The sequence below is a fragment of the Gavia stellata genome, chromosome 2 (assembly GCF_030936135.1).
Source record: "Gavia stellata isolate bGavSte3 chromosome 2, bGavSte3.hap2, whole genome shotgun sequence".
NCBI lineage: Eukaryota > Metazoa > Chordata > Aves > Gaviiformes > Gaviidae > Gavia > Gavia stellata.
Genome location: NC_082595.1, coordinates 10547667 through 10611559, shown reverse-complemented (window position 1 = coordinate 10611559; position 63893 = coordinate 10547667). Strand labels below are relative to the sequence as shown.

Genomic DNA, 63893 nt, shown 5'->3' with positions numbered 1-63893 from the left:
AATTCAAGCATCCATGTTCCATAAATCAAGTTTGGAAAATTATAATGATTTTTACATAGTCATGTAGCTACATAATTCAGAAACTTCACCAAATACTGCTAGTGTCACAACACATTTGGCAATGATGTATAGTGGAAATAAAGCAACTCCATAAACCAGAGTTATCTTGGGTATGCAGCATATGTATCTTCCTAAATCAGCTGCATTTGTTTAAAATAACTAGCAGGTCTGACTTAAAAGCACACATTCCTTGAAAGAGAAACAAGTCTTTTCAGAGGAGTGGTGCCTCTTTACTTGTGTGAAAGATATAATCTCATTTAGTTGGCAATTTCATCTTGACAAGAAGCATGTACAATTGTATTTTTTCAATTCTTCAACGATGAGAACAAAAAACCCTACTAGCTCATTAAAAACAAATCAAGCTAGAGAAGACTTCTGCAAAAATCATGGTGGTAATAAAATTATGTACGTTATAAATCGAACACTTTACCTGAAAAATAAAAGTCATAAGAATTTGTAACGAGTGAAAGAGCTGTAATGGCAAATTTGAAAAACATATTTGTTAACTGATAGATTAAATTAACTATGTAAATAAAGCAGCAAGTTTTGTAAGTTTATTTTGCAAACAATACTACATTTTTTTCCCATGCAATATGCGTTGTTTGTATCTCATGCTCATTTTCTTCTATTCTCAGACCAGAAGCAGCGCTACAGCAAAGTAGCCAAATTGTGACCCACTATTGGTAATTCCTTTTCATTTTGAAAACCACAACCCTATCCCATCCTGAAGCAGAGGGTCATTGTGCCCCACAGAGGGGGTGACCCAATCTGCGACTACCCCCGAGAGTCAGGATATTATTACTGCTGAGAAGTCAATATCTCTTGGGTACACAGTAAAGATTATCCACACCTAACTAACGACCTCCCCATGGAAGACTTTGGGGGGTAGACAAGGAGAGTTACAGAAGCCAGGAGAGCTGCGACCGGCCTCATATGTGACCCTGGAGTTGCAAGGGAAACATGGGGGCAGACCCTATGCAAGCCGAGGGACAGGCCCCATGGAGCTCCTTGGCTCAAGGGCAGTCATGGTGGCCAGGTTTTGCACACTTGAGGGACAGGCCCCATGGAGCTCCTTGGCTCAAGGGCAGTCATGGTGGCCAGGTTTTGCACACTTGAAGGACAGGCCCCATGGAGCTCCTTGGCTCAAGGGCAGTCATGGTGGCCAGGTCTTGCACACTTGAGGGACAAGCCCCATGGAGCTCCTTGGTTCAAAGGCAGTCGTGGTGGCTAGGGCTGGGCATGGGTGAGGTGTAGCTCAGGCCAGGGTGGAGCGTACAGGGGGGTCAGGCTGAAGGTCTAGGGCCCTTCAGCGCACAGCGATGGCCAGCTGTGCCCCAGCACTGCATTCCTCAAAGACTCCCTGGCTGCTACCTCCAGCCTCACATTGACTGATGTGCTAGTGTCTAAAATGGAGGTTGTATTATTATTCCCACAAAAACCTGATGGCAGCTACATCTTTGCCTGCTTTCTCAAGGAAATGGGACTTACGCAATCACACCGTCTGTTATTATGTCCGTTAGATGTACCCCTACAACAAACCCTGAGTCCATTGGCCAATTTTAACCACACCTGACAGAAGGGCAGGGGTCTTAAAGATAAAAGCTCTTCCAAATGTCATGCAAATCTCCACGTGGGTTGTGGTGGGAAGACCACAGCAGCTATTCCAGCATGAGAAGAGATCGCTATGAGAGCTCAACAGCCATGGGGTTTTGGCCAGTCAACGTGCAGCAGACGTCAGAGCCAGCCATAGCACCGACTGCGTCCTGCCAAAAGGAGCACTGGTGCACGGGGGAGGTCATAAAGACTCACGGGGGACATCTGTGGTTAACAAAGTGCTGTAGGGCATCGGACACATCATAGGAAACCAGGCCCCATTAGTTCTGCTGCGCAACTTGTTGTTGCTTTCTTTAAATTAATAGACAGAATAAAGATCCCTGTTAAAGGTTACAGCAAAAGAGACAAAGTTTGCAAGAAAGTGTTGTCAAGAAGCCAATATTTTAATGTCTGATAGTTTCAAGTGCATCACACTGACATTATAGCACAACAACATTATACTATTCTAATATAACTTCTGATGCTCACATAATCTGTAGACTACCATTCTGAAACTCTCATTAAAAAAAAAAAATCCTACTGCCTTGTTATTATTTGGAATTTTATGTTGAACTAGACCTTTATAGGCCTCTAACTCGCATGCAGCAATGCATGAAAACTGAAGAGTGTAAGTAGTTTTCCAGGGTGTTTTCTTGTGAAGATGAACAAGCATCTTAGGAAGCCATTAATCTTATCACTGAAGGAAGCAGAAAGAAAAATCTGGTGAGCATACTTGCACCAGTTTGCAGTCAGCTGACAATGCCATCTTCTAACTTCCCAAGCATCATAAAAATGTGTATTTCCTTGCCTTCCCCCCATCCCCACCAGCATCTTCTGCAGAGAACTACCCTACTCAGCAGGAAATCGGCACACCTTATAGCACCAACCACAGGAGGATGTGATCTGTGCCCTTTTAAAAGCCCAGAATCACCAATTCTTGTCAGACTGGTTGAGGAGGAAGGGAAATGGCAAATTTCAGATTTTGGATAGCAACCATGAGAATAGCATGCTGCTTCTTTTAACCATTTCCTAACTAGAATTGGGAATGTACAATTTACTTTCTGTAGAAGAAGAAATTGGAACCAATATTACTTTTTTCAGTTCTGTTTATTTATAAAGAAGGAAAAAATCCTGTGTCTTTGAATGCAAAAGGAATCAAGCAGCAGGAAAGACAGGTTTTGCTCACAAATCCAATCCCCTTTATAGCTAGCATTCTGCCCAAAGGTCCTCTTTGTTTTAATTATTTCTACCATTGCCAGACTATTGGCACTTCTGTGGCTGCGGCGATCACTTCCTTACTGCCCTAGCTTAGCTTCTCTGTTTTTCTGCCCTTCCTCGCAGAACCACAAACCTTTACCAAACAGCACTCAATAAAACCTCTTTACCTGCATATGCTTGTGCGTTGGAAAATAGCTCCTACTGTTTCAGTTATCTGGGCCATAAAAGATCCCTTTTCTTAACAGGTTACTAAAATTTACCTAAACTTATTAAAACTCTTTACTCCTCTAAAGGCCTAATTAATGTTCAGATACAGCAAAATGATAGCAGCATGCAATCTGATTAAAAACACCCAGCATGCCATGGCCTATGAAAGTAATACAAAGAATTTCAACTCTGGTCTACAGAGCTAAAAGCAACACTAAATCACATAGTGCTACAATTCCTACAGTGATAGATTGTTTGCTGTTAAAAGAGATCAGTGGCCAGTGAAGGCAGCAAATGGAATACAATAAATATAGGTTGGGGGGAAGAAAAAAAACTTATTAAGAAAAGACTGAAGAAATTGCCAGATCTTCAACTAATGTCAATCAGTATATCTTCAGTGAAGGTGATGAACTTATTTAATGTAATGGAGCTAAGAAAATGGCCCAAAACAATTATTAGAAATTAGGATGGTCATAAAAGAACAATGGGGGAAAATAAATAAATTAATGAAAATTAGTTTCACTTTGCATTATCTAGCAAAAGAAAAATACTTTAAATAACATGCTTATTATTACCCAGATGAACAGAACATTCTAACATTCTAGTTATAAACCAAATAACCCACTCCTTCAAGTGCTGCTGACAGCCTCTTCTCGTCATCTGCGCAGACTTCCAAGTTTCTTCAGACCCACAGTGCTGCTCCTGGAAAGCATAAAGTGGCTGGGCTGTGGCACCCACTTTCTAGGGAGTGAGAAACAAAGAACCAGTGCCTGGGAAGCGTCCCTTCCCAAAGGAAGAACAGTCGGACAAAGAGAAGCAAAGAACATACGGGTTTTGAAGTCTGGGATAACGCAGTGACTTGGCCAAGGAGCAACTGCAGGCTGTGCAAACATATAATGCAAATGAGCGTAAGCTGATTTCTAAGTCTTTCATAGATTAAGTATACTTCCATTCTGACAAATTAAAGCTTTTGGAAACCAGTGCTTGGCATTAACAAAACACTCTTACCCCCAAAACCAGGGCACCACTTGTGCACTGCATACTGGGGGCTTGGGAAGGTCAGCCGGGGCCAGGTGCCGTTCCAGTAACATAGCGAACGGGAGAGTCTCAGTACCTGGGAGCAGTCCCTGCGCTGTTTAATTTACTCGTACCGTCATAGTCTCAGGTTCCCAGTGATCTTCGTGAATCCTTTGCTATAGCTCCAGCTCTGTAGATGTTTTGGCCTTTAGAAGCCAAAGGCCTCAGCAAGTCATACCCAGCGCCTACACAGGATGATGGTCATGGTAAGCTACTTCTATAGTCAATGTAGAGAGACAGGCGGTCTCCAGAGAGCAATTCAGCCCACCCGAGATGTGACTTTCCACCACAGGGTGCCTATCTGTTTGACTCCAGTGACTAGAGAGAGCCTTGGTTATCAGGCTTAACATTTAGGCGCTTCGGGTAGGTGCCTACAGCTGGGAAGGATCAGGCTGTGCGTAAGTCTCGGAGTGTCTGTGCAAAGCAGGGTTCATAGCCGTGCAGACTTTGTACTGAATTCTAAACCGAGAGACCCTGCACTTCGCTTACAAAAGAAATATACAATTGTGCACAAAATAATAAACTTCAACCATATTTTCCAAGCCTCGGTTTCCACAGCGTTGTTTGGGAATAGGTCAGACATCCTCTAGCAGATCTACAAGCTTCTTGCATCTCACCGCGTCTCCTCAAAACAGAGGTGCCTTTCTTTGATGTTGTAGGGTCTCATAGTTAAATCCCCTTTTCTCCTGCTTCAAAAAATTGCCTTTCTTTCCCATTCAAAACCTTTGAAGGACTTCATAAATCTTCCTCTTTGTTCCCTCAGTGAGTCCCTCTGGAACCGCCATTCTCTTAATTTCTGTTCCTTCTTCTTGTTTGAGAGCTCTCCACTTTATCTGGTACAGCCATTAAAGTTAATGGCTCTTCATCACTCTGACAAGTATGTGGTATAGACGCAGTCAACAAACGGTCTGTTCCACATTAAAAATACGACATTCATAATAACATTGCCCAAAATTCATAAGATGCGTAGAACATGCTGGCCACCGCATATGCCTGGGATCAAATAGAGTTTGAATGTTGTTTAAAAGGGATGCTTTAGGGTTTTTCCTAAGACAGAGTGCAGGACTGAGCCTACTTTAATCTCAGAAACTGCAGCTGACCAGCCAATTAACACTGATATTTAAGTAAGACTTTGGTAACAATGATTTTCAAATGTCACCTTTTTTTTCCTACAAAAAAGGTAGTCAATGGTAATAATAAAACTGCAGAAACAAATGTAAGTGTTTGAAATCCCCACTGCCCTGGTGGACAGGGCAAACAAATACTGAACACATTTAGTTTTGTAGTGTTCAGTAATTATATGTGTAGACAGCAGCACATTCAACACTGGACTACAGTAAAGACACTTTTTAAACAAAAAGCCAAGAACTTACGCATCCTCTGAAACCTCTGTGGTAAAAAGTGCTGAAAGCAGAAAACAATTTTTGATCTAGGACATATATTTGGAGGTATGAATGGGTCATTTCCAACCACAGAAATCAAATACATATGGTTATTATAACAATTTGTCTACATTATTTTGGAAACACAGTGAATATTAACAGAAGTTGTCATAAGAAGAGATGCCATCTTCTATCCATTAGAGTGATCTAGAAAAATAGTCAGCTATGCCTGTATTGAATATGATTGGAAGACATCTTTCAACTATACCCCCGTCTTTTTCTGAACACTTCAGTTGACACTGTGGAAAAGCAGGTGTAGGTTTCACAGCATGACACCTGACACATGGCCCAGTACCTCTGTTTACACAGACAGAATAAAAACAAACTACACAAGAAATTCAGGGCACGGCAACAGTACTTACAAAAATGCTCCTCTCACTTAGCAAACTTACTAATGATGCCTTTCAACAGCCGTAAAAATCCAAAAGTCAGACCAATCATTCTTAGGCTAGAGACAAGCAACAAGGTCTGTGCAACACCATCTATTTTTTGAAGTCATACTGCTGAAATTATAACAGGACTGAGTATTTTGAGATGAGCGAAAATCCTGTTTTACCAAGGTTTGTGCTGAAAGAACACCTAATATTCTTCTGCCTTACTTTTCACACACTGTTTATCAAGTATCAGCTCAGGTGCATTGATACTATTTGCGAGAAACACATGGGAAATGTCTTTAATCCACAAAGTAATCCATGTCCAAACCCAGTTATGGTTTTCCTTGATTGCATTAATTTATCAGCCATGAAATGCTCTCCTATTTCCTAAGTTTCTAAGGTACTTCAAAGCCGTGTCCCCAGTGGTGGCTCCCCAGAAGACAAGAAGCTTCCACAAGCAGTGGGGTAGCGAGCGGGCAGTGCATGCAGTGACAGCATGATGCGTTCTACGGAAAAGGTAGTTGCATTTATTTTTCTTAAGAAAGATCTGCAAATCATTATTTTAAGGTAAGCAGAGGAGATCAGGCAGAATGCTACACTTTGTTGCACTGGTTCCCAACTAATGAATGTCTGTAACACAGGCGAGGTGGGGAGCGGGTTGATAAATTTTGCGGGACTTGTGACAGCTCTGGGCAGAGAGAGTTCTGGACAGATGCGTATGAATTTTCCAGCTGGGGCCAGAAATCATCCTGGCTGCAGCTGGTGGAAGTGGTGGGAGAGCAGGACACCACCTGGGTGAAAAAGAGGGAGGAGGTGGCAGCAGCAGCCCCACAGACAAGAAACAGCACAAAGATGCGGAAGGCAAGGAGGGGAGCAAGGATGCAGTGTGCTCCAGCAGGACACGGTGCGAGGAGTGAGCATCAAAGGGCGCCAGCTACAGAAAGTCTGGGAATGCGTGCTTTGTGTGACACCCTGCTCATGGTGGGACAGAATCCTTACGGACATTTCATTAACTTGTAGAAGGATGCAGCAAATGCATCTGTCTTTGTTGGGTATTTTTGGTGTTAAGGATTGCATGGCTCTTAGAGACCTGACACCAAACTCTGCAATTATTAGGCAGATAACCCAGCGAAGAGCTGCTGAAGTGGCACAGTGCAAAGGAACATTGCAGTCCCTTTTATTCTGTCAGATCGAGGGGCTGTCTTGAACTCAAGTTGATCTTAACAGCATAGCTAGAATAGAACATACAGTATAAAATAAAATACAAATTGGTCATTTAACGTAATACAGTGGTGGGATACTAGAAGCAGTCAGACAGGCAATAGCAGTGGAGCTGGATGCTAGTCAGCAAGATGTCTAGCCCAGGCCAATAGAGTACTCAAAGAGATAGAGGTGTCCTGGTCCAAAGTACACATATTTCAGAATATATAAATATATATACCCAATATATACACTTAAGATTGTATATATGTATAGTCTTAGTCCATATTTACATATTTAAACATATTTAATGTTTTTAACTGTGGCAGGGAGATCAGGATTATGAGTTGCCTTTAAAAGCCTCTTAGAACAGCATTGAGCTTTACTTACAGACCAGCTCATACTTCTGCTGCCTACCTGTCCTATAAGAAAATGGATGGCTTTGCTTTCCAGACACCCACTTTAATGTTATTTTTTAAGGAAAATTTAATATTTTAAAGGACATTTTCATTTCAGAAAACTAACGTTTACATTTTTAATTATAAAATCTGGCCTTCAGGCTCATTTGAGGAGTTGGTCCTTAATGACATAAGTTAGTACATTTTATGTCAATGTAATTTTGACAACTTTGGTGGTTCTATGGTCTCCAAAAACTAGAGTAGAGAAGAATCAGGCCACCAGTTTTTACAGGAGGGAAAAATGAAAGAGGAATCTGAGGGCATACATGACCAAATAGTTTAGCATATTTTTCCTTTAAGGTCTGTTTTAAGTTTTAACTCGTTAATCAGTAAGAAATAATCTAGAAAGGAATTACAGCAGGTGCTTGATTATACTATAATTACTCTGCTTCACCTCAGACAGTTCTGAGTTCTATTAAGACAGAAAATAGTCTGAATTTTTTCTTTCCTTAAAAGCTGGCAGCTTTTTAACTAAAAGATATACTGGAGTAGCATGTGTAGTCATTGCAATCTGTTCTGATCAGTACTGGCTAATTAAGGCTTTAGCTAATTTAATTTTGAAAGATGGTTTGAGTTAGAATTGGAAAACTCTTGTTTAGTAATACAAACGAGAACTGAAAACAGATGTTACAACTGAGAATGAAACAGCATTTGTACAGCCCATCTTAATGGAGGCTGTACGTGTCACCGACAGCAGTTCGTTTCACAATAACAATTTTGACTCAAGGAAGACGGCGTCTTTTTAAAGTGTGAAATAACCTACTGGTAAACGCTGATGTTTGAAAAGGGACATTAAAAATGAGAACGTTCAAGTAATAAGTGGTGGGCTTGAGTGGAAAACCTTCAAAAAAGGCTTTACTCTCTGTAAAACATATTTTCCAAGGATTCAGTTTTGTTTCATTTGAAGAAATGTCAAAGCAAATTTCTATTAGTTTGACTAGCTATGTGGAATATTTTTCCCAACACCTTGAACTGTCTCTACTAAGACATCAACAGGACAAGAAGTTCTGCCATTGCTTCTTGGCATTTTCCTGAAGGACTAAGAAGGACAGGTAGGACTTGTGCATGGGCAGCTTGTATAGCACAGTCACTCCATGGCATAGTGTGGTTCGAGCCAGAATAATACTAAAGATGTGCTCATCATTTATGTCATCAGAGTATTGAATTATCCAAGTGTTGTCCAGTATGATCCTTCCCCAGTAAAGACAAAATTTCGAAGAAATGCAATCAGGTGAGATGATAGCTTTGGTAGTAAGACCAGCCTGAGAGAATCCCACCCCTGTCCACCTGCTCCACCTCTCCAGGGTTGGGACTTCTGAAGCCAGATTTGCACTGAAGCCAGGGTGCCTTGCAACAGCATGGTAAACCCCACAAACTTTAAAACATATATTGAATGGCATTCAGTATAAAAATTGTATCTTTTTATGCTTTTACATGACTGGGTAAAGATAAGCATGTCTACGGCAAAATTTCAGGTTGGAGCCCATTGTACTTACTGTGATCAACTCATTTTATACTGTTAAAAATGCTATGTATTAAAAAAATATGGTTGGCTCATCTTTTAAGAATACTAAAACGTATTTAATATTCCTGACATTTGACTACCTGTTTGCATTCACAAAGCTCTTTCTTGAAAGCTACAATACAGCACTATTTTCTTGGCAATGTTTAACTTTCTGCTTCTTAAATAGTAAAGTAATACTGCTATTTAGATTGCAAGAATAGCAAGAAGAACATTTGCTCTGTTTAAATCTTACCTTTCTGAAAACATGGTTTATTTATTTATTTATAACATGTGGAAACACACTTGGAAAAAAGAAGTAAAAAAAATTATAAAAGTAACAAACCAGAGTTGTGAACTGAAATTACCATAACAGTATGAAAAGGCAAATATCCAGAGGTTAAAAACATGCTATGTTGATAACTGGTAATTCAGGATGGAATTCATCTCTTCCAAAAATGGCAAGGTCACATACTGTCTAATTGCATTCATACTACAGGAAGTTTTATTTCTCTCAAAATCTTTGTCTTTTTAGTTGGTGTTGATCTAAGACATTAGAAGTGATTACAATCTACAGCAACAAGGGGAAAAAAATCAGTTGTTAAACATGTCTGACTCTTGGAGGTAATTCAAATGGAAAAAAATCCAGGTCATTGGCCTTTTTAAATAGACCCCCGGCAATATTTACTCCTCCATAAATAGCACAGTCACATGAAATAAAACTCTGTTCAGTAAAGCCTGCAAAACAAAAGAACAATTTACAGACTGAAACGCAAACTGTGGCTCATGTGTTCGCTGGCTGGGATTAAGTGAGCTCGCTGCACGGTCTGTGCTTAGTGACTGTGGTGTCAGATCCGCTGGAAGGAGAGCAAGTCAGGTCACCGAAGGTGCTCCATCCTTCAGCAAAAGCAGGGAAACACTGGGATCCTGCTCTAGATGGTGACCTGTGAGAGACAGCTTTTGCTATATTGTCGCATTTCACTGCGGCAGAAACAAGCGCTGCTGCCTTTACCATCACAACTCAGAGCACATCTACATAAGGAAAAATTACAGGCATTTCTATGCTGCTTTAATTCAACCACTATGGCTCTATTGCTATAGGAAAGGCAGTACATTTCCCCAAGGTAGACAAGTCCTAACATGGACGTACATACTTCTGCAATCTCAGTAAAACCATTTATTTCATCTGCTGGCAAAAATAAATCTTTTTGGATGTTACAGAAAAAAAGACAAATGACTAAATTACTATAAACATTATTTACATCTCTAAAGCTCATGTCAAACTCTTCTGTGTGCTTACCCACACTTATCACTTTATCTCAAGTCTTACTTCTTTTTTTTCCCCCCAAAGATCCAGCTCTGGGAATCACGTTATTACATAAGAACCACAGCTGTCTCTTTTAAGTCTCTTTTGCAGCTCTCAAAACAGTTGAGGAAAACTTAAAAACGGGAAACAACTGCACACAAAAGCTGCATAACCTATATGATAAATTAATAGTATCCACAAGTGCATATGACTTGATTTCATTCATTCACCGGGGAGTGGAAGGATTGATTATAATTAATCGATATTTAAGACTCCTCCTTACTAGTAGCACTCATTCTGCTTTTGCAAAAATAAGTTTTAAAAATGCCCCTGAAAAGGTGTAGTTTGAAATCGAGCGTTGTTTGAGAGGGCAGATTTGCAGACGATGGGTGCCAGCCCACTTGCTAGCAGGCCGTGGAGAACTGGCTATTTGGCAGACTTGGCTCTTTGTTTCCAGTTGCTAAATCGCAGCAGAGACAGATGAAAATATAAAAATACTTTTCTGCTATTATTCTCCAAGGAGAATAGAATTACAAGGGAATAGAATTACAATTCAAGATGCAAAACCAGTTCCTTACAGAAAGTATTCTACATTGCCAAAGTGCTCGGAAACCCTGGTACAGCGAACCCTTCCCACCTTGGATTTACGGAGAGATTTCCCCATCCTCTTCATTTCTCTTTGCTACAGCCTATATATGCGGTTTACATCTCTTGGCCACGTTTTGTACTTTTCTGGCTGCCACAGTCATTAAGTTTCCAAGAGCAGCTGATTCTTAGCATGCAGTAATTCTTGTTAGCCTGCTGAGAAGCTGACAGAATAAACCTTGCTGTTTGTTTGTTTAATTCCCTTCACTGAGCATTAGGAATTATTTCTAAAAGAACTCAAGCTTCCAGGTGTTTGCTTTTACATGCAAACACTCATAACAGAAATAGTTCCCTTTTATTTTCTAAATGCTGTGTTGAACAATCTTTACAGAAGACTGTAAAGCTGAAGCTAGCGCTTGTTGGCATTTACAGAGGTCTGGATTGCCACAGACAAAAGCATTTAGAAAGTGGTAGTGGAAAGCTACAGTGGTTTTTGTTGCTGTCGGTGGTAGTTGGTTGTTGCGGGTTTATTCTCGCATTTTAGTAAATACAGGTGCCAGTTGTTACACTTAGAAATACTATGAATCCACTTCTCTTGCTGAAGATCTTTCCCCATTTTACATACAAAATGCAAACAAATCTTCATCACAGAGAACAGATTAATAAATACATATATCCTTGTGTTCTGTAGATTTTTGCTAAGGAAATGTCATTATGGCAAAGATACTGACTTTGAAAGCTTAGTTGTTGTAAACCTATATCCCTGAGGGATTCTTTGCATCTTATTGAGCCAGAAAGACTGCTCTTGTGTTCTCAGGCAGCACTTTTTCCACCCAAAATGATAGTTCAAGACACAGGCAGAATTAAGGAGTTAAACTGGGGTACATTTGCAATGGACTATCAGTTATGATAATCAGTGTAGATGTGCATGCGTGTGCCTGTGTGTACAAACTTCTTAAACCACATTTTTTATTTGCAACACAATCATGCTGGATTGTCTGACAGAAGATTTAATTACAAGATTTTTAAAATAACAACATGAATCACAGCTGTTTTTAACAATCCATTGCCTGCACATACCCATACACAGTTTTGCCTGGAAAGACTGTAATGACATATTCATAGGTATGCAGAAGGAAATCAAACTCAGGGCCCTTACAAAGAAGGTCTTACCAACTAATCTCCGAGTTCCAGTCTCAGAATTTCAAATCCTGCTCTGGGAGGAAGGTGACAGATGGTCCCTGAGACAAGCGATTCTACATTATTTAAGGATTTATCAAGCAGAAGACTTGGGAACACTTCTGCTAGATAGCAACTAGCCAGTGCAGACCACAGAACCTGTAAACATATGGTTTAACCTGAAATATGTGAATAGCTCACTTGGTTTTACTGGGACAGTCCAAATGCTTAAACTTAATTCCACACATGCTTGAAAGAGCACAGCCTCAGCCCAGAAAGTATTTTAAGTTAGTTGAAATACCCTGAAAAACTGATAGAGTGGTGCAGTAGTAAGTGTAAGCATGGCTGCAGCCAACAGGGCTTTTCCTTAAAGATTTTCATTTTGAGAAGGAAATAAAAGTAAGTTTTCATAACCTTTCTCCACAAACCTTCCTGGTTGAGGGTTCGCACACTTAGGGCATCCTCTTTACTAAAATATTCCTCCCACTGTCTCTGAGAAGAGCTAGATTTCTTGTAGCTTGGCCTTTAAGCATCTGTACAGAAGAATGGGAAAGCAAAGCTATAGTTAACTCCTCGTCTGCTGCAACCAGACAACTCCCTGTAGCAAAAACTCGGCAGCAACTTGGTACACAAAGTGCCACACTTCCAAGCCAAGTTGCTCAGGATTCTGAAAGTTGATGATATGTCATGTTCTCATTCACCTTTCCAAAGGTCTCGCTCCTGGGTAAAAAGATCCTAAGAAGGTGCAGAAAATAAATCTCTAGGATTGAATGAACTGCAAATGTGACTTTTAGTTAAATATGTTCCAGAATGTTGCTTCCCCGTTTTGAATAATGATCATGAATGATAATGAGCTTTCTTCCAAGTCAAGTTAGATACACGTGTGAGGTTTTCCAGAATCAAGGTTTCAATGCGTATTGAGGGCTCTGATTTAAGAGTGGGAATAGCTCGGCATAAAATTACTATTCACAACATTCTCTGTGGACACCTCAGACTTTCATGAATTGGATTTGGAGCCAGCAGTTTATAACCTGGCATCATCGCTGTTTGCCTTTAAATACATTCTAAAAGTCAGGGGGTTCAGGAGCTGACTCAGAGCAGCTCCGACAGCTGTGGAGGAAGCAGCGTGTGCAGAAAGCGGGGAAAGGCAATCTTCAGCCTTCTCAAACGCAGCTATTTCAGATTGCCAGTCGGAACTCTCATTTTCATTTTTTTCTCCGAATACCCCAGTCCCACAGGCCTGTATGTTCCAATGATTTCATACTTCCATGCAATTCCACTGACTTCAAGTGTACCTTAATTCAATCATTACCCATTCAGTTTGGGAAACTGTAGCTGGTCTACAGAGCTGCTGCTGATTCTTTTCTGAAACAGAGGAGTTATATTAAAAAGACAAAAGAAGGCTCAACAGCTAAAATTACTTTTCATTTATTTGAAAGGATAAAAGTTTCTTTTTGTTTGGCTGACTCAGATTTCAGCAATGTTTCTTTGACAAGTGATATGTGAAGATACGGTCTGAAAATATCTTCCAGTGCAATTGATATGAAAATCCCATCATTGCAAGACTACACCTATTATTTACTGAGGTCTTTGCGTCATGAATTTCAACTGCCAACAGATTTTTACAACTTAGTTTTAAACAGCATGGCAGCCATTCCAAAGCCTAGTAACCTTCAAGAAAATATTTTCAATCTCAGAAAAATATTCTTACGTTACTTAGAACTTACATAAGGCTTTTCATTAACAAATTCCAAAATATTTGATTGATGAAACTTTAAGGTAGACTCTTGTACACTGGGAACAGGCAGCAAGGCTTGAGTTGCCAATAAACAGTATACAGGACACACTGGGCAGCGTCACTTTCTAAAAATGGGTGCAGAAGAAAATGACAGCTGCTGGATGGCAGGCAGGAACAGAGGAACAGGGTCCGGGCCTTAGTGTTCTCTCAATAGGAGCTGTGGGCTGTGAAGTGAAACGTGCATTAACCAGGCAAGGAATGCAAGGATTTCTTTTCCTGCAATGAATACATGAGTTGGCAGTTTAAAGAACAAGTGCCTAAAGACTCCAATTTTGTCTGTAAAATGGATTTTGTAATATGTTAAAAAAAAATGAACTAAAAGGTTTGTTACCTACAAGAAAGGTAATCATATGTTACACTTGTCCCCTATCATTTCTAGATATGCTATATCCAGAACTGAATCTAAAGTACACAGGAAAGAGGTCTCTCAGAGTACTCTCAATCTCTTTATTTCCAAACACTGAAGATTATTTCACCAAAAGCAAAAAACATGGGAGGTACACAAGTAATCATACATTAAAAAGTTAGTAGATTGTGCTGATGGAGGAAAGGAAGAAGTAAAGAATGACAGAAGAAAACACAGACAACGGTTTCTATTGAACAGGCTTCCACAGTCTTAGCCAACTTTTATGTTCGCATAAAGCTATAATCTACACTTGGTTTTTGATTTATGGTTTATACATATAAAGATTAAACACTAACTCATGAAAGCATGTAACAAACACACGATTACCTTACAGTATTTATGTCCTACCCCAGCTACTGAAACTTGAGTGTGTAATTAAAATACTACAAATACTTATTTGCTGAATTGGTACATAAAACTATGTAGTAAGAAGAAATGTGCTGATGTGCATAAAACTTATCTCTACGTGAATGACTACAAGCTGAGGCATCCCACATGTTTGCAGTTCAAAAGGGGGGCTGTTCATATATGGAAATGGCATCAGGCAAAAGTTAGACTTTAATGCAACCATGTACTACACACACAATCGTGATTTTCGTGTGCCGCAGCAGTCACAATTCTCATTTCTCATAGCCTAACTTCAGCCTGAACCATGTAAATTGTATGAAACAAGAATTAGTAACTCCGTAAATATTCACTCCTTGAAAGTTAAGTGCGTGCTTGTTTCAGGCAATTTTATGCTTTCAGCCTGCGAAATGAGACTGTGTCTCAGTGTGAGAAAGTACACACCATGGTACCAGAGACTCCTAAGAGCCAAATTCGTCCAGAGATGTAAGGAAAACGAAAACCGTTGAGGTGCCAGGAGGGTGGAAAAAAAGAAGTCAGAAGCACTTAGAAGACGGCATAAAACGCATTCGCACGCTGCCCCCACTCCCAGCGCGCGCCGCTCACGGTGAAAGAGCCTTCAGCCGTTTCCCCCGTGAGGAGCATCTCCCGCCACCGCGTGCGGCTGCTAACGGCTCGCTGAAAGCGCCAAGCGCGACCGCTGCTTCCCCAGCAGCTCTCGTTCTGTCAGGCAAGCCCCTGCCCGGCCTTGCAGCCCGCACACCGCAGGGGAGACTGGAGCCGGGATCGCCGGCTCGCTCAGGGCGCCCACGGCCCGGCCCCAAGGGCGGAGGCATCCCTCGGGCGCCGGGGGAGGCCCCCAGCTGGGACAGCCGCCCTCTCTCCACGCACCTCCTCCTTCTTCTTTTCGTGCACTTTATTAGCGCCGGCGAGCCCAGCTGTGGCTGCGCTAAACGCCTACAGAGCCCCGCTCTTCGCTCCCCCCTCACAGCCCAAACGCGGGTGGGGCAGGGCGCCTGCGGCGGGAAGAGGGCTCCGGCCCGGGATCCCGGCTGCGCTCCTCCCCACCGCCGGTCCCCCTGACGGCTCGTGTCTCCACAGAAGCGACAGCAAGCGGGTTTGGGCTCCTCAAGAAGAAAAGGCCTTCGCCGCCTGCGACGGCCGCTGCGGCTCGGTAATGGGGCACGGCGGTAACAGCGGCGCCGCACGCCCAACGCTCCCTCTCCGCCGCTTGCCGCGTCCCTCTCCGGGCCCCGCAACCGACCCCCAGCGCGGATTGGTCGATGCCCGCCCCACCCGTCATCTCCACCCCTTCCCCTTCCCCTTCCCCTTCCCCCGCGTTTTACGTCGGCCAGGAAAGCCCCGCCCACCTCACTCCCCTCCTCTCGGTTGGAGAAGCCTGGTGTCAATCACGCCATCCCCGGTGCGCGTCTCAGCTCCCGCGTCCTCCCTAGGCCCCTGCGCGGGGGGGGGGGGGGGGGGGGGAGTGTTCCACTATCCTCTCTTTTCACTGGCTGCCCGCCGCCGTCAATCATCCAGCGCCGCCAGCTACGGCCGCTCCTCTCGGCCCTTCTTGCCCCTTTGGCGGTCGCCCCCGCCCCGCCCCTTTCCCCTCCTTCCTCCCCTCAACTCCACTCGCTCCAAGTTGTGCGGCCGCTCGCCTGCCGGCTCCGGGGCTCTGGCGGCGCGGCTGCGGCGGGCGGAGAAACTCGTGGCGGCCCGCGGCGGAGCGGGAGGGGGCAGGATGACGGCGGAGGCGCGGGGAGCACCCGGCAGCGGTTGAAGGCGGAGAAGGGGCGTGTGGAAGCGAGCGACTGGGGAGGGGGAAGTGGAAGCTGCCTCCCCGGCGAGCTCGGCCCAGGGGCGAGTCCGGCCGATGACAGCGGGCTCGGAGCGGGCTGGCGCAGGCGAGCCCGGCTGAGCGGGACGCGGGGCGAACGAGGCGGGAGCGGGGCAGCGGCGCTGCCGAGCCCGGCCCGCGGCGGCTCGCGTCGCGCCTGCCCTGAGGAGAGCGGGAGCCTGGTCTGCCCCCACCCCCCGCCGCGGGAAAGTTTGGCGCCCGCCCGCCCCGCCGGGCAAAGTTGTCGTTGGGTTTGTTTGTTTGTTTTTCCCTTTCCTCCCCCCGCCGGCCGCCGCTCTCCCCCGCCTCCCCGGCAGCCGGCTCCGCGCGGAGAGGAAACTGCGAGGGAAGCAGGAACTGAGGGGCGAGGCGGCAGCCCGGACCCCGGAGCCTCCCCAGCGCCCGGCAGCCAGCCGCCCGCGCCGGCACCGCCGCCGCCCCGCTCGCCGCTAGGACGCCAGCCCTCTCCTCCCCTCTTCCCGTCGGTGTGGTGTGCGCGGGCGGGCGTCAGGGCAGAGAGGACTTGGCTTTGGTTTTTTTAAGCCCTTTTTTTGCCCGCCCGCTTCTCCCTCCGCTTTAATATATGCTTCTGGAGAGCGACGTCCCCCCGCGCCGCCTCACCGCCCAGCCATGTCGGCGGCCATCTCTGCCGCGGAGAAAGTGGATGGCTTCACACGGAAATCGGTGCGCAAGGCTCAGAGGCAGAAGCGCTCGCAGGGCTCCTCGCAGTTCCGCAGCCAGAGCAGCCAGGTGGAGCTCTCGCCGCTGCCCCAGCTCAAAGGTACCCGTCCGTCGTCCTTCCCCCCCTCCTCCTGCGCACCCCAGCCCTCCGGCTACAGGTGCCGGTGTCCTCGGCTGCCCGGGGCTGGCTCTCTGGCACCGCTTTGCCTGCCCCGCGCTGCTCTGTCGCCGCCTGTCCTGGCTTCTCCCCTTCCCCCGCACCCTCTGCCCTTTAGCCGTGTCCTCCTCCGCTCCCGGTGCTTTCCAGGTAGGGACCCCGCAGGAGTAATTTGTGCACGGATGGGCTCGCTTCCTCTGCTCATGTAAACAAGTGTCGTACAGGTCGGTTCTCGTTTACTGCCCCGGGGACTGACTCCTCTAACTCGCCACCCCTTTTCTGGGTAATTTAGGATTGAGTGTTGGGCGGGCAGGTGTGCTTTCTGAGGGCTTACTGCGGAAAACGTAGACGGTAAATTGAGTTTAGGAGTGCAGGGAATTGAGCACTAAAACCTAGGAGTGAGTGGTGGCTTCTCCCATGGGGGCATTTTGCAAAGAGGAACTCGGTGCCTGTGGCATAATATCCTGAGTTACCGGAGAGAGTTTGCGTTTGGCTCGTTTGTTCCTTCCCGTCACTTTTGGACAGTGTTTGAATGACGTTTTGCCTGTCTTATTTTAATGATCAGGAGTTGCCTCAGAGACCTTCTCCTGCATAGTACCGTATTGCAAACGCTCGCAAGTGAATGAACATTGGAGATGTTGGCATCGCTGACATTAAAATAGTGAAGGTTTTAGCCTTTGTACTGGAGCTAAAATCTGAAAAGACTCAGTTCATTAGATTACAAAAATGAAATGAAAGTTAATTGCAACCTTCCCCACCTTTGAACATCAAAATAAATTTCTGTGTATTTCTTCTTTTAAAAATTACAAAGATAGTTACTAGACAAAGAATATAAACTTGTTATTAAAGTATTTGGCACGGACCTGGAAAAATAAGGGAGAGAGATTACCTTAACATGACCCAGCATATTAATTTTACTTCCACCAGTGTTAAAGTCATAAGGTTTTTGATGGTGCATCATACGATGGTGGAAAAATCTCTGATGATCTGCAGCAAATATCCAAAATCTGAGCGAAATACAGTAAACTTAAAAATATTTCTAGATACTAAGTAATTTTTTTTCTGTTTGATTTTTGACGTTTACAGTGATGTCTGTAGTATTTCAAGACAATTTTTGTTCCTACTCTTGAGTGGTGGATGTACATGAACCATAAACTGGCTATTAGCAGAAATGTTATTAAACACAAATAAGCTTGGGCAGGAGAGTAACAAGGGGAGGGTTTTTTTTCGTAGCGTGTTTGTTGCAGCGGCTTTGGGTGTTACTTTTAACAACAGTAAGGGTGTTCTTGCTGCTTGTTTTGTGCTTTTTTTTTCTATGTGAAGTTGTGTCCTGTCTTGGTACACTAGTTTGATTTGAGGTATTTATAACTAGAATAATTTGTTTGAAACCAGGCTTTAGTTTCTGCTATTCACATGCTGTTTATGCTGTTTAGACAGTATATTTTCCTCAGAGTTCATTTTTATAAAACCACGCTTGAGACCTTGTAAAAGCACTTGGTAAATATCGCACATAGGTGGCAGACTTCAGGAAGTTTGAGTCCTGATCCAGCTAACAGTTAAACATACATACTTTATGCAGAGAGTAATTCCAGCTTAAATCAGCAAAATGTCCAAGTTTACATTCTTTGCTGAGCTGGGACTTTAATATTAAAATTTTTAACTCTGTATAATTAAGTCTTACAGTTTTGTGAGTGCAGTTTTACAGTGTTTTACTCATAACAGAAATTTTGCATGGCATCAGCAGCTCAGATGTTCGGAAATTTGAGGCCATAAACTATCGGAGGAATTTCTTCAGTTATGCGGAGTTTTATAGTCATTTGAATTGCCTTAAATTCTTAAAGGAAAATCACATCTGTCTTTATGCTTATGATTTAAATTTAAAGACTTGCTCTTCAAATGTGCTTCAGAACATAAATTGTAGGCAAAATATACTTTCATGCATTATAGTATCCTAACTAGCCAGTTAGCAGAAAGTCAGGCAGCACTCTTCTGCGTCTTTTCTCCCTTGGGTTTGTGATGTTAGATTTGTCTTGAATGTAGCTGTGGACATAGGATGATTTCTCTCCATCTGCTTGAGGCACCCTCTCTCCCCTCCTCCCTTGAACCTCTCCTGCCCCGCAAACCAAAAAAGCTTCTAGAAAGAAAGTGTTTGCTCTCTCTATAAATGTATCATTTTGTAAAACTTCTTGTTCTAATCACGTATGTCTTGGGAAGAGGAAGCTTTGCTTTATTCTTTAAAGCCAATATGGAATTCAGTAATAGTTGTGATGCTGCCAGTGTAGTATCATCTACAGAGTAGTAGCCAGCGTTCCCAGGGAGGGGTTGAAAAAGGAAAGTACAGTCATTATACTGATGCCTAAGGGTGCTCAGCATACACTTAGGAAATTAGATTAAGACTTTTTGCATTTCCAGATACCTTCAAATAAATGGTTAAATCTGAGGTGTTTGAAGCCTGTATTAGGAGAAAAGTAGAGTTTTGCAGATGAAAAAACAGTTTACTATTATGCTGCTGTAAAATACTTCATCTTGTTTATAGTTACTATCTCATTTCATCACTTTTAAGAAGAAATATTCTAAAATAAGTATAAACAGTATTCTAAAACTCCCCAATAGGTTTGTCAGACTGGCCTAAAATACTTGCATCTGTCTTGCTGGAAGGAGAGATGTTCCAGAAGAAAAATAAAATTTACCTATCCACTTTAAAAAGTACCTTCTTGGGTAGATGGTGTTGTGGTTTTTTTCCTTTTATCTACGGACTGCTGTTTGTTTGCTACTGAAATGGCCAGATCAGATTGTGTAACACGCATTCATAGTTGTGTTGTTTGAAAGCCTGTAGACAGATAATCTTAAAAGTACGTATTTCTGGAGTTAGTTGTACTGCTGCAGTGTATTACCAAAATTCCTTAATTTGGCCACATATTGTATTGCTGCTAGGAGAAGAAATATATCTGTAACTAGTAGGTAACAGTTCCAAATAGTATGTACTCTTCACTTCAGAGGTTTTGTTTGGGGAATGAGATTGAGAGGAGGGGCAGCAGGATTGTGTGTTGTCATTAACATTCAGCTTATTTTTGTGTGTGATAGATATCTATCATTTTTAGAAAAAAGCTCAGCAAAACCTGACTGATGTCAGGATACATAAAATAAATCAGTAATGTGTTCTTCAGTTAAGTTAGCAGGTTTCCTACGTGTTTGTTACTCGGGAGAGTGTCCGTTTTACTGTATTATTTAAAAGCTGAACACGAAATACTGAAGACCCAGTGACTGTATTTAAAAGAAAAAGAACCCAACTTGTTAAACCTGTTAGAAGTTGAAGTTGTTTTTTTTTCCCCCATCTTATTTTCATTTTGTTACTTTATAGTTTACATAATACAAATCCTTTGAAAAATCTGCAGCCAAAATAACGTGCTGGTTAACAGCAGGATTTTATCACTTCATGGACAATTCTGAGAGTGAGTTTAAAGAAATCTGGCAAAGGAGGTGTTATTTTTAACGTCTTAAGAAGTGGTAATTTTGTCTCCATAGCAAGTCGTTTTAAAAGACTACAACAGCACATGCAGTTACCTTGATTTTTGAAAAAAGAGATACAACTTGACCTTGGAACCTGCTCTGACTCATTACGGTAAAAGTATGCATACTTGTTTCTGTCATTTTTGGTTGAAGAAGCATGTAAAAATACAGGTGGAAAATAGTGAATAGAAAACATACAACTCATTGCTTTTATTTAGCACAGTTAATATGGTGTGTCAGGTTGTAAAGCAAATACACCTTTTTCCTGTGTACCAAACATGTCAAGTGCAGCTGGAATGAATAAATGTTTTCTGATGCCTTTCTGTGATCTTCTCAATAGTGAATATCCATTTGGGAAGATGTATGTCACTGCAGGCTTATTTCCTATATCATGCTTAGAGAACAAATATATGAAAAGAAATTCTTAGTATTCACTTCCAAATTAAATTGTCTCCCCACAGAGAAAACTCTGGCCCTTACAGCAGAAGAACTGGAAAGTGGTCCAGAAATCTTTCAACCGTAGGCCAGGGATGGTTATAACAATCTCTGTGGGACTGAGATTTACAGTAAAGTATACTGGAATAAGACATTTTTAAGAAGACCTTCCAGTGTGTAATTTTAACATTCAAATACAGGGTCTAAAATAGGTGTTAACAATAGTATTTTCTTTACTTAAACCCTTTAGAAAGAGTTTGGATTTGACTGAAAACCAGGTGCTGTGTTCAAGCTAAGCTTTTGTGGAAACATTACAGGAAGGCCTAATAAGCTTGCTTATGAGTAAAATTTTAATGTTAAATCTGTCGGGGTCAGTTCAAACCTTAAATTTCAAATGTTTTGAGTCATATAGTGTGTGACAAAAATAAGTGGAGTTAAAAACAGCTGGGAGAAATTCTCTTCTCATACTTATATTAAAGTTGCCTTTGCTCCCCAAAGGAAAATATCCTTCAAAAATTTTAGAATGGTTTACTTTTACTACAGCTTCAATAAATATGTGCAAGTGAAATGACAGTTTTCTGTCTCAGATTTACACTTTTTTTGTATCGCTGATGTTTCATTGTTATTTCCTCTTCTGTAGTCCCCCATCCTATACCTTTTGTATTCAATGTCCCTTGCAACTATGATCTTCTTGGGTGACTTTTTCCTTAAGAGAGATAATCTTTATTTCGGATTAAGAATGAGGATGTTCTGTCAGGAATTTAGGTTTAACTCTTACGTATAATCTCAGTAGGGCACACTATAAAGTAGTCAAAAATTCTGTTTAGTGAAGTTACAGTCTTAAGAAATAGAGAACCTATAGCTAAAGATGCTTTAAGATTTTTTTAATATTCTAATGTAGTTCCAGGAAAAATGGGCTGTTTAATTTTTTTTCTATATTAAGGAACTGTTCCTAGTTTATGGAGTGGAACATTTAGTCTTTAATTCTTAACAAATTGACCTTTTTTATCCTTAGACTTGAATTTTTGGTCTTAGAATATACTTCCATCAAGAGCAACTCCTAAATATAGAGCCTATTGACAGTCTTCACATGAACTTTTCTATTTAAATCTTTCACATCTTCTGTGTGCCAGCTTAGTATCAGATTTCTTTTTCCATATTAGTTGCTTTCTAGTTTAGTCAGATATTAGTTTTGCAGGTGCTGAATTTAATGTTAGTTGCTGTAGGAAATACAAATGGAATTACTTGTTGCTCCAGGCAGTCTGATCAAAAGAAGATTTTTCAATCTACAGATTTATTTTTTTTAATACCTGTCTATCTTAAAATCATTCAGTGCTTTTGAAAAGGTGTCATACCAACAGTTCTGGATACATTAATACTCTGTTTAAGCATAGAAGGGGTATGTGTTGTGTTCTTATGAAAAAAGACACTTCCCTTGGGAAGGGTATAAAATTCAGCTTCTATACTGTTGTAGTCCTGACTCCTGTTTTAATCTAGCAGGCTAAAATTGTATTTATAGTCTCATAACAGTGTGTGGATTTTGAAGGTTGGAACAACAGCCTAACTAGATGAATAGGTAGTAAATAACTTTTGTTGTATAAGACTCCCTTGGCAAAATGCTTCCTAGAAACTGGATTGGCAGTGACAGCTTCTTTTTAGTGTTTGAATCATTATTTTTTATCAGAGTCACTGAACTAGTTTCTGTCAAGTTTTGCTGAGTTCATGGCCAATGAAGTATGTTGTCTACAAGATGCTTATTTCATAGTATACTTTTGACTTAAAGGCAGAGCTCATCATAGTTAAGGTTGCCTACAATTTTCCTTCACAAGACCTTATTCTCAGCTGCTTACAGCATTGCTAAACTGTTTGGACTAAAGTTTTCCATGCCAAGTATGGACGGTTTTATTTGGAACTGCTCCTCAGGCTAATTTTCTTAGTTTCAGCAAAAACAGTTCAAACTGCTTCTAAAACTAGAGTAAAAATAAATTGTATATTTAAAAAAAAAAATCCAAAACTGTCTTGAGGTTTAATGTTTGCTGTGCTTTGGAGCTTAGCACATAGTTCTTAATGAAATTTTATCTAATTTGGTCCAAATTCTAAAACATGCTCAGTAGCTGTTGTAGCTCAGTAGGAAGACTGATAATTCGGTGTCTCCTATGTTATTTTGTATAGGTACTTCAGTATCTACTATGCTATTGTCATCTGCTATGCTCTGTGAGGCTACTGTGCATGGCTTTTCTTTTGCTTTTCTTGTCTGTAGTAGTGCTAGGCATGGCAACTAAGTGTATGGAAAACTTGTACTGTATTGTTCTACAAGCAGGAACCCAGAAGTGTGTTACAGGTGAGGGGACAGTATGGAAGTGGTGGGCTGAATAGAGTAGCTTAAGTGGGAGGAGAGGGCAGAAGCTAGCTCCTCTCCAGTAGCTGCGCTAAGTTCAGTATTTAGAGTCTCAACACCTGTTGGCTGTGAAACTTTCTGGAAATGTTTCTTATCATACTTTCTTCTAGTTTCTTCATAGTTTTTCATTGCAACCATGGTTTTTGAACTTCCCATGATCTTCCTGAAACTTCATGGGCTTAGGGTTTTTGTTCTGTACATCAGAAATTGATTGCAGATTAGTTGGCTCATCAAATGAGTCTTTACTTGACAATTTAAAAGGAGGAGAATATAACTGCAGTGATGGCGATTAGAGCATGAGATTAACTTTCAGTCATTGTGTTCGGTAGTACTGCTTCTGGCTACTGTGTGTTTGGGGTGTGGGAGTGAAGCTGAGAAGGGCTGGTGAAATGTAGATGCAGGATACCAGGCCTTAGTATTTTAAAGGTATGGAGGCTGTGGGAGGAGACAGCAGTCTGATCAGAATTGTAGGTGGCCTGCTAAAGTAGTAGCATGTATTGCTGCTATGAATATGGTGAAAGGAAAAGGCTATAGACTTTTTTTTAAAAAAAATTCTGCTGTTGTGTTGCCCAGCTACCATTGGGAAAAGATTTCTATCTCGTTCTTGTCTCAAGTTCCCTCTCTTTGCCATTGTTTCTCATGACCTTACCAAGCAAAGCTTTGGTGAAATTGGTAGTTTTTGACAGCTTCATTGATATAATGGGGTTCAGAAGAGAAATACAAGTTTTGCTATGGAGCTGGGAGGTCAAAGAGTGAGTAACAACAAAAATTATATTTGCACATGTATATTCAAGAATAGTGCTGCAAAAGGAAGATGTTCTAATTCTAGTACGTGATTTTTTTTTTAAACCCTTGAGAATTAAAGGCATTAAAGCTACTCCCTACCATAACAGGAAAACTTTCAATATGTTATACAAGTTTACTTTTTCAAATTACTGGTTAAAAGTTTACATCTGAGACAATTACACACCTGGAGAGTTGACAAGCTCTGGATAACAGAGGTGAAAGCAGCACAGTAAATTTTCTCAGAACTGGAAGAGGAGGTGGGGTGAGCAAGTTTAGAGAAGGATGGTATAGCATGGACCAGGAAGGCTGATCTGAAGAAGAGCAGGAATAAAAAGTCACAGCAATTTGTCTGAATATGAAGGAGGAAACAGCTTTATTTCTGCTATTGCTGTATTTGAGAATTAGCAGGGGGCATCACTGCATAAACACATGAACTTTTAGAAATTATTTAATAGGTTACTTTGTTTCTGTAGATGGTTGGTCCTTTAAAAAATAAAAGCACAGCTTTTATTTTATTAATTTCTTCCCAAGTAAAATTTTATGGGAAGTGTGGGGAAAAAATTGGGGTTAAAAAAAGTTCCAATTTAGTGTAATTGGGTAAAGCTTTTGAAAAGTGTGTGATGTTTTTAATTAAAAATTGTATGCTTACTTAAAATATGGCATACGTGTAAGACTGAAGTCCTGTTACGCAGCATACATTTTGGTTCCATGTGTATGTAACAGGAACAAGTGATGAGAATTGCACTTAGGTTTTGAATTATATATCTGAAATAAATTTGTGCATTTCAGTGTAGTTGGATTCTGTAGGAAAACAGTCATTATTATTTTGAGATCAAAAATTAAAATGCGTATGTCAGAACCCCCTAGAGAGGCATAGGCTGCGTTCCACAGTACAGTCAAGAAGGACAAGGTTTGGTAATTTATATTTCTGTGTATTTTCCCTTAAGGGTGGGAAGCAGGAGCAAAGTAAAGTCAGTACCTCAAAATGGTGTAAATTGAGTTTAAAAATAGCTAAGAGATTTTGCCAAAGGGGAGTATACTTAAGTGTAGGATCCCTCATTACTGAACACTTGATGTTTGCAGTTTTTGATAGAACATAACTGTTAGAGTATGGTTAAAATTGATGAAAAAAGTAGTTGAACCTTTTATTTATGAAGCAAAATGCTTAATATAAGTGAGGTGGGTAAAGAGATCCAGCAAGTGCTTAAATATTCATCTGCTCAGGATGATCTATTCCCATTGAGGTCAGTGGGAGCTAGGTTGTTGAATGCAGCAGAACCAGGATTTCATCTGTGTTTCCAGTCTAATTTAATCTTAGTTCTTCCTACTGTAACACTTACTACTATACAGTATCTCATTATCTTATTTGTCTGAGAAAACTTTGAAGACTAAGAAACACTGGTTTAGCCAATTCTTAAAGTATATATTTATCCAAGGAATTAATCCGGGACCTGTAACTTCCACCCAGATTTACACAGGGAGTCAAGGGAAGAGAAGATTTTTCCTTGACTTTTGAAAAGCTAGATTGCATGTTTCCTCTGACACAGATTGCCTATTAAATTACTCCACTATACATTCCCTTCACACATTTAAAATAGCTAAGTGCTAAATTAACTGCGAAATGAGTTTTTCTGTACTTCTGTGAAGTAATGTTTAACAGCTACTCCTTGGTTTCAGATAAAAGGTATTTTTATTTTGCACTCAGTGCTAATTTTGCAATGTGAAAATGACATGAGTATTTCTTCAGTTTCTGGGAAAACAGAAACAAATGTGATTTGTAATGTTGACTTGCATTTTCTAGTGTGATGTCAAACTGGAGCAACTTCAGCATCTTACTGAAAATTAATTTTATTCTTAGATAAGGTGAGGAAGTGATTGGGGAAGAATACAAGTTAATAGGTCTAAAAAATAATATCCCACACCAGATCCACTTATGGCATACTTCATTATCAATGCTCACTAATTATACCATAATTTCAGTCAGACGAGAGTTTTGCAATTGACTTAATAAAAAGGGAACTTACTCGAATTGTAAATACAGTTTCTGTCCTTTCAAGCTTAAAAGGTGCAAATCAGTTTGTTTTGGTCTTCTGGTCAAGCAAACTGCATATGTTCCTATGAATAGAGAATATTTTTAATATAGTATTGTATAATGGTTATTGAGCTTAAGTTTTTACTGAGTTTGTGTGGCACACAACTTTGTCACCTGCTTTTCAGCTGTCTTTATACCCTGGGAATGTATGTACAGAGTACTACAGCTGTTGGGGGGGTAAAATAGGGAGCAGAGCTGTTCAGATTATTCTTTTAATTCTTAGCAGGGTAGGTGTGAAACAGTTCCTTGAGTCTATCTTGTCACAACCTGAAGGGTTGTTTTATGTCTTCAAAATTACACGTAAAAATCCAGAATTGTATCGAACACTTACACTTCAATAAATAGTATTTCTTTAAGAGCAAATACTTGTGTTTGGGGAGAAGTATAATTAGCAGTTCTTGTGTAAGGAACAAGCAGCATCATACCAATTGTCCCTCCTGATCTTTTTGATTCATTGGTCTCAAACTTGATCTGTCTCTTTCCCTTTCTGTAGAGTCTCTTGAGTCTTGCTGGTGGTTAATTTTCTTGGCACATGGGTGAGTTACCAGGAGTAACAAGTTGCTGTGTGCCAGCCTCTCTGTGGGTGCTTTCAGCTTGTGGGTAATACAATGTAACCTGAGTTAGACTTTAAAGAGAGGACCTGTTTATATGACCAGGACTTTACCTTGACCTTTATTTGCCCAGTTGTTAGGAGGACTTCTTCAAAGCATGTATGTTTTACCATAACAAAAACCTTTGTTGCATTTCAATACAACAAAACCTATTTAGGAGTTGTATTTTCTGTTTTGGGAAAGCAGTTTTGATTCTCAGGCCTTTGTATCAACTTTTGTAATTTTAAGTTAAAGGTTGCCATCTATTCCATATTCACATCTTCTAAGAAACAATTTCCCATTCCAGAAATCAATTACTCTCCTATCTTTCCCAGTTTAATGACCTGGCTGGGCATGCTAATTCTGTGATAGGATTCATCACCCTTAAATTTAGCACTATCTTCCTTAAAGAGGCAGGGTTCCTATTTTAAATTGTTTTAAGATCACTATTACTTAATAACCGTGAGCTGTTACACCTTTGTCAAGCCAGTGAAACCGTTATTTGAGCTAATGTCTTGCATGCAGGAGGGAATACTAAACTCTCAGAGCCTCTGGTTATATTCAAGATAGGCACATCCTGGCATATGATCAGTCATTAAAACTATTTGATGGTTTTTAAATGAAGACAGCAAATACAGTAGTAGTGTATGCTGAAACCATAAATGAATGCACTGGGGAACATAATAGTTGGCTTACTAGTGGAAGAAAGCTTGTTTCAAATACAAGAGGAGTAGCATAATTGTTCTTTGAAAACATATACTTCAGCTGTATAAGAAGTGAAACATCTTTGCCTTTTATAATGAATATAGTATCACTCTGAACAAAACTTGCATTCGGTTAACCTTATGCAAATTGCTCAATTTCTCAGTACTTTCAAAAGCAGCATTGATTCAACTGTGTCAGGTCATTGGACAATTTTTTTTTCTGTACTTTTTCTTGTTGCACGTAACTGAATTTCCGTTAGATTCTGAACTGGTGGTGTGCTTCTGAGGAAACCTTTGTATTGTTCAAGTTGTAAATATTGTTAAGGATGACTTCAGGGTGTTTTATGTTCCCATTCCAGTGGTTGGTATGTTTGAGGTTTTTTGTTTGTTTAAGGAATCAGTGGTACTTTAATTCTCCTTTTTGACAAAGTGTGGTAGAAATGAGGTGAATTGTGTCAGACCTGGTTACTAGAGTCTTGCTATTTAATTTTTTGAGGACCAAGAGAATAATTTCTATTACTTTTTGCATCTGACTGCATGTTGTCTTCTGTAACTAGACAGTAGGAAATAGGGCTATTAATATGAAAGCATTTCAGTAGGGTACTTTCTTACTGTCTGAAGTGTCTTGGTTGACTCAAATCTTCATTAAAGTCAAGGTTAACGTTGGTAGTAGCTGGAGACTCTTCACTATATGAGATTATATGAAAGTTTGGAAGATGGTAGAAACAATCTAGATAAGACACTTGCAGTTTACCACCACTGCAAGGAGTCATGTCACAGAATTTGTGACAGATGTTGTTAGGTCAGCATAGGCTTTTTAGATTTTCTGGACTGATTTGTTAAGGTCAACTGCTGGTCACGTGGAGTGGCAGATGAGACTATCTGAACAATATCTGTTATTGGATGGAAGATACCTTTCCAGGAGTACTTTTAGTAAACGACTAAAATTACCTATAGCCTAGACTTCATAACTAACTTCGTAAACCACAATGCTGTGTGTGAATAAAAGTCATTGTTGATTGTTATCCTCATCTAGTTTTACTTCTAATGTGTGATTTCTTTTTTCTTTTTTTTTCCTTCTTTTTCTTCCCTTTCTTCCCTGGCATGTGACACAGAGTTAATCTTAAATTCAGAATATTCTAATGAGCAAAACTTGTGATTTCTGAGCTATTTCAAAAGAAAATGGAGATTTACTTGGATGGTGGTATGATTTTTAACAGATTGGTTGGTTTTGGCAGTTTTAATTTGACTTTGCACAATTGGCTGGAGAAAGGTGTATATTAACGATAAAACATCTGCTATAGGGACAATTGAGCAAGTAGGGTGTCACAGTGTATTTTTGAAGTATTGTTCATGTGGATCTCTTAGTGTAAGTCCTGCCTGATGACCATCTGCAGAATAGTTTACCTATAAGTGGAAGTACAGCAGAAGCTCAGCTTGTTATCTTGATTGCTCCTTTGCAGTCCTTGATTTCTGAAATGAAGAGGTTAAGTGTTAGTATGAGCTCACTGATCCTAGACAGAATTGACCAATGTGCCTTCTGTACCTTTAATTCTGTGCCAAGTCTTTGTTTTAGTTATCTCCTATACGTAGTACGAATTTCCTTGTAACATGGGATTTGAGAATACCGTTCTACTTTGTTGTCTTCCAAACCTTCTTCTCTAGCAAACAAACCTACTACTGTATAGGGAGCTGGTTAACTTTTAAGAGATATAATGTTGTTCTATCTGACTCCCTTATCTGACCTGGAAAGTCAGAGCTCTGTTTACTGAAAACACAGAGGACCTTACTCAGCCTCTTCCAGAATTCCAGCAACAGCTGTAGACTTTGGGGTAACAGGTAATGCGAAAATATTTGCTGTTGAACTCTGAATGGGGAGAGTGGGGGGTGGAACCTACAACCCTAGTCTATTAAGAAATGGTTCTTACTCCTTAGGGTGGCAAAGTTGTGGTTTTTTCTATGTGGAAAACCTGAAAATACTGATGACAAGATTCCTTGGATACCTAAGGTGCTGCACGAGTGCTTGTCTGAGTAGCCCCACCAGTTTCAGTTGGGCTGTTGTGCTACCAAAAGCTGGAATTGTGGGAACTTCTCTTACAGGTATATGGAGTTACTGGAGAATGTTATAGACTACCGGTATAGCCACGTATACTGTGAGGTTTTATACAGGGGCTATACTTTTCTTTAAAAGGGAGCTTAAAGCTATTTAAAATAAAAAAGGAAAAAACCCGAAACAACCCCCAAAATGTATTATTCAAAAAAGTAGCGAACTTAACTGAAAAATCCTACCTAGACATTATCTCATACCTCTATAGTTGGATGATGCGGTTCCAAAGGAGACAGTGAACTAACTTAACAGCTCATTGCAGCTGAAAGGAGCTCCCATCATTTGCCTTCTGCGAGAGCTGATGCACATCAGGCCCCTCCAGAAGCCATTTAACCTCACTAATATGACCATGTTATTGAGTTAAAGCAGCTCACAGAAGAGACTGACAAGTTCCAGAGCCAGTGTTGAGGGATGGATGTGACTGGGAGCAGAGGAGGGAAAGGGAGGAATAAATGGCAAGGGAGTAGCGGGGAGAGAGACCTTTCTTCTTTTCATTGTCAGCCAACTATTTTGCTGCCTGTCAAGCTGCAGATGTAGACTTCTGAGAACCCAGAAATACGTTCTGTCTATCCACTGTTGTAACATCAAAAAATCCCTCCATTTTTTAACAATGCTTTACCATGCCTATAACATAAACGCTAACACCCAGATGCTACAAGAGATCACAATAATAATACATACAAGAACTTCCCAGGACAAAAATAAATCTTAAATTTAGGTTAAACAGGATTCCCTATGCTTGATTTATGTAGACTAGGCCAGAGTTTACCAGACTAACCCCTTTCCAGACTAATGGTGTCTCTGAAAAGAGCAGGCTGTACAACAGTGTTGATAATTTACTGATGTGAAGAAATAAAAAAGCAAACAAAAGCAAACACTTGATGTCTCATAGTACATGTGCTCCTCTCTCCATGTCAGTGTTAGGGGTTCATTCTGCCCTAGCAGATCCCTCTACCATTGAGCACAGCTGCATATAGCACAGTAAATATAACCAGATAACAGAGACTAAATGCTAAACTTCATACTGTGGAATATGACATAACTATGGCACAATCCTTGTCATGTATCGATCCTTGTCTTTATTTCGGTTTGTCAGGGAATTATGGAGAAGTGTAGGGTTGACCACCAGGTTCAGTTTACTGTAAGGAAGAATGGAGTACTTTGTTCCATAACATCATCATCCTCTAAGTGTTTGAAAGGGCTGCATGTGAACGACTTTAAGAGGCTGTCAGAGGAAAACTTTATGGTTGTTTCCCTGGCTTCTGCATCTTCCTGGGGTAGCTTTTTCAGGAAAAAGTAGAAATATTTAATTAGCGATATTTAAAAAAAAAATTGGGAACTTGTTGCAAATGTTTGAGAGGGTTTATTTTGTACTGGCAGGGAAGGTACTTTTTTTTTTTTTAACTTCCAGTTTGTGTAGTTGAGAGAGGAGTTTTTGTGGACTTAGATTCTGGTTCCTGCTGCTGAATCAAGGATTATGTTAGGTTCTCTGGCTTTGTACAGAAGGTCTTGGGTAAACAATTCTGTTGAGAAAGGAGAAGTATCTATGTTTTCCTTTCAGGAGAAAGGCCTATAAACATATGAGATAAATAATACTGTGGAAAGACGTCATTGTAGTCCCCTGGCTAGTGATACGGTGGTGTTTCTCTCCAGTTGTATACTAGTGAGGCAGCTCTGTGATTGTGAACTTTCTTTCCCTATTTATATTTTGTTTGGGCTCTCCCTGAAAAAAAAAAAAAGTCTTTTAACTCAATATTCCATGCTTAAACTTGAATGCTTTCAAATTCGTAAGGTCATCAATCCAATTTAGAGACAAATCTGTACAATCGTGCAGTTTTAATGTTTAATAACGTCTGCTCAGGAGGAACTTCCAAGTCAAATTGTTTGTAACTTTTTATCCTTTGATACTGTGGCTACTATCAGGTTTTTGTAAATAGTAGAAATAGTCTGTTGAGAATTTCAGTATTATGAAGTGTAATGATCAAATGAACCATTTTCATCCATTACAAACATTTTACTATCTATCGTGGAAATGACCAGAAGCAATGAATATCCTTAGAAAGAGTCATGGTTAAAGTGCATCATAATTTACAATAATTCTTTCGGCATTGGATGGAAATATTTGTCTTTAGGATTTCCTACCATCATAACTGATTAAAAATCTGCTTTATGTGGCTGCCTAAAATCTCATTACTACCTTCCCAAGGACCTCAGATCAACTTACAACCAACCTTTCAAAGAATGTAACAGTGGATTTAAAGAATTTCCTAAATCACACTTCTGTTGAGCAGCCTCTAGAAAATAAAGTTGAGGCAACTGCATTTTGATGACCTGGATCAGATGGTGTGACCATTTTCTGGGGTGTGGTTTAATGTATGTATCTTGACACTCTTCTAAATAGGATTAAATGCACTTGTTCCTTTTTTTTTTCTGCTTTAGGCTTCCTCGTGTTTTGTTTCCTTCCCTCCTTTTTTTTCCTCTAAAGTGTCTTTTCCAACAACATGCAGCAATTCAGGGACAGGCTGGTAATAGAATTCAGGCTTTGTTTTTTCATCTTCCTGCCCCCCCCCATCCCCCTTTCAAAATACAGCCTGTCAACAGGGTTATTTTATTGAAGCATCCACTGTCTACTTTGAACCTACATTATCTTCTGTGGTCCTTATGTTATTTAGGGTATTTGAGGAAAAGAATTATCTTGAACTTCAGATGGATGGTATAAATTTTGATAGATATTAAATGGAAACTGGTTTAAAAATCATGCCACAGGTTGTTAAACTACTAAAGCTAAAAGGTCCAGTGTTCATGCAATTATGGTGGCACAGGGTATTTTATTCATAGAATCATAGAATAAACTATTGCAATATGATTTTATTGTGGTGTAGAGCTGTCTAGCTTCCGTTGTGCTGGGATAGTTAAAGCTAGTTAAAGACAAGGCTTTAAAAACTTAAGAACACTATCTGACAAACAAATTTTCCCAAATCACTTGGTGGTTCCCATGGTACCTCTCATAACATTCCTGGGATAAACGTGCTGTATGTGTCAAGCAGGGATTGAGTGCATGAAGGCAGGTGGTGCTGATACAACAGAACTGGCTTTCATGTTACCTTACTTATTACCATGGTTGCATATAATTTTCATCTCTTGCAGATGTCTTTATGTTATGATTCCCCTTATAAGAATGGAAAATGGCTGTACGCATAGAAGAAAATACTTCCTTTGGTTTTGCTTTGAATGATACGAGTAACAAAACAGATTAATGGGCAGGTTTTTAATTTGGAAAAACATGTCTAATTGAGATAGATCAGATTGCTAATGAAATGGACTGGTGATGCATGGCAGGGGAGATACGATCTCTGTTACTCTAATGTCTAACTAAACCTGGTTAATGCAGGGATTTCTTTTATATTCTAGGGAAGGTAATAAGTGATTTGATTATTTCGTCTGAATTCCTGTTACTTGCTTTTAACCGTAGGTCTTTTGTCTGTTTTAACCACTGTTAGGAGTATTCAGATGCTGTCTGCTGTTTTTTGAAACTTCTAGGTAAATTTTAGTTAATGATACTTCATTTTATTGAACATCCACTAAATACACTGTATTAGCTGTGCCTTACTGCTGGGCTTTTGTAACTTGGAGTGTAGTTAAGTTTGTAGTGAGGAAAAATAAGAGTAAGTCTGACTCCTGTTTGAGTCTGGCTATCAGCTTGGGGCTAGTGTCAAAAAAAGCTGTCCTCCCTGTGTCGGTTCCTTAAATTAGGCTTTTTGGATTTTATCCTCAGCGTGTCAGTGTTATTGCTTTGTTGCTATGATACAATACTTACTCATGCAATCTGCTGTAGAATATTAGAAGATCTAAGCTGAAATGTTACATAACTTACAAATGTTTTTACAGCTGATGTTCATTATTTTGCAGAGTGTAACAATTCATGTCTTTGTAGTTATCTGAGTGAAATAAGCATCTTGCAAGATATTTATTCAAAAGAAAAATGGTTAAAGTTGCAGAATTAACATTCAAAAGTATGAATTGTTCTTTACAAGGGAGTAGTAATTGCTACCTTTTTCAAAAGCTCACTGGAGTTGTTATGCTCAGTTAATAGGATCATAACTGTCAGATGGGGAAAGGCAATACAATACATTATTCTGGTGTTTGAACTTTCAGGGCAGAGCAAGCAGTTGGGATTACAGTGGAGGCGTTTTAGTCCATTTTAGCAATTACTTTTTGCTTATGGAAATGAAAGAATTCTATCAGATAATTACTGAATATTAAAACCACTGTTGACTGTTGTTGTTCCAGCCACTAAATGGAAGGCGTTTTGGTGAGAAACTTGAGGAACTGGCATTATCAAAGAATGTTTGAGTTGTTAAACTTACAAACTTCATTTTAAGTTTGTTTAATTAGAATAATCTTAAACCAATAAAAAGAAGCATGAGATCTTTTTGTGATTTTTTTCAAATTTTAAAGTGAGAGTTAAGATTTTCAATACTCAGTGTTAAAAGGCAGTTGCCTTTTTCTTGTCTTGATAATTTCCTTATGATGAAACAGCAGTGCTAATACCAATACTGCACTGAATGAATGAAGCTGAGGGATTAGTAGTCTGGCTATAGACAGGTCTTGAAAATTCTTCAGGGGGAGAGCATTCCTTATTTGCAGATAAAACTGGAAATAAAAATTTTTCACCAGAACAAGTGAAATCCCAACTGACTGATAGATGAGGTGATGCTATGGTGCTGGAGTGGTTTAGAACCCCAACAAACAATTAAAAGAACAAAAGGCACATTAAACCAATTTTTCAGTTAAAACCATGGGTGCTTTTGTTGTGAACATGCAACTTTTGAACAGTTACAATATTTTAAGGATGTATTAAATTCTTGAAGTGTACTGTACTTAATAATCCATTTTTTTAGAGCTAATGTGAAATACTAATGGAGGAATTTTGTTTATCAGCTTATAGAGAAACTGCGCTCTAAAATGAAAATGCCAAGTCATAGCCAAACACATTGCCAAAAAATCTGGAAAACCTTACATGACTAAGATTGTAATAAATTATTTAGGCCAAAGGATGAAAATTCAGGATTAATCCTTTTGAAATATTGGAGTTGATTCTTAAGAGAAACATTCATCACATGATGTCAGAAGTATGTGAAGTATTTTGCATTTGGGTAAAAAGACAAGGTTCCTTCAAAGCAGATTTTGCAGCTTTTAAGCAGGTTACATAATAAAGGATTAGGGAACAGAATGAGACAAATCGGATGAATGAAAGGTTAGTATGATGCACTGCTGCTGTATATGACTTTTGGTGAGGGAGAGATGCTACTTATTAATGTCTATGTATTTTAAATAAAGTTAAATCAGGAAATTGTTTTCTGTAAATATATTTACTGCCATATGTTTATCCATTATTTCTTGTATGAAACACAAGCTGTGGATGGCGGGTCTTTCATTCTAACATACTTAAGCAGATATTTTCAGTTTCGACAATATTGCTTATTCATTTGCTGACTATAGAGCATACTATTCCCCATAATAAAAAAAATTATAGTTATGCAAATTTTAGTCAACAAAATAGATTTAGAAATCCGGAGTTTGCTTCTATAGACTCAAGTGTTGGTTGGGTTTTTTCTTTTATAGATGCCACCTTCAATGAACAGCAAGATCTTTTTTGTCAGAAGTTGCAACAGTGTTGCGTACTCTTTGACTTCATGGACTCTGTTTCAGACCTGAAAAGCAAAGAAATTAAGAGAGCAACACTGAATGAACTGGTTGAATATGTTTCAACAAATCGTGGAGTGATTGTTGAATCAGCTTATGCTGACATAGTGAAAATGGTAAGTAGAATGCTCTTGTTATAATTTGAATCTTAATAAAATATTTTAAATTACTCAGTTTATGACTCTGACATCTAATTCAGGATTGCTTTTGGTTATTCTGCTTATACAATATAATATAATTCGTTAATGATAACTTGGCTTACAAGATTGTTTAGAAAGGCTTGTAAAAACAAACAAACAACTTCTAAGTTTTAATTATTAGCTGAAATATGATGCGTTCAGGTTAATTAAAATGAAAGAACTGGTATATTGCAGATGCTTGCAGTCTGGGTAAGCTTTGAAGTTGTTCTCATTCAGAAAATGGCAATATTTTGGTGTTGCCTCTATTTAAGAATGGCAGTGGAGTGACAGGCAAAAGTTTTCTCGTAAAGATTCTTGCGGGTACTAGTGTCAACAGAAAGGTTTATCAGTGTAAGAAAGCAACTCTACTTTGTAAATACTTTATATGGCTGTTTGTTACTGTTTTGGCCTTGGAGAGCTGTGCTAGAGTAGTCTAAGTGGTTTGCTTGAGTTGTAAACCACAGGATGACTTGTACTGCGCAATTTCTACAAATGGCTTGTTGAATAAGCAAGAAAATATTTGTTGTCATTATCTGCCGACTTTCCCAGGTTTTTGTATGCGTTTTCAAATGCTACTTAAGTGCTGTTTTAAATATGCCTATACTCCGTATACCGGGAACGCAAATGAAGGACATTTTGACAATAATCTAAAACATCTTAAAATTGTGTTTTCTAGAAACTTGAAATGTAAAAAGAATGTGTTTAGCGCCCGTGCATTTAGGCTAATGGTTCTCTAAACTTTGGATAAGTTTACATAGGCACAATGCTGACTTTAAAAGTAGTTACTGGGAACATAAGCAGACCAGTTCAAACATATGGCCTATGACTCTTGTAGTTTTCTATACAGCGCAAGCTATTTTTTCTTAAAGGTTTTGTTTGGTGGTTTTTGTTTTTTTTTTTCTTTTTCTGTGAGCAGCTGATACGAAAGATCAGATCTTTAATATAAATAAGCATAGACATTTTGCCATTACACTGAAGGGCTAGGATTATTGAAACCCTTTAAATAATTTTGGCTGTTTCACCAGATGCTTATTAAATTTTACAAAATATCTAGGACACTGGGGTTTTTTGTATAGTTTTGTTTTTTAAAAGACCTGTGTTTCTGTCCTAAATGTTTTTTACATAAGAAAATAAAGGACAGAGTATGTCCACTTCTTCTTTGGCTTTTTTTTTTTGCTGCTGGTGGCAGCAAGCCTGAATCCTTGCAGTATTTTCTTACTCTGTGTACCCTCTATAGCCTCTTGTTAGAAGAAAGAGTATACTAGCTAGCCTACCATACTTGTTGAAGGGAGATTTTCTTTTATATTGGAGTTGTTTTCTTTTCTTGGAGATAAGGCATTGTTGAGCTGTTCTTTTGAGGTTATTTTTGTTGTGCAAATGATTAGGCTCTGTGGATGCTTGTTTTTCCTTCCATAACAAATTTCCATCTCCTTTTCTCCCCTAAAATGACAGAAAATGAAGAAGGCCTTAAATGCTCAGTGAGAGCTTTTTCAGCGCTTGAGACAAAAGATCCCTCCAAGCCTGAATAGTATTTTTAGTCTCCCTAGCAACTGGCAGCAGCAAAGGTCTTTGCTGTGAATTAGGACGAAGTACCAGCTTTCAGAAGGAACTCTGGATGGGTCTCTCCCTCCAAACACATGTGTCAGGCTTCAGGCCTTTATTTGTAGCACAACTTCTATGGGATTTAAAAGTGGGGTTTGGTTTTTTTATTATTATTTTTAGACTGTTCAGTGTTACTACATTAAAAGAAAAAGCATTTGAGTTTTTTGCAGAGTTTGAAGGATAGTGTTTTTGGGACAAAAAAGTAGAAATCAGCCTTAATGAAACCCAACTATCATTAGACTGGTAGTAAAGGATGAACAGACTACAAAAATCCCCTGAAAAAAGCCAGAGTGGCATCAGTACAGAAGCAGAGCTAGTGTCTTTCCCTAGGCCTGGGACACCTTTCCTCCAGCTTGCAGAGGAAGCAGCCCAGTTTCCTTGGAGTCGCCCGAGTCTTGGGGAGGCAAAGTCAACAATCCCTTACAGATACCAAGAGGAAAAAAATGTTGTTCCTGACCAATGCATAGGCAAGGTCTGTGCAGTTGAGGAGGTCTCCTAGCATTCCTTCCCTTCACATGGCCTCTGTTACCATGATAGCTGCTGGGCCAGTACCACGCAATAATGGCTCATGTAGTTGTCCCTGCTCTGCTTGGATCCTGAGGCAGGGAGCACTGGTTGAAATGATACCAACGTCCTTTCAAGCCAAGGATGGAAAGATCATTAAAAAAATCATCTTTGTTTAGGCAGAGGCACAGGCCATATGCTATAGGTTATCTTTTTGTGCCCCAGGCAACCTGATTTTCCTATAATTTCTTTGCCAAAGACTTTGAATTAAGAACTGAGGAAGAGTTTTGCTTACAAATGGTTTTGAAGGGGTAGCACAGTAGTCTGTGCACCTCCTTCCTAGATCATCTAAAACTAGTGGTTTCTCTGTTTGGAAATTCTCAGTTGAAAGTACTCTGAAGCTAATAGCAAATTAGGGTTTGTCATTGTGAATATATTAAGTTTTAAAACTTCCTGGGAAGTTAGAAAGCTCTAGCCTTTGTCAGGTTTGGGAGCATAACAGAAATGTCCCTCCTGTACACAATACTCCTCCATCTGCTTTTGCCTGCCAACCTCCTCGCATTCCCCACCAGTGTATAAAAATCCAATGTAAATGAGATTGTCCTGGCAGCTTGCACAAGCTGTGAATTGAAAATTTCAATAAACATCAGGTATCCGTATCTGCACGCTCAGAAATTGGAATTGAATCTAGTATCTCTGCAAATGCTTAGCTTCTTGGGAAGTGTACAGACAGTAAGGGACTTTTTTCTTTTTTCTTCTTTTTTTCTCTTTTGTTTTAATGAAATATAATTGCTGTATCTTAATACATTAACTGACACATTTTCAGATGTCACTTTCACAAAACTTTCTGAGATTTAATTTAGAAAGCTAATGCTGGTTTCTCTGGAAAACTATCCAGCTGTAAAAGCCTTTCATGATTTGTATTTCTTAAATCACAGTTTTGGGATAAGATCTCACTTACGAAGGAAAAGGGATGTTTTAAATAATATGAGAGGATATAGAGAAGAACTTGCCCATAGAAAAACAGTGGGGGTTTTAACCCAAACAGCATTTTTGATCAATGTTCGCAAGATATTAGAAGAAGCAAATGAGACAGGAAGCAGAAGTATTTCAAACATAATGAAGTAAACAAACCAGTTCTTTAGGGAGACAGGCTAGTGCATAAAAATGGTACACAGTTTATTCTAAGTTTTGTATGTTTTCAGGAAACTGATAATGCTAGTAGAAGTACTGAATACTCTGACAATCATAAAATTAGTTTTCTAAAGATCTGACAGAAAGGCTTGCTATTTGTTTCTGCTACAGAAGTATGTTCAGTAGTTAGTACCCTTGTTTTGGACTTGAGACTTTTGCATTCTGTACTCTGAGGTTCTGTGCTAAAGGGCTGACTGATTCAGTTCAGAAAGATGCATCTAGAAATAAAAGGATGCATTTTCAAGAGACGTTACCAGACGACTTGTAAGCAGAAGTAGGGAAGTCTCTGTAGTGGACTGATTTGTATGTTGGATGTTTTTGTTGAATACCTAGTAAGAGTAGGCAATATCAAATAACATAACCAGTATTGTAGTCTTGGTTTTTGGGCTTGATTAAAATTCAGATTTTCTCAGACTCCTGTTTCCCCTTCATCTCCCCTCAGCCAGTTTCTCTTATGCTCCAGAATCCCAAGTGCCTGGTGTTTACAACATTAAAGGACAACTGTACTGTTTTGGGGTGTTTTTCTGATGTGCAGTAAACGAGGAGGCTGCTGTAGTGCCCGTTCATACAGAACATCATTGCCCTTCTACTCCAGAGCACCAGCGTCTGCAGCTTTACCGTGTACCAACAGGAGACAGTGACAGGACATAGAATGAAGTGCATATGAGGAAATGAAAAGCCAGTTTATGCAATAGCTTTATATCTTGTTTAATGAGGCAGCTGATTCTTCTATGCGGAGTCAGCTGGGTGACTTCAGGATCTTGGAAGCTGTACAGTAGCATTTGCTGCAAACAGTCAAACATTTTCTTTTGTGTGTAGTAGGCTTTGGTGGTTAGCAGCTATTTGAAACAGACTTGATCAAAAAGATAAAGAATTTGAAAGATGATTGCAAAAGTTGGGCTAAATGTGTTCCTGGAAAAAACAGTAGAAAATGCAGAAACAAAATTAACTTCATGTTCTCTTTTGTTCATGCTAAAGAGATTTAAAATCCAGTATGTTATATCTGGCAGAAGAGATGACAATTATTTTTCTTCTGACATCTGAAAGATTGGTCTTCTATCCAGACTTCTATATACTTCAAAAAAAACCCTGAAGAAACCTTTTTAAACTTGCCCTTTTGAAATTTATTTGATATGACTATATCATACTTAAAGTAGCTTGTTAGCTATTTTTCTTAGTTTTTTCAAAGTTACTCTGTGTTAAATCAAAAAGTTACAATTGTTATGTATTTCTGACTTCCCAAAACCTTGAAACATCTTGAAATTATGAAAGGTGAAAAATTGTAAACAGTTCTTCAGTTCTTACTTGAAACTGAGAAATATCTTGAAATTAAGTAAAGTGAAGAACTCTAAAATTAGATATATTTTTGGGATTGTCTGCCTTACATGTGAAGAGAGCTCTGTTTAAATCATAATTGGTTAGTCATACTGTATTTGTTGTCTTATATAAAACCTCAGCTCTCGGTGTCACATAATTAAAAATTGGTCTATATAAGGGGAAACTGAAACTTTATTTTAACTTTCATGGTTTCAGAGAAAAAATTTTAAATACGACCATGTCTAGCTACAAACTTGTAAAACAGTTGAGACAAAAGGTACTTTCTTACTATTTTCATTGGCCTGTTCTAGACTTTTGGCTGTTTGGGTTTAGCAGTTTTGAAAAAATAATGAATAAAGGTGATTTATTATATTACTTTTTTTTTTAAAGATGCTTTCATTTCATGTAAATTTAGGATAAAAGCAGTACCTTGGTGATTGTGATCTGTGGAGCATAAGTGATACAATTAAACAATTTTTTTTTTTTTCTTTTGCAGATTAGTTCTAATATTTTCAGAACACTTCCACCTAGTGATAACCCAGATTTTGATCCAGAAGAAGATGAACCAACTCTTGAAGCCTCATGGCCCCACATACAGGTATGTGATTCCTTTATTTTCAAGCCTTCTTGTAAGGCAAGAACTGTGAATGTATACTTGAGTCATTTTGTGCCTTTGGTAAGAACGTCAAAATTGCTTTTATAATACAATTGAGATTGTATACTTGGGAGGGGAAAAAGTGGTGCTTTTCTTAATGTGTATAAATATGGCAGAATGTAAGTCTTCCAAATTGCTTAAATACATTTTTTTTTTTTAACGGAGTGATTGCACTGTTAGTGTGGTATATGTATGTCTTAATTACCTAAAATATCCATATATTTTTATGTTCTTTACGTAAGAAGTTTGTTTTCTGCAGTTGAGCAACTTTTTTGTGATTTCAGTAAAATATAAGTGGATGTTGACAGTTCGGTTTCTTGTGATAGTAACAGAAAAGGGACTAATAGCCTTTATTTGTCTTTTGAACAAGAAATAGATATCTTCTCATTCTTCCCACCCTCTTCCCTCTCTTCATGCAAAAACTTTACAATATAGGCGTTGTTGTTTCATAACAGTTGGTTAGTTATTCTATTGTTGCACTCCTGTGCCAATCTCGTGATTTTTATACCACTGCTGTATCAATCACATGATTGACTTGCAATACTGTTGATTAATTATTTTTTTTTAATTAACGGTTAAAAGTCGAACAAACTTAAATCACTTGTAATCATCCAATTTTATATCTCTGGTAGTTTGTTGCTGAATTTATATAAGTAGTATCTGTTAAATAAAAGTTATGTAGCAGCTCCTAATAGTGTGTAGAAGATTAATAGCTACTGCACATCTGCATACCATTCTCTCCTCTCTCTTGAGAGTTAAAATGCCACTCTGTCCCTATAATATTACAATTCTAATGTATCAACAAATGCTTTTATTTAAAAACTGGACTTCTAATATTGGCTATAAAAAGTACATGTTCAGGATAGTATTTGAGACTTAACTTGTTTCTTACTTGGTTTATCACAAAAAAACCCTCTCTGCAGGTGAAAGGCTGTTATAATTGTTATTTTAGTTATATGTGGCTGATTCTAATTCATAGGAGAAATGGCTATAACTGAACTAGATGAGAGGCTTGGTTTGGTAGGGGTGGGAGTATGCAAGGGCTATGCCAGTGTCTCTTACAGTCAGTAGCGGCATCATCTGACTTGAAAATGCCCTCGTCTCTCGAGTGTAAAATTTGTAAATGTTAGCTCAGTTCACTTTGTCATGAGTAAGCTATAGTTCTTTTTATAGAAAAAGACTTGTGGTTTCTGCAACCAGTTCACTTGTGCTTTAGGCTTGTCTAAGAGAAATTGGGAGAGGTTTGTTACCTGTGGTATTATTTGAAATTTTATTTTCAGCTTTTTCCTTTGCCTTTTTCTAAATGAGTTTTGGCCAGGCTGTCTGATCACTGACTGTGGATTTCCTTCTCCTGCATCAGTTGCTCATCCTGTCCTTGGAATAGATTGCTCGTTGCAGGACTATGGAAACAGTTTGTGTTTTCCTCCTTTCTTTTACAGTTCATGTGCTACCGGACGGTAGAAGACTGAGTTTGATAACTTACTAATTGCCCTCCAGGATAACTTACTAATTGCCCTCCACAAAGCTGCTGGAAGTGTCAAATTTTGTGTATGAAGGAAGGGCATGTGCACACCCATTTCCTCTCCACACCCCCACCCCATCCCCCAACCCCATTATTACTTTCGGTATAGTCTAAAGAACTCCTTGGGGGGGTGTGGATGTCTTGCTGGCTGTGATTGCTCAGTTACAGACAAATTCAAAATTCTATCCTGATCTAGCAGTCAGGTGGCCAGTTTTCTGGGAGGGAAAAGAAAAAAAAAAAATCTGAATCTCTACTCTTCTCTGGTTGAATCTGTTGGCATTTCTCTATAAAATAACATGATATATAATGGCTTAGTAAGTTAACCAGTGTGTGTAGTCACAACAAAAGACTCTAGACCTTTAGTAAAATGAGTGCTACTTGAAAGATGTTGCTTTAAACCGATACTCAAGGTGGTTTGTAGCAGCCAAACCAGGTTGAACAGGTTGGCATTAAAGCCACTGTGTATTTTGAAGCTTGGGGAGTTGCAGAGTTGGTGGAATTGGTAGCTTAAAGCGGTAATGTTTTAGTGTCTCTGCAAGAAAGAAGATTGAATCATGGAAGTAATAGGAGTTATATTTCATAGCACTTTGACCCAAGCAAACCAATTTTGAGAACCAAAACGACTAAATTCAACAGTTCTCCCCGATTTAGTATTTCCAATGGTAATGCTTCAGTTAAACTCGAAGTTGAGCATACCTGTCTCTCTCTCAGTTTTTTTTTGTTTGTTTTTGTTGTGTGGGTTTTTTTTTTTTCTTAGGTAGGAGCAGCCAGTATCTGTTGTGGCTAGAATCCATTCTTGTCCCCCTAGTTGACCGTTGTTATGCTTCTAAGTTTGCAAACATTAGCATACAGGAGAAGGGAGAGGCTGACTATCCAGAAATGGCCATTGCAGCTTGCTTCCTGAAATGCTTCAGATAAAGCTTCATGGATTTCCCAAGGCTCACAAGGATTTCCAAAGTTATTTGATACCTTTTACCAGCTGTACATGTTCTAGGAGCAGTGGTACTAATTATCAGGAAGCTAGACAATTCTGTAAGCATCAGAACTGCATAAATATGCCTTCATAAATATGCACAAAACTTCACTGCGATACAGCTCAGAAACTGGATTTTTGAGCGCTAAATTTTGTTTTTCTGAAAGCTCTTTAAGAACAATAGCAACAATCATGGTTCTGGAATTGCATGTGTTTATATGAAGCATTCAAATGGCTACTAATTCATACTCTCCCTATATTAGAAATGAGACATGGAACTGATTAATTTGTCATCATATATTGAGAATCTTGCATTAATATTGACTTGTTCTGTTTTATAGATGAGGTGTACCTTGGTTTTGACCTAATTGATACCCTAAACTTAAACTTGGACAGCCAAGATGTTACAGCATTATGCTTTAACTTAGTTCTGCTTGATGTTTATCGTAGTCCCCATATCTATCTAAGGAAAGAAGCCATAATTGTCCTTCCTCTCCCTATCCTTTAGGGAAAATAAACATGCCAATGTAGTCTTCGCTTGTAAAAGGTGTTCTATCCCATGACAATTCTAGTGGCTCCATCTCTGCATTCTTTCACGTTTGAATAAATTTCCTCAAGCATGTGTAGGACTGTGCATCTCTCTGTACTGTCAGTATCTTCCTGGAATATCCCAGGATTTCACCTGTCACTTCTATGGCTTCATTGTGTAGATGGATCTTAGTCATCCTATGGTTAACCCTTTCTCAGCTTAAAGGCTTGCAGATGCTTAGCAGAGCTTTTTCTTGGATCTCTAACTGTAACTTTGCAATTCTTGAGTTTCATCCTGTATTTATTACTCCAGGCCTTCAGGGTCAACTTGTCCTTTCTTATTGATAACTTGACGTACTTCTTTCTTAATTTTCTTTTTCTTTTTTCTTGGTGGTAGCTTCAAATATTGTATCATTGTCTAAAGCAGTTATCACACATGACTGTTCTTTGTTGTGGTCACTGACAGAAATACTTAATATAGGAATTTATTACAGAAATACTTAATGAAACTTAATTCCAAAATTAATCCCTATGAAGCTGTGCTAATAACCTCCCTCCAGCCATCTATTTCCCATTTCAATACAAACCACTAACAAATTTATCTAGTTTGTAGCTTGAAAAAGATCAGCAAATCATAGAATGGATTGGCTTGGAAGGGACCTTTAAAGAGCACCTAGTCCACCTGCCCTGCAATGAGCAGGGACATCTTCAACTGAATCAGGTTGCCCAAAGCCTCATCCAACCTCAACTTGAATGTTTCCAGGGATGGGGCATCTACCACTTCTCTGGGCAACTTGTTCCAGTGTTTCACCACCCTCACTGTAAAAAAATTTCTTCCTTATATCTAGCCTGAATCTACCTGCTTTTAGTTTAAAAACATTGCCCCTTGTCCTATTGCTACAGGCCCTGCTAAAACATCTGTCCCTATTCTTTTTTTATAAGCCCCCTTTAAGTACTAAAAGGCCACAATAAGGTATCCCTGGAGCCTTCTCTTCTCCAGGCTGAACAGCCCCAACTCTCTCAGCCTGTTCTCATAGGAGAGGTGCTCCATCCCTCTGATCATTTTTGTGGCCCTCCTCTGGGCTGCTCCAACAGGTCTTTCTTGTACTGAGGACTCCAGAGCTGACATAGTACCCCCAGTGGGGTCTCACCAGAGTGGAGTAGAGGGGCAGAATCACCTCTCTCAGCATGCTGGCCACGCTTGTTTTGATGCAGCCCAGGATACAGTTGGCTTTCTGGGCTGTGAGTGCACATTGCCAGCTCATGTCCAGCTTTTCATCCACCAGTACCCCAAAGTCCTTCTCCTCAGGGCTGCTCTCAATCCCTTCATCTCCCAGCCTGTATTGATACTGGGGCCTGCCCTGACCCAGGTGCAGGATCTTGCACGTGGCCTTGTTGAACCTCATGAGGTTCACATGGGCCCACTTCCTGAGCTTGTCCAGGTCCCTTGGGATGGCATCCTGTCCTTCAGGCATGTCAACCACACCATTCAGCTTGGTGCCATCTACAAACTTGCTGAGGGCGCACTTGGCCCCACTGTCTATGTCACTGATGAAAATATTAAACAGCCATGGTTCATCTCTTTCTAAGACAGAGGATTGAGTATGGTAATATTTAAAAATACATTATTGGATTGTTTATTACCAAGCTTTTAAAAAGTCTGTCCTATGTTGTCTATTGTGCAACTGTGTGCTTTTGTGTTTATGCACAAGAAGACAAACTAAGGCAGTACAGGGAAGCTTAGGTTTTAAGACAGTTCTGGTACATGAAATTTGTATACATTTAAACTGCTGATAGGAAAAGCGAAAAGCTCTTATTACAGTCTGTCAGTGGGGAAGGAAAAAGTGAAGGGGAACTTGTGTTTCTGAGCTTCTGCTTTGCAGATACAGCATACCCTCCTTGAAGCTATGCGTAAGTAACTGTCATCTCAAATGTTCTAGATAAAAAGTAATTATTGTCAAGCACTTCTCTCAAGTAAACTTCATAATTATAATTATGAATTACTCAGGTGTTGTCTGTCAGTTTAATAAGTATTAATAGTGGTAATAGTTGAACTACATGCCTGTGAGTATGGCCACAGCTCTGTGTGGGTTTTATTTAGAAGTCCAGTCAGTGATGTCTTTTATGTATCTAAATTGCATCTTAGTATTATTACTAATCAGTTGTTTAACTAACATGGAGTTAAGAAATAGGTGTTGAGAACATAAGCAGGCCTGAATGTATCTAAACGTAAGACAACTTTCCTCTCAATTCTGTCTTAGTTAAGAGATGCCTTCTGTGTATTTTATAAATCTGCCATTGCTATGAAAGTACAGTATTTTGTGTCTTTGACTTCTGATGAACTCCAAAATATGGGACTTGTGCTCTGGCTTCTTCATGCCTCACTCTGCTACCTCAAGCCCTCACTAGCTCTATCTCGTGTCTGGTTTTCCATCTGTGGGCATTGTGGGATCATAGCAAATGAGGACTTGAACTCAGTAGAAATAATATACTACAAAATATAAAGGATGTTGAAGATAAATCTGCAGAGGGTCCTGTTGTTTGAATTGGGTGTCCAGGATATAGAAACCTAATGTTAAGCCAAACTCTTAAGTTTCTGCGTATTCATTCGGCTTACCTGGCAGGGGAGACACCATGATCATGCAGGTGGTTTTCCCAGGGTGAGGCTCATCCCCTGCACTATATTTTTTTAGGCTGGATATTAGGAAAAATTTCTTCACTGCAAGGGTTGTCAGACATTGGACCAGGCTGCCCAGGGAGGTGGTTGAGTCACCATCCCTGGAGGTTTTTAAAAGACATGTGGATAAGGTGCTTAGGGACATGGTTTAGTGGTGGACTTGGCAGTGTTAGGTTAACGGTTGGACTTAATGATCTTAAAGGTCTTTTCCAATCTAAATGATTCTATGATTTAATATGACTTCTCTTCATTTTTGGAGCTTGCAGCTGAAACTTAATTTCAGGAACACTTAGTTAGCAGATTTTTCTTCATCTGTTTAAGGTATTTTGATGTTAGAGCACTTAATTTTAGCCTCAGTGTTGATAAGTGTTTGGTAACTTATTTTTACATAATAAATTCTTAATGTAGTAGAAAGTGTTAATATATGTAATAGTACTTGTTTTTTGTGTAATAGTTATATTTTCAGTAGATTATTAAGCTTTGACTGTTCTGGGAATTAGTGTGTTCTTGATACTTACTGTAATTCTTTCAATAAATTCTGGTAGAGGCTGTGATTAAGCAGTGATGTGTTATGCTTCAGTTTCCTCTTGTACCTTTCAAGCATGTGAACAGTCCCACTGACTTTGTGGTGGTGGCAGAGCTGAGATCTGTGTTATGGTGTACTTACTAACTTCATAATTTTCATTTCAATGTTTGTAGTTGGTGTATGAATTTTTCCTGAGGTTTTTGGAGAGCCCGGATTTTCAGCCTAGCATTGCAAAGCGATATATTGACCAGAAATTTGTACAGCAGGTAAGTAGAGAGTTTTCCCACCCACAGATTTAAAGATCACCTCTCAAGCTTAACTTACCAGATGACTGTACAGCTAAGGAGAATATTAAAGCTTTCATGTTGACACAGGGTTAAATTTTAGTTGTTCCAACAGTGGTTTCTGTGAAACACTAAATAAACAGCACATCATACCACACAGGCTATATGTAATTAGTAACTTCAGAAACACTTTGTTTTCAGATACCAACCTCAGTGCTTTGCAATGCAAGATATTTGTAATTTGTAAATACAAGTTGTGTTTTTAATGATTTGTAACTTCTGGTCAAATCAACAATGTACTAATTAAATTTTTGTAGTGCTTTTTATGTTTGTTTTTTCATAGATTTATCATGGGAAAACTTACAGCACATGTTTTTCCTGTAAAAAGTTCATGTACTTACTGTACATAGAATGTGTTCCAACGTCTGCTAACTTGTGACGAGATAGTGTCATTCTTTTTACTGTTGTGTGTTAGCCACAGAAGGAAAATCAAGTAAGAAAGTACATAGGAAAATCATGCTTCACCATGCAAAGTAACTATGAGCAAGAAAGTGAAGTGAGATTTCATATTAAATATAACTTCTCAAGGAATTAGGCTGTAGAAGACCATAACAATTTTTGTCTAAGGTTAACTCAGTGGGGATTTTTTTTACCGTGTCAAAATACTTGTTTGTCAAGGAAAAGTTCAGTATCTGAAGAGTGAGTGCTGGCAGGCCATCACAGTACAGCAGTGAAAAGTAAAAACATAGATGGACACTTTCCCTCCCCACCTTCAGTGGCTGCATTTAATTTCCACTTGTTTGGTTTTACTGTTCTTGTTTATAGGTGTTTCATTCTTTGGTTATTCAACTTTCCCACAAAATTTAGGCCTGAAGCTGCTGCTGAACTATTGGCCATGGGTATCCAATTTATTAATTGACCCATGATTCTTATGAGCCATGTTGCAGTGTTTCAATTCCTGACATTTTACTTGATCTTTCTCTAGAATGCAAGAAAGACAATGCAATGAACAGCTAGCTATATATGGAAAAAAAAGTGGAATAGTGACCCTGAGAAATTCCTTCTAAATATAAAAATGAAATGAGCCTGAAAAAAGTTCCTGAACAGCTGTTTCCAGTTCCTTACACTGCTTGGTGTAGACGTACCTAAGCTCACAGACCTGGACTGAGCAGAAAACTGTAGTGACTGCTTGAGCTAAGTTACAGACTTGTTTAGTGCAGTTAGCCTTTCTGAATATGCTCTTATTTGTACTTGCAGGGAAAAAAACCCCTAAAATAATGGTCTGTAATGAGATTGGAATATCTTTTGATGTCTTCAAGTGAGCATGGTCTTTTCTGTATCCTTGGAAAACTTTCTACAAGAAAAAAAGTGGAAAATCTTGCTAGCTTATTGTGGCATTTAGTCTGTATTAGCAGAGAATCAGTTAATAATTACATATCTTTTGCTTAGTTTATGACCCCCTCCATATTAATTGTGAAATTTCTTGTATAGGAATGCTTTTGCTTAACCTTTAAGACACAAGTAGCTTTTTGAGAGGAGCAGCACAGGATTTTAATTAAGAAATTGTAAATATCTGACATAGATTTGATTCATTCCACTTTCTTAAAGACCAAGTGTAAACCACTTACCTCTCATTCTTACAATCTCATTCTTACAATTTCATTTTTATTTTGATAGTGTAATAGTTGTTGGAGTGGCTTTGATGTCTGTTGTATACAGACTTTTGAAGGGAGTGAAGCTGCTGGGTTTATTATTTTTAAAAAATAATCAGCTTTATTAAAAATCTAATTTTGAAAATACAATATTGACATACAAACAAAATTTTTGGTGAAACTGATTCTAATTTTTCTAATGTAAACTTGTAAATTAAAAATAAAACTCAAATCATTTAGTAATGTAGCAAAATTTAAGTCTTTCAAAGTAACACATTTCAATTTAATTTTTAAAGTTATTGGAGCTCTTTGATAGTGAAGACCCACGAGAACGTGATTTCCTAAAGACAGTTCTTCATCGAATTTATGGAAAATTCCTTGGTTTAAGAGCATTCATCAGGAAACAAATTAACAACATTTTCCTCAGGTATGCTGTGTATATGTGTGCGTGTGACTAGGCTGAGGAATATTTTTATCTTGCCTTCATGGTCTGGGTCTGCAATGATTTATTCTTGAAATAAAAGACCTGGTTTTGGTCTGTGACCTGGCTTTCAAATATTTGAAGCTTATTAAAGGTAATTTCTTTGGAATCTCTGATCCTCTGTTTCAATTTTTGATGGTTGTCTTTTTTCGTAACAGGTTTATATATGAAACAGAGCACTTCAATGGTGTTGCTGAACTCCTTGAGATATTAGGAAGGTAAGTTTGATCCCATACAGAAAAAATATAAAATGTTATTGTGGGTGTTTGCTTCAGCTTTCTTGCTTTGGGAATGGAGGTGGGGGAAGAGAATTATTACAGTAACAAGTGATGAAGTGCAGTCACTGATATAATCTAATACTGTCTGGGTTACCATGTGAATATCAAATTAGGATATAGAGTATAAATTATTTGGTGCAAGTTTTAAAGATGACTGGAAAAATATTTCTCAAGGGTCCTTGTTTGTCAGGAATATCTACTCTTGCTTATCTTGTATTTGATAGATGACTTGTTCTTTGATTCAGTAAATGAATGTTAACTTTACTCTCATGCTGAATGAAATGCTTTAATCTTCAGCAGGCTGGTTTTCTTTAAATTCTGTTCAGGAAAGCCTTGTTTAGTGTAAGGTTTTTAGTTATCTTTTTTGACATTATTTCACTAATTTAATTTTTAACTTTGAAGGTTTTTGTGGTAGTATTTTACTGTTTTTTCCACAACTGTCACGTATATTTCACAGTAGAAAATTTTATGAATATTACTGGTCTAACTGAAAATACAAACATTGTGAAACTATTGTGGAACAAGTTTTCATGAAAACCAAGTGAAAGGGATACCATTATTTTCTCAGGTTTATTTAAAATGTAGGGGGAGGGGGAACTCCAGCCTCTTCCTGAAAGACTTTTGTCTGTCCTACAACTCATCAGCTCTTAAAAATTAGATTACTGAATCAATGAGACAACTTTTTAACTTTGTTTTTGGAGGGAAAGGTTGTTCAACAATCTCAAAACAAGTGTTCAAACTGCACTGTTAATAGTTAAAAAATGTGTGCTATTTTCTTCTCTGCAAGTTGCTAGTGATTGTGGGTGAAATAGATCAGCTTCCTGATGCATCTGTCTAAGCTTTACAATTTGGCAGCAAGACTTACTGTGTACATGATTTTACTTAATGGAGGTCACTATAAAAATACTCCAGCTCATTAGATGAGTATTATTTGACTTGTACTATGGTTCTCTGGTATTCCTACCAAGAGTCTAAACTCGCATGATACCAACACTTTAAAGGTTGTACATATGTAGAGCTATTTCATGGCTTCAGAATAGTCAGGTTTAGAAATTGAATCAGAAATGGAGTGTCTCTTGAATTTGCAGAAATTCTTGACTTGCTAGGAAAAAAAATATTTTTTTAATAAAAATAAATCCTGCTTATTCATGTTTTCAGTATTATCAATGGTTTTGCACTGCCACTGAAAGCAGAACACAAACAGTTCCTTATGAAAGTTCTGATTCCCATGCATACTGCAAAGGGATTAGCTTTGTTTCATGCACAGGTAAGCTTTTGCCTATTTTTAAGAGTGGTGGGGGTTTTTTGTATTTGCATTTGAAACAAATGAAATTTAAAGCAGTATGTGTTGTAATATCAATATTCCAAAATATTTGCAAATTCAGTCAGTTTTTTTAAAGATCTTGCAGATCTTATGTCTAAATGTTAACTTTGAGATACTATTTAGCATATATTAAGTGAAAGAATATAACAGCGAGTCAAAGTCATGTCAACTGAAGTGGGAAGCATTTTTGCTTGCTAGCCTTGTCACACTTTAAGCTTCATTTAATCCCAGGACCTTGTTCTGTTATCACTTCCTTTATGTAACCTAAATGCCGTGTATAAAGAACCTTGAATATGGCCAGGTACTTACTTCAGAAGCTTTTTTATTTCTAAAACCATTCCAGTGACGGGGAGGGGAGGAGAATGTTGGATATAAATAGTAGCTCTCTGGATCAGTTAGAAATTATGTAGATCCATGACACGCTGTCAGAATGCTTTAGTTCTTCATTTGACTTCCATTCTTACACTTTGCACAGATGTTCAGCGTTTTATTTGAGGAATAATGTATATCCTTTCCAGACATATGGCACTTGAGTATTGAATACATTTGATGCAAACTTGCAAGTAATTCTTCTGTGGCTAATTAAAAACTTGCTTTGTTAACTTAGCTCACCAGTACAGCTCCTTACAGACTAAAGATACAAGGAAATGAGTTTCTAATTGAAGTGAAATTATTATGACTATATAGCCTACAAACAGGATCAAGTCAAGAACTCGGATAATTCCTAATTCTCATATAGTTTTAATTTAATTAAATCACTTGTCTCTGTGGTTTATTCCTATGCAATAGGCTGCTCCATGGCGTAAGTCAGTGATATGAAAGGGACCAGCCACTTGCCAAAGGTATTCTCACTGGTAGATCAGTACAGCAAGCTATCCTTTTTTTCTATGATATGTTTAATCCGGTTCATCAGTACCTGAAAGGATCCTATTAATTCAGCTGTACTGTGTACCTGAAAGTAGCATTTGGTTTGCTGACCAGGCTACTCATCTATCCCTTCATAAACCACTAGTGTCATGTGCAGTTTCAGCACTGTGTGTTTCTGGTTTCGTATTATCCTGAAGGTATAAACAAGCATTAAATCTGCTTTGCAATCAAGAGTGGCCTAGTTGCTTTGTTGCTACAGTACAAGTTTAGCCTACCCTGAAAAGTTAAAGCCTTAAAGCTGAATTAAGTTTCAGTCTTTTTTCTTTGAACAATAAAACATTACTGTACAATATACATATAATGGGATTTTATGAGATTAATGTGTGACTTTTTTTTTTAATCTACATGTATACATCCTTAGCCTAAGGGTGAAAGAAATAAATTAGACTTGTAATTACAGCATTGTAATTATCTGCTTTAGGATAACAAAGTTAAAAAAAAAAAAAAGGAAAGGTAATGCTTGAATTCAAGCATCTTAAGTATTGAAGTGTACATGTAATGCATGTAAATAATTTTTTGTTTGCTTTATATCGTGAGATGAAAAATAATGTGACTTCTTAAGATCAGTCTTAATGGAATCTCGGCTTGTAACTACTTTAGTAATAGGATTATTGTATGGTTTCTGTACTGTGCAGAGGTATGGTGGTTTAGTTATTAACTATGTGCTAAGTAACTAAACAGTAAGTAATTATACAACATATAATATCACACTTTGGCCTGAGAAGACCCCTGGACAGAAATGACTAGAAGCTGGGAGAGCATGCTGGTGACTTAATCGCATTATGCTTCTCCCACTTCATACGCTCTCCCGCAGGCATTTGTTGTTGGCCGTTGCTGGGGACAGGATACCCAGCTGGACAGATGCTGCCTGATCTCTTGTGGCCATGTAATATGTGAAAATTCTTTCACCTGTAATCTTACCACTGAATGTTGTGTGCTGCAGATGTCTAGTACTTAAGCAGTGTCTGCTCAGTCAAACCCATTTTAAAACTTTTTTTGATTGAAAGTATCACCTTTTTTTACCCCAGTACAGATGTTTGAAAATGATAGATTTGTAATTCTGTGATTCTGTGATAGATTTGTAATGTTAATACAGGAATTGATGTTGAGAAAAATCTGTCTGGATACTGGATCTGAGTTAGGGAAATATCTGTCAAGCTTAAAAGTAATTTTCTTCTAGGATGAAAAAAACAATATTTTTGGTATGCAGGGAGTTTTTGTAAGATAGAGCAGGCCTGTATATCTCGCTGCTTTAATTGCTGTTTTGTTTAGTTTGGAGGAATTTAAAATGGCTGTGTAGGGGTGTTGTCATCGTTCCCTCCTCCCTCACCCCCACCCCCCCCAGTCTAAAGTGCTTCCATTATAAGTTGTGATACTTAGTTATGCTGCAATGTCTAAACTGTCTGTTTAAACTAAATAATCATATGACTTACATTCTAGCTCGCCTATTGTGTTGTACAGTTCCTGGAAAAAGATACAACTTTAACAGAGCCTGTAAGTGTTTTTCAGTTGAATGTTTTTCTGTTTTTAATTTCAACTAAATATTTAAGTGTAACTTGTTAGAATTGTATAGCAGTGTTATCTTAATGATCCACAGGTGTTTTTTTTTGGGGGGGGGAAATAAAATTAAATCTAGAACAGTTGTTAAGAAAATTCTGGGTTTGGAAGGGCAGTCATCTCTTGGCCTGTGACCGAGATAGAGCACAAATTTAAATAAAAGTTTGAACCACTGATATTATGCAAATTACCTCATATGAGAAAGCATGTAACAACTCTATTCCATCCTGGTAAGAACTAACATTTCGATATTTTTGGTGCTGATGGCTTGTGCCTAGCCACTGCATAAAGTTGAAATATTTTAGGGAATAAACAATCCCAAAATAAAAGTTGGAAAGAATAACAACACTTTATTTAGACAGAAAGAACTCTGAAATTGCAAATGCGATGTTTGATCTGTCTCTTCAGTTCCTGGGGTGCCTCTTGGCAGTTATAATACAGGTGCTTCAGGCATCAGTGGCTTTTGCCAGACTGAATCTCCCATGATACGTATTGACAGCTCAGCTAAAAAGGGGTTTGCAGTGCTTCATGCAAGGTTTTTGGCAATGCCCATAAAGAAGAATGCAGGCTTAGGGCAGTGTAGCAGCTCGTGGGGACACAGACTGAGGACAGACCAGCTAGAACAGAAACTGGTTTTGGTTGGCCAATCAGAAATCTTTCTGTTAGGGGTATGTTGATATTTAAATACTTAACCCTTTTTGTGACAGAAAAATGAAAAGCTTATGCAAAATCTATATTTTTCTATAAAGAGAAAAGATAAACAGCTTTGTGGAAACAATGTAGATCTTCACCAGTCTTTCAGTGGATGTTTGTTTTCTGCATAGCCATTTAAGCATCGATGTTCCTCATCAGAAGACAAGTTATTCTGTAGGTGGTGGAAGGTGGTAGACCTGACTGTCTATAAACTTGGCTTGTCTGCTTGAAGCATCTTCCTTCCCCCTGTACTGCAGTGTTGCCAGCTACACTGGTCAATAAGCTTATTTTGTTGGATAGGGCGAGGAGAAAAGAATTGCTTAAGCCAAGTGATAAAACAATCCAGGCATTTTGACAGTTAAAGTTGACATGTGAGCACAAAATGTGTAGTATTAGATAAAAACCTGCAAGACTGAATGAAGTGGCAACGTGACAAAGTCAGAACTTCCTGATACGAATTTACAGAACTGTGATGCAGGATCCAAGCCCAAACTTTGAAGCGAGAGGGTAGGGCTTTTTGAAGTAGGAGTGCCATACTGCAATTCTGAGACTTCATCTGGACTGCAGTATATACAATTCTGGTTGCCTCTTAATCAGTAAAAATGAATTTAGAATGGAGAATTTACAAGAACTCACTGCAGAGTCGCTGCCTGTGCTTGCTTTGGTCATTACTCTGAGTATATTGTAAAATTGGCTTTATAAAGGAGTAAAAGTAAGATGATAAGTGAAGCTTTAAGAAACTTTCTGAAATGCTTGAGAAGTAGATGTTAAAATTTGGGGCAACTGATGAGATAGCATTTGGAATTTTTTTTGGCTTTAGGTCAAGTAATTTTTTAAGAACTCCATCAGAAGGCTGTCTTCACGGGTACCTTACCGTTATTTTTCTGGCAGGAATTGTCACTCAGGGTCAGTTTAGAGGACATTCAATCCAAGCTCTTGTAACTACAGTACTCTGCCTTAGGTCAGTCCTGATGTTTGCGAAGCTGACAGGAAGAGTTTGTTACCTAACCCTGCTAAGTGCAGTGGCCTTTACATTGAAGAAATAAGGCTAAACATGCAGTCCTTGTACATAAGTTTTCTAGCAGGTGCCTACTGTTGTAAGTCACTTTATGGGACTTTTGTAGCTCAGGGAGAATTACTAATCTTAAAAGTTTTGTGTAGTAAGAGCAGCAGGATTTCAGATCTGCATTCACGTTGAATATTTCTTTGAATAAAATCCTTGAACATAAATATGCATGTATCAGCTTTTTAATATGAAAGCATAGTCAAGCTGCAAACTGATACTCTCTCTGAGGAGCAAAGAATAGGTATCTTGTTGATGTTTGCACTGCTATACTCAGAACATGTTACTTCTTTACCAAGCTGAGAATATGAGTCTGTGTAGCAAAGTGTATTCAACACACTTACAATAACAAGTGCTGGAAACTGGACTCTTCCAGCTAACTCAATTTTATGCTTTCGAGACCAGTAAATTCATGCTCCAATTAGGGGTGATGGTAGGTTCTCAGAGCTTTTCCTTGGCAAATGTGCTTGTCTGAGATTTTTTGGCTTACTTGTATTGTGCTGGGGGAAGGGAAGGTGTCAGCAGAATGAGCTATTGTACCTGTAAATGCTCGGGCTTGTTCTTTAAAAATGGAAAATCTCAATAGTGTATAATGGAGTCATTCAGTTATGAGCAAATTAACAGAAAATGGCCCTAGATTTAAATGTATTTACACAGACTACTTAAATTGTGAATCTAGAGAAGTAAGTGTAATCAATTCATGCAAGTCTGACTCCTTGAGTGTGGAGAAGTGGATGAGTAAAGGACTGCTGGATCAGGTAACTGCAGTGAAATGGGGGAGCTCAAAATTTCTCCTCCCCCCTCACCATGCCATCTGCCCCAGCTCTTCTGCTGTGTCTGTGGAGGCAGCAAGGAGGCCAGGTCAGTACTGGCTGATCAGGGAGGGAGCTCTGCCTCTGTGGGCCAGGCGGCAAAGGTGTCACCTGTGTGGGCTGATCCAGGCCTCCTGCTCCCTCATCAGGTGTCAGATGATGGCATTTGTATTTGTTGTCTGTAGCTTTCAGCCAGCTAGGTAGAACTGCATGGTGGAGGCTCTATAAGGAATGTCTTCTTTCCTTGTAACTGGCTTTCTTTTTGTGAATTTGAGCATAGGACTTTACCAGCTGCCTGAGGTTTCTGCATTTGCTCAGTGTCATTTGAAGTGACATTCAGTTTTGTAGTAGCAGGATATTTGTGTATCCTAGGATGAAGACTTGTGGGCACTTAAAATCATGTTAACTTTTTCTCTGGAAAGTCACTTCTGATATAGTACACATAACTGTGAATAGAACAGCCAGCTGGGAAGCTGGGGGGAAAAAAATCAACATGGCAAAAATAAAATATGGGAAATATTCAAACAGTTAAGTAAGTTTTACAGTTGGGTATGATCATTTAAGTGGTGTTGTATCATAAAAATAGAGGTCCTTTCCTCAGAATGGAAGTTTATAAGGCTCTGAGAATGTTTCTGCTTCCAAAACATAGTTAGAGGGGTTTTTTTAGCCAGCATTAATTCTGTAATTTAGATGCCATGTCAAATGTTTGTACCTAGGAAACAGGCCTTCATCCTTTGTTCATTGTGTGCTCCCCACCCCCCCTTCCTCTTCAGGGCCGTACTTTCAAATTAAGTTTGGCTGAAGTTTTTTTCCAGTCTTGTGTAAGATAGTTTCCAGTGTAGATACCGGAATATATTTTCTCTCTAAGTTCATATCTTTTTTTAGTTTCCAGTCTTTAACATTTCAAATTCTAGAAGAAAAAAGGGAAGTGGTGGAGGCCAGGAATCCTCCATGTAGCCCTGTTTGTGCAGTCAGCGTATACCGCTTGCTCTTGGGCTTCAAGGCTTGATGCCAAGACAGGTGCTCCCTGAAGTATGGCTGAGTAGAAGACAAAAATAATTCTGGGAAATCCAGTAATGGGGAGTTAACTTAATTTTGTGATGCTTGGATGTTATCAGCATCCTATCAGTTAATGTATGTACTGGGATGGGAGCAGAGTGTGAACGGATAATCAAAGACTTGTGAAGTGATAAGTGTCTAAATTACTCTGATAACCTAAACAAGATTTAATATTTAAATGAGACAGCGCTGTATTTCTTTTTGGTGGAACTACATTTAGCTGTATTGTTTTCATTGAACCTCTGGATAAGGAAAAGCAAACTATTACTTTTTTTTAATCTTATCAAATATGCAATAGAAACCTGTTCTGCTTTAACTTGTTTGTATTTTTAATATAGGTAATCAGAGGACTGCTCAAATTTTGGCCAAAAACCTGCAGTCAGAAAGAGGTCGGTTTTGTCTTGTGTCTGGCATCTGCTGTGATGCAAAATCTAGTGTGGCGGGTTCATTTACCTTACCTCTGCTGTGCTTTTCAAGAGATCTTGCAGAAAACTTGCAGTTATTGAAGCTTCTTGAGGCACTCATCTGTCATGCAACTCAATGCAATTGTTTTGTATGTCTGTTCTTACTATGGTGTTACTATGTTAAAACTATATTAAAAGTTGCATTACAATTAAGATACTGTATAGAGAAACAATTTTCTGAGGTGAGAAGTATTTTAATAGATATATACCAGGTTGGAGGTAGTCATCTGCAATGTGACACACACTTAGCATTTGAGATAGCAAGTGAGTGCCTGGCAAAGCATATGTATTCTTTTTCTGTAGTATAAAAATAACTTTAAATGGTCTTGGGAAATTAATTTTTTCTGGTTTCTTCTATGTAGTTAAAATGAGTTTAAAAATCAGGAGTTTGATTTATGCCACCAGATCCCACCCCCAACAGCTCTTTAAAAAAGTGGGGTCCCTTAACACTGTTGTCCCTGTTTGCGTGAGTGGTGTTAAATTTTTCTGTGCCACCTACCTAGTGTTCTGCTGGTTGTAATTTAAAACAGGAATTAACTATTTATTACTTCAAAAGCTACTTTAGAGATCTCAGATAATGGTAACCTCTGCAGCCATTCTTAAAGAAGTAAAATGTTCTAGCGGGTTTTTAACTGTAAAAAACCATATTCTGCAGAAGCAGTTCTGTGAAGTGTTTAGAGCAATTACACAAAAGAAGAAGTCAAAGATGAGAGCTGTAACCTGGTAGCTGAACATGATGATTGACTTCTTTCAGGCTGCAAAAAACCTGTGGATGTCTAATGCATTGTGATTACATACAGTGTTCTTTGCAGGATTCATGTCTAATGCATAAACTGTATTTGTTTTATATTGCCATTGTAAACAGAAACAAACAATTCTCATGCTTTTTGATACATTTCTTTTACACAAACAGGTAATGTTTTTAGGTGAAATTGAAGAAATCTTAGATGTAATAGAACCGACGCAATTCAAAAAAATAGAAGAGCCTTTATTTAAGCAAATATCCAAGTGTGTGTCAAGTTCACATTTTCAGGTAAAAAAAAAAAGTGTAAAAAAATAACTTGTAGTCATTTATTTTGTGGTTGTTGACCCCTAAACTTTGTGTTTCAGGTTGCAGAAAGAGCTTTGTACTTCTGGAATAATGAATATATTCTTAGCCTGATTGAGGAGAACATTGATAAAATTCTACCAATTATGTTTGGCAGTTTATACAAGATCTCCAAAGAACACTGGAATCCGTATGTAATGTTTAACTTTATAGTATCATAAATAAATTGTCCACTGTTTCAGGTTCAGATCATAAGCTTGTAAATTTGATTTCATTTTTACTTAAATCAGATGAAATCAATGAGATTATGGGTGCTAAAATGGACATCATTTTCAGCTTTATCATGCTTCCACTGTTCTGCATTGTTATGATGGAGAACTTGAATTTATTGAAAAAGCATGAGGAAATTGGATGATGGTCTTGATACTGTAATCACATTTGATCTTGGCTGTTAGTTAAAAACACACAATAAAACTACTTAGACCAAAGCAGTTGCCAAGGGATGCTTCTGCTATATTTATGCTTTGCTGTCCTTTCTTACTTCAGACGAACAAAATTCTGTCAGTGTCTTCATACGTAGTTATTGCTGCCCAGTGAGATTAGGAAGGGGAAAGATACTTTCAGAGAAGAGCAGTTGCCTACCACTATAAAGTATGGTAGGAATGAGAAATGAATGACTACTTCATTTTATATTTAATGCCACGGGTTAAATGTTAGTGGGTTTGTATCACGTTTGAAAGAAGCAGTAATTACATTGAAATACTAAAAAGCAAAGTTTGCTTGTGTCCAGCATCCTGAATTGAGTTGCAAGTCAATTTGTAGCATGTAAAGCTCATACAGCCAAAAGCCAGGGTAGGCAGGAGCTTCCCACAACTTTGAAGTTAAATCAGATGTCCTGTTTTAAGCCCTTAGAGGCTCTGAAATTATTCTGAATTTATCTCGGTGGTGTGTCTAGTTGCAAATGTATCAGCTGAGACTGAATATAAACTTTGGAGAACTAGTTCTTAGAGCATTAATAGTACTTAGGACCTCAATAAATTTGAAGGATGTCCCTCTTTCCCTAGCTGCGGACAGAAGTTGCTCTTCATGAAGGAAGTGAAAGACACAGGATAACTATGTACCTTGAGGACCAGGAAGTTTGAGGAAGAAAGTCTAACCTTTTGGTTTTAATCTGTTTTGGAGGGCAGAGTAACGTGCTTATATCTATCTAGCTGTCTGATATGGACTTAACTACTCGCTCAAAATCCAGCTTTTCCTCTCAGAAAACCAAAACCCCAAATAAGCTTTTGTTTTCAAATCACATAAAAGCCAGTGTTCCAAAAAAAAAAAAAACCAAAAAACCTAGGAGCATAGACAGGATAAGCGTACTGTGCATTTTGAATGAGCGTGGAGCCTCTGATGAATAGTTGGGAGATTTCCTAGTGCCACTATGGGCAGAGTGTACTGAAAAGGCAAACCCGGTCCTTTGGTTACTTCCTTAGATTTTTCTTTCACTCATTTTTCAAGGTCACAAGACTGCATGGCACCCCTGCTCTACAACCTTACAATCAATACTGCTGTGTGAAGGTGAACTGCTAGTGAGGGGAAAGATGGGGAAGACAGTTTACCTACTTTTTTTTTATTAGTGATAAGCTTAATGATAGGCACCTTTTTAATGTTTAATTTTACTGCTATTTTTGCATTTCTGTCTGTAATTAATAGTGAGTTTAAAGGAGATGAACACCAGAATACTTAAGATAATTTATTGAAATATGAATGCCTTCATAAAAAGAAGCGTAATACCTAACATGGAAATATGGAGAGCCCCGTAAAACATAACCAGTATTGCTCAAGCTGGTTAGTTTCGTAAAGAAACCAAGGTACCAGAAACCATTATCTGATGTTCTCAATTCAGCTCTCTAATGGGGCATATGCAGTAAAACTATCTGCTGCCCAGAAACGCTTCCAGTAGAGCTTCTAGTAGCTGTATTAAACCACGTGCCTGTGGTTCCTCTGCCACATTCTTTTGCCCAGTTTTGAAGCTATTAGCCGGAAGTTTATTTTTCTAGACTCTCGTATTTCCTTACTCAAATATTACAAAACTGTTGTTAAAACTCAGTTTATTAAACGTTAACATAACTGAATGGCTTTATAGTACAGCCACAGTACCAATAATTATATCCTATGTATAGTAATTACAAGAGTCAGGAATTTAAGGTTAAACAGCCATTTCAAAAAAAGTTTAAATATGCACTTTACTAATTTACAGAGGAAATTATAGTAAAGGATTTTGTTTCGGAAACTCACTGACCTTACAGTATTATCTTAAATAAGAAACTCAGAGTCCAAAAAAGATACTCAGTAAAGAAGTGTTCCATTTAATTTTGTGTTGAGTAATTCTAATGGTTGTGTTCCTTCTGTTCTAGAACTATTGTGGCACTGGTATATAACGTGCTGAAAACCCTGATGGAAATGAATGGCAAGCTTTTTGATGAACTTACAAGCTCATATAAAGCAGAAAGGCAAAGGTACTGATTTTCCTTCCAAATGCACGTTGATGAATACATACTTAGAATGTACCAGCTGAAAAGAAACAGCACTTAACTGTTGTGGCTATGGGATTCTGTAGAACTGCTCATCAAATACTTGCTGCTGGGTGTCGCTTGAGTAAGAAGCACCCACGCAGGGCTGTGTCAGTGGTGTGGAGGGAGCTGAAGCCCTGGGGAGGCGGCAGGAAGGCCCCAGTTTCCCGTCCTGCCTGGGCAGGGAGCGCTCTGTCTCCTCTGTGGGGAAAACTGGGCTCAGCTGCTGCTGCGAGGGGCAGCCTGGTGCTGGCTCCTCTGCTTCAGGGGGTGTTGCCTGAAGAAAGCTGAGCTGGAGAATACTTCATAGCTCAGCTAAAACCTCTCTCTTATCCTACTAACCTACTAAACAGTACTGTTGGAGTAAGGGGGGCAGGGCGTATGTTATCCTGGGCCATCTGAGACCACATGCTAAGTGTCCTTTCAGTAGCTGTGCTTTTCTCTCCCGAAGACGCTTAGTCTCTTTGTTTGCATGTGATGAAGAACCTCCTTAAAACTGCAGTCACCTGTGCAAAACCCCACTACAGCAGTTGTCTGAGTTTGTTGGAGCAAAGCTACTGTTTTACTGCTAACTGTTACCAATTTGTACACTTGCTTTTTAATAGAGGAAACTGTAATTGCCTCAAAATAGCTTTGGAGAAAAACTTACAAGAGGAATTACTAGATGTAAATCACAGTTGTTAAGTAACTGTGTCTCTAGGTTGCACTTAAAACATCCGAAATTGACACTTCACTCTTTTCTACAGAGAGAAAAAGAAGGAATTGGAACGTGAAGAGTTGTGGAGAAAGCTAGAGGAGTTAAAGCTCAAGAAGGCTATGGCAGAAAAGCAGAACAGCACTCACAATGTGCTAAATGCACACAATACAAGTGCCAAATAAAAGAAATGACCACCTCTACTCGGCAGACATACTTTTTTGTACCCTTTTGAAATATATAAGGATTTGCAAAAGAAACCTCATCAGTATAATAGAAACAGCCAATTTTTTTCTCTGGCAAATGTAAAGATTTGAATTTAAATACAGCAGTTAAGTGATGTCATTACCACAGCATATTGTAAATTTGTCTAATTATTGATATACTGTCACTTCCAGCGTTTCATAGAACTGAAATATCATCCTAATGAGTGAAATAATTATGGGAGTGGTGAGAATTATGACTTGAATTTTTGATTGTGTTGCACATAGGTGGTATAGTTTGCTATGTACATTTTTTCCTTGTTTTATATGTGCTTTTCACATTGCTGCATACTTTGGTTAAGATTATAGAAAAGGCTTCTAGTTGTGCTGTATTTTCTCAAATAAAACCAAGGTACATTACCATAACTCAAGATATTTGGTATGTGCCCCTTACAGCACTGAAAGGAACTCGGATACAGTGCTGTCCTTGAATTCCTGATCAGATTTAGATTTAGATAATGCTCACATGAGAATGAGGCAAAGTAAGGGGAGAAAGTCAGCTTGAACAGGTTGGGGTGGTCCATGTGTCTGACCTACCCCTTGGTGAGTGCTGCTACCCCATTCTTGCTGCCTCTTGATCCTGGGCTACTTAGATATTTCCTCCTGCTACAGCTGAGGATGGAGCTTCCTCCAGTGAGCCCATCAATGATGTTCCTTATCAGCCCAAGGACTCCCTGTGGAGTAGTCCAGGTCTCCTAGAGACTACCTTGGAGGTTTCTGCATTAGTTTTAGCATCCCATAGACTGAAAAATGAGACCAAAATTGGGATTACTTTTTTTTTCAGTAAGGAGGGAAGGATGTCAATAAATAGTTCCTTGTTTTATTTAAAGAAAATGCAGTCTGTTTCTTAAAGGTGGAAAGTTGACAATAGAAGTCTTGTCTGTTTACTTGATCAAGTATTTTTCACATCTTTTATCAGAGTACCATTCCAATCTCTTAAATTGCAGTTGTGTGGAAAACTTTTGTAATGAAAGATCTTTGGGGAATTAAGCAGCATTCAATAAAGTCTTTATGTTTGTATTTAGTGCTGTATATCACATCTTTGTGTTTATAAAGACCAGGAGAATTAGAATGGCTTTTATGAACAACCTTTTAACCGCACATGTGTCTGAATGACCTGTGGCTTTTCACTGAGTGGCAGAAGTATTAGAGGTGTGGTGGGCTGCTGGGGTTTCATTTTTGAGTAGGGTGGAAGGCTTTGTTCTGCTCTGTTCAATACAGAGCAGGTGGTGGTTGGAACAGCTGAGGCAGGTGTCCTTCCTGGGCTTGTGTTACCTATTGCTTGGCTGGTTTACTGACTT

At 38.8% G+C, this 63893-nt stretch overlaps 1 protein-coding gene across 1 annotated transcript; it reads left to right on the top strand.

The window, feature by feature from the left end:
- The first annotated feature begins 17024 nt into the window (after positions 1-17024).
- PPP2R5A (protein phosphatase 2 regulatory subunit B'alpha) lies at positions 17025-63612 on the top strand. Its single transcript, XM_059835901.1, has 13 exons — positions 17025-17370; positions 35675-35871; positions 41048-41149; positions 47606-47698; positions 49665-49795; positions 50008-50067; positions 51286-51394; positions 53819-53872; positions 57901-57951; positions 58940-59059; positions 59137-59264; positions 61480-61581; positions 62382-63612. The coding sequence occupies exons 1-13, from the start codon at positions 17220-17222 to the stop codon at positions 62512-62514; spliced, it is 1431 nt and encodes a 476-aa protein (XP_059691884.1). The 5' UTR covers positions 17025-17219; the 3' UTR covers positions 62515-63612.
- Positions 63613-63893: the final 281 nt, after the last annotated feature.

Coding starts and splice junctions, on each gene's coding strand:
- PPP2R5A (XM_059835901.1), top strand. CDS start 17,220: ATGTCGGCGGCCATCTCTGCCGCGGAGAAAGTGGATGGCTTCACACGG. Junction 57,952..58,939: donor AAACCTGCAGTCAGAAAGAG/GTCGGTTTTGTC, acceptor TTACACAAACAG/GTAATGTTTTTAGGTGAAAT. Junction 61,582..62,381: donor TATAAAGCAGAAAGGCAAAG/GTACTGATTTTC, acceptor TCTTTTCTACAG/AGAGAAAAAGAAGGAATTGG.